Genomic DNA, 62,476 nt, shown 5'->3' with positions numbered 1-62,476 from the left:
GTCTGTAGACTCCGGTCCACGTTGGGAAATTCAATGCGGTTATCTTGTGGAATAATTAGGAACGTAGAACAGGAGGGAGGACACTGAGTCAGTTTATTAGATAGTCTGATATTTTAATTACAAAACAGTACACTTTAACCATAACCTTCAGAGCTCTAAGCCTCTCATTTTCCAGGGACCTGATAATAATAATCCTTGCATTTGGAGGAGGTAATTCCACCTTTTTGGGTCGCCTTGACTTGTCAAAGTTGGTTTTAATGGGCATTTCACTGATGCCCTTGAGTTCCCGGTCTAAAGCTGGTTTGATCTCTCCAGTGGATGTCTTGCGTTAGTTAAATCTGTACAACACTCCCTTCCTCTCTCTCTTTCCCCACAATCTCTCCCTTTTTCCTGTATTGTTCTATGTTATTTAGTGAGTTAGTTACCCAGGCAACTCCTCTCCATTCTAACTTAACCTCTTGATTTAATGGATTCCAGCACAGTTCAGTAATGGGACCTGTGGTTTCCCTTCACATTGGCCTAAAGCCTTGCCACCAGAACTTTGATAGAAGTTACTTGTCAACTTTTATAAAAGTTTGAAGGCGTTTTATTAAATTATTATAAAACTTTTTTTAATAAAATAAATACTATTGATACTACTGATCCGATTGCATGGAACAAGGAAGGTTTCCTGTCTCTGTTCTGATAGGAGAGTTTAATGTTTTCCCAAGATGATAGTGAAATTCGGGATTTAATGATAATAATAATCCTTGCATTTGATACAGCGTCTTATCACATCTTCGAGACGTCTCAAAGCGCTTCACAGAATATACTGTAAAATGAATTGACTGGATATTTTGTGGGTGAAACGCGGCAGCCAATTGTGCACAGCAGTGTCCCACAAACGATCGTGGATTAAGTGACCAATTTTTTTGACGGAATTATTACCCGCGGAAAAGCGATCCACCAATCAACTTAACAACCAGATTCCTACTTATTGCTGGTAAACAGAGGCTTGTGGGGCAAGAAAACTTGCCCAGTGTTTCGCTCTGCCTGGGAATCGAACCCTGGTCCTCTTGCTTGCGAGGTGAGTGCGGTAACCACTGAGCTACAAGACCTGGTAGTGGGCGAATGCTTGTATTTCTCTTCACTTTTTTTGTATTTATTATAAAATATGTACCGTTGAAAATACTCTTGTAAAACATTCGCCTTCCTGCCCGCCTTACCGGGTCAGTCTATTTCCAACCCCAACTTTTCAACGAACTTATTTTATTGTTTTATGTTTATTTATTTTAAAATTCCTTCCCTGTTAGTGAGTCTTGAGGCATCAGCTGTGGGGTGGGGAGAGCGTTTGTAGCTGAACTAGTTCAGAAAATGTTTTCACTAAACTTTTCATCACACGAGAGGGAGAGAGAGGGGAAAGCGTGAGTAAGCAAGCTCACTGGAGTTCTTGGGAATCCGGAAATGAGGGTGGAAGGAACTTTAGCTCAGTTTCAAGTACTGTGGTTCAAAAAGGAATTTGAGACATTTCAATTATGTTTGTTTGGAAACCTGTGCAACTAAGCTGGCTCCCAGCTTTATTGCCTGGGGAGTGGGGGGGGGGGGGGAGATTATTACCCACAAAGTATGATCAATTCACTCTACAGTATATTTTGTGAAGCGCTTTGAGACATTTCAATAACTTGATCAAACGTTATTATTCCAATCCAGCCAATCTCTCCCCTAACCACTGGCCAGTGTCTGCAGTCCATAATGTATAGAAAATGATCACACTTGATACAGCGCCTTTCCTGTAAGGAGGACGTCCCAAAGAGTAACTGTTTTGTGGGTGAACGCGGCAGTCGGTTTGCACACAGCAACATCCTGTAAACAGCTGTGAAGTTGGTCACTCACTCCATGGTTGTTTTTGGGATGTTGCTGTGAGCAAATTGTCTCGCTACTCTTTACAGTAAATCACATGAAGCGCTTTGCGATGACCTCCTGTCAAGAAAGACTATAAACTGTTTTATTAAGTGAATGACCAACTTTTATCTTGGGGGATTGTTGTCCAGGATACCAGGAGAAGCTCTCTTTTCGAACAGTATCTTTAATGTCCATCTGAATAGGCAGATAGGTTTAATCTTGGTTTAATACCATCATCTGAAGGATAGCATCCCCGACAAATAGGGCTCAACTCGTGCCTCAATGGAGTGTTGGCTTGTGAGTTCAGACTTGACAGGAGTTTTAAATCTCCAGCCTTCCTCTGGGAAGTGAGAATGCGCTTTACATGAAAGGCGCTATACAAATGGAAGTTGTTGTTGCTACCGACTGAGCCCGGCTGGTGCAGTAGATCTGCCTCTGAAACTTGTTCCATGCGCTTGGCAACTTCAGGAAGTGGGAGGTTATCAATCATTCCACCTATTTGCTTATCCAGATTGGGAGGGGATTTGTTTTTTTACAGAACTAAGGATTTAAAATTAACATTTTGTCTCTCACATCACGACTCCGAACTCTCAATAGTTCATTGTTGAGGTTACCCACATTGTCGGTTGTGCCATCCTTTGGATGAGATGTTAACCCAAGGTCCTGTTTAATCCTGTTCAAGAGGACTTTAAAGAACCTGCAACTACTCTACAAAGAGAAGTGAGTTTCTCTCTCTCCTGGTGTTCTGGTTTAACAAACCCTGATTAAAACCGGTCACTTCCTGACTGTTTGTGGGATGTTGCTGTGCATAAATTGGCTGGTGCATTCACCTACAAATAGTCACTACCTTTTGTGCAATTAATTGTGTGCCTTGAGACTGCTTCCTGTCGTGATGTGCACTGTATCAAACTGAGGCATTATCAACCTTCGCTTCTTCCGTTGAACTCTTATTTCAAGCAATGTTCCCTGTTAATTTCTGAAGTTATAACTGGTCATCGTGCCCCTTTATCTGGTGTTGCTTTGTTTTAGTGAGCAAACGAGGCGAATGAGACAAAGTTGAGTCTGGTCACATTGTCACCTGCTATTGACTGACTGGTGTGTGCTCAATATTGATCATGCGACCTAAATTACTGGATGTAATGCCTCACAAACCTCCTGCTGAGATGCTGGAAGCTTTATTGTGTTTGGCATTCACACACGATTTGAACCAGCAGTGTTCATCTCTCGCTTCCTCCCCCTTATAATAGTGGTTGGACCAGACCAACAATACTGTATCTGTTTGCTTGTATCGAGTCTCTGCAACGCTGCTAATAATAATAATCGTTGCATTTGATAGTGTCTTATCAGATAATTGACACCTAAAAAGCGATTCACTGGAAATGCTGTAAAGTGGATTGACTTATGTGTTTTGTGGACAAACCACAGCAGCCAGTTAGCGCACAGCGATGTCCCACAAACAGCCATGGAGTGAGGGACCAATTTTATTTGGGGGATTGTTGGCCAGGACACCAGGGATGAGAGAAACTCCTTTCTCAATTCATGGTATCTTTAACATCCCACTGAATAGGCAGACAGGAACTTGCTTTACGTCTCAACCAAAAGACGGCACCTCCGACAATGCAACCTCCACCAGCACGGCATTTAAGCGTCAACTTAGCGAGTGAGATTCTGAGTCCCAATGTGAGCCTTGAACCCACATTGTTCTGACTCTTGAGCTGAGTGCGCAAATAGCCTCGCTTTTAGAAGGAACTGTCTTGGTACAGAGTCTTAAAATGTCTCGGGAACAAGTCACAAATGTTTCTGTAAAATTGTGGAGACTGTTTTTGTAGGTGAATGAAGCAGCCAATCTATACCCAATGTCTTGCAAACAGCCATGATGGGTAATGACACAATCTTTCTGTGGCGATTACTGTTCAGGACACTGGGGGAAAAACTCCCTTTTTATTTTGAACTGTGCCATCGGATCTTTTAACGTCCATCTGAATATGCAGACGGGTCCGTGGTTTAATGCCTCATCTGAAGGACTGCACTTCTGACTGGGAAGGTCCTCGATATGGGACATTAACCCCGGAACGAGAGTCCAGCTGATGCAAAAAGGTTGAAGTTTTTTCCATAAAACTGTGACTTCAAGGTCATGGACCTTGATCTATCGAACAGTCCAATGTCCCATCTGTAGCCATGTCTGTCTAGTTGCTATCGCCATCAGGATTGAAGTAAGACTGTCAAAGGACCCTCCTTGTCGACTGCACAGTTGACCACCACCTACTATCCCTGCCCTCCACTCCCCCCCTGATCCCGACCCCCTAATTGTCCAGCGCCATCGGAGCTCCTCTCGACGTGAAAGTTGTTGTTTGTTGTGTGCGTGTATTTTGCTCTCGGCGGACAGTGTGAGCTGCTGTCTTCCTGCTGAGATGTTAAAATAAAAATCTTGCCTGTTTTCCGAATTGTTAAAAGATCCTGTGATGCTGTTTGAAAAGAGAAGAGAGTTTCTCCAACTCGCCTGTTGTGCCCTGGCAAGTCCATCACACAGTGAGCATTTTGTATCTGTTTGCGGGACCTTGTTCGGCACAAATCATATCTGTTTGTCTCTTAACAGTCGTTGCACTTGACAATTGCCTGGTTTTTCAACCACTACGCCCTGAAGCTTTGGAACTCTCTCACTCAATCCCTCTGCATTACACCCCTCCTTCCCCTCTTTTAAATCATGACTAAAGATCTTTCTCTTTGGCCGTGTTAATGGTCACCTTCCGCCTCCCCACAGCTCAGCGTCAGGCTCCGCCACTGATACACTGCCTCGCACGTAAAAAGCTATGTAAATGCATGTTGTTGTGATATCGTTGCTCTTCTGTGCCATAAAACCAAGTTCCTTTTTGCTATATTACCGTATTGTCATCAGTTATAGTTTTTAGTGGATAATGACTCCCTTTGAGAACCTTGTAGATTTCAATCCAGTTTGTTCATTGAATGAGGCGGTCAGCAGAGTACCACACAAGTGCTTCTCTGCAGTTTTGAACCAAATAATAGTTATTTGATGATATGGCTTGGAACAGTGGAATTCTTGTGTTTGTTAGAAACTTCTCTAAAGTGGTTTTGGAGTAATTGCTAGTGAGTGTGATGACTATCGGCGAAAGTGACAGCCAAAATGGCCCCAGCAATGTCTTGCAAATAGCGAGTGACCATGTTTTATCTGGGGGAATTGTTAGCCAGGACACCAGGAGAGAGAAACTCCCTTTTCGTTTCAAATGGCTTCGTGGGATTTTTAATGCCCATCTGAACAGGCAGACGGGACCTCAGTTTGTAAGGACTTCTGACAATGCAGTTGTGATCCATTGTTGCATTGAAAATGGACGTGTATCCTGCTTTCTGTTGCAATAAAGTGTAACTTTGAGCACTTGAATGTAGCAAGGTAGTTTTACATTCATGTGACAATTCTTAGCTTATAAATTTATCCATCAAGGAAATCTTGCTTGCCGTTACTTAACCACTTTTCCCCAATTTAGGAATCTTATCTCTCACCCTGGTAATTCAGAGAATATAGTAGAGTGTTCACAAAATCCTTTTACCCCATTTTTGTTTACATGGTGCACTGACCAACAACATGTGAAAGAATGATGATAATTGTATTTAGAAGTTACTTCATTGTATCAGTACATGTGTTTAATTGTATTTAGCTGTGCAAAGGATGGGAATGTGTGAACACCAGCATTTTCGTGGCAGATAATCATCCATTGCCGTGTTCGATGCCACATTTTTCCATACCATGGAGTCAGTGAGGAGGAAGTGACTGTGTTGCACTCGACTCATTTGCCATTGAAAATAAATTCACTGTAAGAAAAAGAAACCGGGGTTAACAGGACTTTGTGAAACCCTGCAGATTAAATTCCAGTGTACTTAAAAGTTGCACGCAAGTATATTTATTCCGAGTTGCCTGAATGTACAAGGAATGTGGATCGTTTAACCAAAGAAAAGGCTAATTCCACTCCTTTAGCGAGTCTCCAAGTTTAGCAGCTTTGGTGCAAATTGTCTTGAAGCTGCTGAGAATCCACAACACTCGGTTGTGTGTGTGTATATATGTACTTGGCCAGGCTGTCTGCTTATCAAGGTTCCGCTCGTTACAAGTGAATCATGAAAGGGCTCATCTGCCAAGAAATGGCTTTTCTTGGATCAGGACTTCCATAAACTGACTTGCAAGTCTTTGTACAGCTGCTCTTGCAATTGCTAAATATCAGAGATTTTTTTTGCGTACTTGCACAAAATGTGACTTCATCTCAGATGAAATCAGCAGTGGATGCAAAGCAGCTGTTGGATAGCGTGATTATTCCGTCTCCTACAGGAGAAAAGCATCTTCTCTCCTTAACTGGGCCTCCTGACTATTTGATATCTTAAATATACAGTCCTGTGCCTCTTCAATAGTTATATATACAAGGGATACTCCAGCAATATGGCTAGGTTATTTCTGGGACTGTATATTAAAGATATTTGATCTAAGTATGTACTAGAGTATAGACTCGAGGTTAGTTCACTCTGCAGACACATTTTGATGGCTGGTTGTGAGTTTAGTTCTCAATTTACTGATGTGTGAGGTACAGTTCCTTCATATGCAGTTGATCAATTGACTGCTTTTCCGAAGCAAGGTGTAAAGTGTGGGGTTGTATCTAAAGATGTGATTCATATTTGAGCAGAACCCTGAGGGGTTTCATTCATGTGATCAATCTTGTAAGCCAAAGCCTTTGCAAGTTGGGTAGTCCAACTAAGCAGCCAAAACGTGCTTTGATCTGAAAAACTACCTTTGTCCATCTTAATGGCTGGATGGGGATGATTCCTCTTTGCAATTGAGCTTGTGATGTGATAGATTGCCATGATCTGGGAAGAAGCTAACTGTGATGAATGTATTTCCAAAGTCTAAAATGTTCCACAATTCTACTGATCCAATTTTTAGCACTTAATAATCATGTAGCACCTTTTACACACAGTATTTACTATCCCACAAATAGTAATTTTGTTTGGGGAATTGTCAGCCAGGTTGCTGGGAGAAACTCTTCTCTTTTTGAATCGTGCCATGGGTTCCCTTTTGGTGACGTCAGCTGTAGACATGGAGTCAACTTCCACATGTATGCAGATGATACCCAACTCTACCTCTCTGTCATCACCCATGACTCCAGGACCACTGCTGTCCTCACAGACTGCCTGTCGGACATTAAATCCTGGATGAGAGCTAACTTCCTCCACTTGAATGTCAACAAGACTGAGGGCCTCCTGATTGGCTCCCGCCAGTGCCTCAATAGTTTGGACGCTAACAGCATTACCCTTCATGGAAGCATTCCTCACCTCATGGAGCCAATACGGAACCTCATTGTCTTGTTCGACCCTCAACTGTGTGGATCCCTGACTGTCCAGCGCCTTGGGACGTCCTCCTGATGTGAAAGGCACTATAAAAATGTAAGTTGTTGTTTAACGTCCACCTGAACAGGCAGACGGGATCTGGGTTTAAAATCTCATCTGAAGGATGACACCTATGACAATGGGTTGCTTCTCTTCTGCCCCCTCCCACCCCAACTGCAATGCAATTGAGTGTCAGCCTACAGTGAGTTCAAAGGCCAGATGTAGATCTCACAATCTTTTGACTCAGAAGCAAGTACTACTGACTTGGAGCCCAGCTAAAACCTAGATTTGGGCTTTGTGGAATAGTTAGATGAGGAAACTGCTTTGGAGAATGTTTTTGTTCCATTAAATGGTCATTACGCTCCTTGGAATAAAGGCTCAGTATGTAGAGCCAGCAGGAAATAGATGATAAAATTCAAATGGGTGAGTTGCCAGGTTTGTAAGCGCTACCAAAAGCATTGGCAGTTCAGGATCTGTCTCGAAAGGTGTCTCCCCCCCCCCCCCCCCCCCCACCCCTGTCCTTGTTGGATGAAGAATGCTGCATCTAAAAGAACTTGCCAGCTGCAAGAGTAAACGCTGTCTAGGTTTGTACCCTCTGTAGTGTAAATGATATTAAGCTTCAAAAGATGCAAAGAACCCACTCTGTAGTGTATACCACAGATTTGGGAGAAGGGAAAGCATTTCTTAGTTGCTGTCAAGTGTTCTGTAGGTGAAGGTAAAAATCCTTTCCTGGTGCCTTTTGCATCAGGAAGACATCTAAAAGTGCTTCACAGGATATTCTGTGAACTCTAGTGATTGACCGCTTGCTGTGTCTGGGTATAAATAACCCAGAGCACAAAATCCTGTGTGTATGAAGGTCAAAATTGGTAAATGTGAAGAGAAGGTTGAGACTCTTACAAGAACTGTCTTGTTATGTATATAAATAATAAGAAGGCTATCTCTGGCAATTAGAGGACATCCTGTTAACCACAAATTTATACCATAGGTGATGCTTTTTTCAAATCGCAAACATCTTGTGTACTCTGCACCTATTGCAAGGACTTGGCTCAGTTGGCAGTACTCATCTCTGGATCAGAAAGTTATGGGCTGTAACCACACCAAGCCTAGTGCTGGGGAATGCTGCATTGTTAGCGGTGCTGTCCTTTTAGGTAATGGTTTAACCAGGATCCTGTCTGCCCATTGGGAAATTTCACCCACAAAATATACAGTCAATTCACTTTACAGCAATATCTGAAGCGCTTTGAATCTTGAAGCCATGTTAAGGCACTGTATGAAACGCTGTTATAGATCAAGATGCTTCTAAAAGATAATTGGGAGGGTAGGTGGTTCACCTGGTATTATCCTCAACAGTAATCCTCAACTTTAGATCCAATGGGACATTGGCTGCTATGTTTGGCTACACATTTTATTAAGTAGTTGCACGACTCTATAGTAAAATATTGTGAAGTGCTTTGCGATGTTGCAGGCACTAACATTGATGCGGTTTGCCTACACAGTAATTCCAGAGCGTATACAGTGACCCTTTGGAATCCAGGAGCGTTCAATTGAAACCCAACTCGTGACACTGGATAACCAGTGTGTAAACGAGCTGAGGTGCTGCCATGCACAGCCATTGTTTGCTGCCCTGCCAGGCAGTGCTTGGGAGAATGTGGTGCTTTAGTCATGTCAGCTACTCCACTGAGTTCTTTTTAAACAAACACTTGTTAGCCTTGATTGCCAGCCATGATACACTTGCAATGAACCACTATTTTGCTATTGGGCCATAACCCAGGTTTTCTGCTCTTGGAGGTTTTCCAGATTTTTTTTAAGCAATGTTGAAAGTCACTTTGTGGTTCTGTAACAACAGTTGGGAGCTTGGGCTTGGAAACCAAACCCCTTCATTGCTGGCCCGAGTGTTGGTGTTGAGCATTCACTAGGCTAACTCTCCTGATTCAGTTATTCCTGTGATGGATGTTCTATAAATCCCAACTCCAGGACCTTATTAAGCAAGGACTGAGATCCAGGTGCACTAATGCCTGATCCTCCCGACGTGAAAAGCGCTATATCAAATGCAAGGATTATTATTATTATTATCTGAAGGCCAGTGTAAATCTCCAGAAACCCTCTGACCTATGTGGAATCATCACTGCTATCCACACATTCCTTTCAGTGGTGAAATCACAAACGCTTACTAATACATAAGGGGGACTTGCAGATGAATGATGTAACAGCACTAATATGTGATCAGAGCTCCAAGGTGAGTAGAATAATCTACACAGCCTTGCCTTTAAAATTATTGTATTAATATCCTTGGATTGAATATAGTGCCTTTATGGTGGCAGGGTGTCTCGCAGTGCTTCACACTGAAGTGTAGTGACTATTTGTAGGCGACCCAGCAGCCAAATTCTTGGAAGTGAATAATCAGTTGTATCTGAGGGATTGTCTGAGCCCTATGTGTTTTGATAAGATGAAATAATGTGAGAAAAGAGAAACAAATCCCTAAACGCACAAACTTTTTTTAATGCACGGATTTTGTGCAGAAATATTTATGAAGTGTTAAGGTGAGCTGAACGTCTATTGCGCAGGTGCAATCGGGATTAAAACTGTGGACGTTCACAATTTTGATGCCAGTAGTTAAAATGCCTAAACCAGCTCTTTCATCAATTGTCGCAAATGTAATTTTATATATATATATATTTTTAATGGATAACGTGAAACAAGAAATTCCTAAGGGATCTTTAACATGCACTTGAACAGGCAGATGGGACTTCGGTTTAATGTCTCATCCAAAGAACGGCAACCCAACACTGCATCGGAGTCAGTTTAGATTGACCCCCACAACAGTCTAACTCTGAGGTGAGAGTGTGACCGACTGAGCCAGGCTGACGCATTCAAATTGTTTCAAAGCACAAGCTGTCAGCAGGTTACTGCATGGATCCACCTGTGCCTATATCTATCGGCCGCTGAAGTGTTTGGGAATGTTGCGGTCCATTGACTTTTGTTTCTTGTACTAATATTTATATAATGGTGTGAAACCAGATGTTACAGGCATGTCTAGAGCAAATCCCACATGTATGTAGGCATTTAATTATTTCTGCTTCAGGCATTGCTACAGTTGTAAGTGTCCAGATTGAAAACCTTTCCATTGTTGACCCCTTAACTCTGCTTGAATAGTGAACTGATCACTTAGTTTCACCCACAAAATAAAGTCAATCTGATTTACAGTATGTTTTGAGATGTCTCGAGGGCGTGATAAGGCACTACTTGGGAGTGTGGAATCCTGTAGCTTAGTGGTTCGAACTGCGAGAGGAAATGGGTTCGATTCCCGGACAGGGCAAAACACTGGGTAAATTTCTTTATTTCACACACTTCTGTTTACCTAGCAGTAAGTAGGAACCAGGTTGTTAGTTGATTGGTGGATCGCTTTTCCCTCAGTAATAATCCCCCCAAAAATAAAAAGTGGTCATTCAATTGGCTGCCTTGTTTTGGCCACAAAATATACAGTCAATTCACTTTACAATATATTCTATGAAGCATTGAAGCCATCTTGAAGAGCTGATGAGGTGTTTCTCAAATGCAAGGATTATTATTACTTCAAATGCTATTGTTGTTAAGCTTCTCTGCAAGGATCAATTTTTTCTCAATTTTGCAATGCTACTAAAATGAAATGTTCAGACACAAAATGGGCTCCTATCTATCGTTTATCCTCCCAGTCACTATCCCTCTGATATGGAGAACAGTGAATATTTTCCTTGCACAAGACTTGAGGGGTGGAACCTTTGAATTAAGGCGTTGTATGTTCCCTTTTTATGTTGGTTGATCTGGCAGAAAATTAGCTTTAAATCTTGCCCAATACCTCAGTGACTCTTATCCAGACTTGCTGGAGCACTTTCTGTCCTGTCCGTGTGTTCCTTGACGTTCTTAATGTTACCAGACCAAGCTTGAGCAAGTCCAACCACAAACGTATACTATAAATCAAGGTTGGTGACTTGAACCATCAATGACATCTTGCTGATCATTGTTTGTAGTGTACTTGTGTACAGGCATCAATCTATATGCATTTGAGTTGCTACTTGTGGTGTCACTACACTTGTGGAGTCCTGTAGCTCAGTGGTTGGAGCACTCACCTTGCAAGCGAGAGACCTGGGTTCATTTCAGGCAGGGCGAAAGCTTGGGTAAGTTTTCTTACTCCACACACCTAATAATAATCCCTTCAAAACAATATTAAATTGGTCATTTTTAATCCACAATGTTTGTGGGACACTGCTGTGTGCAATTGGCTGCCGGGTTTTGCCCACAAACATAGTCAATTCACTTTACAGTCTATTCTGAGACGTGCTTTGGGATGTCGAAGACGTGAAAAGCGCTATATCAAATGCAAGGATTATTATTATATTACATGAAATGGTAGTCTAGGCTGACACATCAGTGCAGTGTTGGGTGAGTGCTGCATTGCTGGAGCTGTCCTTTAGATGAAACAACAGCAACAAAATAATTACATCTATAGAGTGCCTTTCATGTCGGGAGGACGTCCGAAAGATCTGAACAGTCAGAACAGCGCTGAAACATTAAAGGGCCTGTTTGCCTGGTCAGCTGAACATTAAGGATCCGATGCACTATTTGAGAAGAATATTTTCCTGGTGTCCTGGTCAACTAATCCTCCAGATAAACCGATTCATTTTAAGGCCGTACTGAGGGGTATTACTGCATGCAAATTGGTTGTCATGTTTCACCTCCAGAATAGTTGTTGCCTTTATAGTTAATAATAAACCTTCTTAACTTCGGTAAAGCACCTTCCACGTCGTGGCAACGTTTCAAAGTGCCTCATGGATATACAATATTGTAAAGTGGAGTGACTGTTTTGTAGATGAAAAACGGATGCAAATCCTGCAAAGTATTTTGAGAAGAAACTTATCATTATTATGTTATTAATAACTTGTGCCTGAACTTTAGCTAAATTTTAAATATTCTGCATCTTAATCTCCAAAAGGGCTGAGAACCTGCATTTGTCTAATTCTAAGCAGGAGCTTTGGATGTCAACCTTATAATTATCACTGTTGGCTACACTCCATTTGTTTAGATGACCCTTATGAAATGTAAATATTAATGGACACTTCAAAATGAATGAAATGCTCCCTGTGAACTCGTCAAGACCTGCAGAGAGTTCATATAAATAGTTCAAACTAGATCCATCTAATTACCCCCATTTCTTTCCTGAATCATCTTAACCTATGAGCATGTAATTGGGATGATCTGTGATTTGTCGAGGTTAATTTCATGATTCTCTAATGTTGAGCCTGCAGACAGAAACTATCCCCCACACCCCTCAACTGGGCTTACAATTAGACAGTTGAGTTGCTAACCAATTCAATTAATACCCAAATCCGATAATGCAGACACATTTCTTCACATAGTAACTTGTCTCTAGTATAATCTGATATGCTGATGGGTGGAAAGCAAACAGCAATTACTTGTGAGTAAATACCTGACTCTAGTCAATATTTGACTTTGGTGTGACATGGAACTAATATTTCTATAACTTATTAATTGACTAGTGACTCAGTGTCTAGAGGCCTCAATTTAAGAGCTGGTAAACAAAAAAAAATGGATAGAATGTTAGAATGTTTTTCATTTACAGAGCAGTTAGGATATGGAGTGTCCTGCTGGAAGCTGTGATTGAGGCAGAATTTATGTTGGCCTGCGAGAGTCCGCTACGGAGGTGTGGGGGGAAAGGAAGGGTAAAGGGGAAGCACATCATTGCCGGAGGTGCTGTCCTTTGAATGAGACTTAACCATGATTCTATTGTCCTGTTAGGGTGAATGTTATTCCTGCAGCCTTATTAAGGAAGGTAGTTTCTCCTGGTGTCCTGACCAAAGTTCCCTCAAGTTCAAAAAAAAAAAGTTGGACACTTCAGGGACATCACTGCACACAAATTGGTTGTTGTTTGTCTACAAGTACACACATTACATTTTACAGAAAACACAAAATACTGCAGATGCTGGAAATCAGAAAATGAAAACAAGTCGCTGGAAACGCTCAGAACTGGGGCATTTTGGGGGAGGGGGAGAGGTTTCAAAGCCTCTGTTAGCCCTTAAAAGCCTCGTTTTTTCTCCACCCCTCCCTGACGAATGGTCGTGGACCTAAAATGTTGACTTGCTTTCCTTTTTGCATAGATGCTGCCGGACCTGCTGAGTGTTCCCAGCGACTTCTGTTTTTGTTCTTGCATTTTACAGAGCCTCAGTAGCACTTTGAGAATAGACGCTATATTAAATCCAAAGATTAATCTATTGCTCTTCATTTGCAAGCATTCAACATATGTAGCTTGGGAGCATTTGGCTCCCGACAGTTCCAGGTAAATCACAACAACTTATTTATCTAGTGCCCCTCACACAGGGTTGGACCCCAGAGCGCTTAACAGTGGGGGAGCAAGAAGCTTGAGTCGAGAGGTGGGGGAGGTGACCATAGGCATGGTCGCATAGGAAGGTCTTCAGGCACGGCCTGAAGATGGGAAAGGAAGGGGAACGGCGGAGGAATAGAGGAGTGTTCCAGAGTTTCGGGGCATAGTTGGTGAAAGCACCGCCACTAATGGTGGAATGGAGGGCATGAGGGACATGCAGAAAATGGCTGTTGAGTTAAATTCTCCGCTCTGTCTAAAGATAACCCCCTCTCTTGTTGCAAATGTGTTTGAGAGCAACTTGTTGCTCTACAGTGAGACTTAGTTTTATTTAAACCCCAAACTACTTCCAAACAGCAGAGTGATACTGAACAGGTTTAGTGACTTGTAACAATTATTCAACCTTTTTGTAATGGTTAAGCATTAACTAGGTGTTGACACTTAACTTACTGCAATTTACACAATCTATATCCACTTCTTATGGTGTTTCAAAAGTCCAACTAAATCATGTACAAAGCCAATTTTCTCAACGTTGGGTATGACTGTAAATGCACTAATATTCTATGTAGGTATTGTATGTGCGTCAACCAAGCTTGATATAATAGTTCCCGGGCAGGGCAATATTTTAGGCAAGTTTCCTTACCCCACGCACATGCCGCTGTTTATCAAGCAGTAAGTAGGAATGATTATTAGTCAATTGGCGGATTGCTTTCTGGAGTAATAAACCCTTCAAAAATAATAATTTGGTCCCTCGATCCATGATTGTTTGTGGGACAATGTTTGCACAATTGGCTGCCACGTTTTGCCCACAAAATAGACAGTACACTTTACAGTATATCCTGTGAAGCGCTTTGAGACATCTAGAAGACATGATAAAGTGCTGCATCGAATGCAAGGATTATTATTTATTATTATTATAGTGCCCTCAATTCTGCAAACTTTAGACTTACATCATTTCAGGAAAGAAGCCATTTCACTCTTATAGAATTGTACAGCACAAAAAGAGGCCATTCGGCCTATTGAGTCTGTGCGACTCTTTGAAAAGATCAATGTAATGTCAATCCCACTCTCCAGCCCTTTCCCTATAAACCTGCAAACCTGTCCTCCTCAAATACCCATCCACCGCGTTTTTAAAAGTTGTTAACGAATCGGCCTCAACCGCCCTTTCAGGCAATGCCTTCCAGATTCAAACAACTCGCTGTGTGAAAAAATTTCTTCTCACCTCCCCTCGGCTTCTTTTAGAGACTGTTTTGAATCTGTGACCTTGAGTCACCGACACACACACCAGTTGAAACAGTTTTTCCCTTTCTAAACTATCAAATCCTCTCATGATTTTGAAGACCTCTATTAGGTCCTCGTAACCTTCTCTGCTCCATTGAGAATAATCCCGGCCTCTCCAGCCTTTCCTCATCATCACGGTCCCTCATTCCTGGTACCATCCTCGTAAATCTCCTCTGTACCCTTTCCAATGCCTTAACATCCTTCCTATAGTGCGGTGCCCAGAACTGGGCGCAGTATTCTAACTGAGGCCTAACCAGTGTTTATATGGGTTAATCATAACCTCCTGACTCTTGTACTCGATGCCCCTATTTATAAAGCCTATTATCCCATATGCCCTTTTTACAGCTTTATCTACATGTCCTGCCACCTTCAAGGATTCATTTACCTGAACCCCCAGGGCTCTCTGTTCCTCCGCTCACTCTTTCTTCCAAAATGCAATAACTCGCATTTCTCTACATTGAAATTCATCTGCTGTTTGCATTATTGTCAGAACCTTGCAACACTCTGTACTTGTCAAAATTGTCAATTTTAGCCTTTTGAATCTACAAATGGCAATTGGTAATACTGCATAGATCAGGGTTACTTTGGAGGTGAACCAGAAAGTGGTTTTATAGTCGGCAGTGAGTTGTGTCCCACACAATAAATCGCTCATTCTCAAAGGTTAACGGAGCCTTGAAATCTGGCCCAACCCTGTGTTTAGCTGCTACTTGGCCTCTTTACTGCACTTAATGCCATGACAACCAGGTTATGGTATAATCTAAAGACTAACAGAGGCCTTTCTTTTAGCTTGATGCAGGAAAATAGTCAATTTGTCAAATCGTACCTTGTAAAAAAAATACTTGATGATTAATGACATTAATCATGTCCTGTTTGGGCAGGAGTTAACCCACTATGCTGCTTAAATCAATGCCTTTAGTTACCTGAATAATTGATCCTGGATAAATCTATAACTTTGTGGTGAGAGGATAAGTTTTGTAGTTGTGAACACAAAGGAGGGCAGCTTAACTTGAAACCACATTATGCCAATGTAGCATTTGCACGTTACAGATGTCTGACCTTGCTGAGGACTTGGATCAAACCTTATTATTGTACTTTAAAACCTGCTTAATAGAGTGCTCTGTTAATGCCTGGCATTGCTCCTTAAATTGAGACAGGCTTTCTTGCACAAACGTCTTGGCACAGTTAGTAGCACACTCCTGTTGGTCTGAGTGTAGGCTCGGTTGACAGTCCAATCCAATGCTTGGGAGAGAATTTCATTGTGGGAAGTGCTGTCCTCTGAAATGAGGTGTTCTTCCCACTCTGTTCCTGCTAACTCTTCGAGCCAAAGCCCTAATGGGTAGGGTGGTCTTCGCTGGATGAGCAGCTAGAACCTTGGTGTACTGTAGCTTAGTGGCTCAAGCATTTGCCTCACGACCCAAAGGACCTGGGTTCAATTCCCAGGCAGGGCAAAATGTTGGGTAAATTTCCTTACTCCACATGCCTCTGTTTACTTAGCAGTGTTTAGGAACCCGGTTGTAAGTCGAATGGCGGATTGCTTTTCCGGGAGTAATAATCCCTTCAAAAAGATGTACATTAATAATTTGGTCACTCAATCCATGGCTATTTATGGGACACTGCTGTGTGCAATTGGCTGCTGCATTTCGCCCATAAAATATACAGTCAATTTACTTTACAGTATATTCCGTGAAGCGCTTTGAGACATCTTGACATGATGTGCTGTACCAAATGCAAGGATTATTATTATTAATAGTATACCTGAGTTCAATTCCAGGCAGGGCGAAACCTTGGGCAAGTTTCCTTACTCCACACGCCTAATAATAATCCCTCCAAAAAACAAAAACAATAATTAAATTGGTCATTTTCAATCTATGACTGTTTGTGGGACATTGCTGTGCGCAATTGACTGCTGCGTTCGCCCACAAATATACAGTCAACTCACTTTACAGTATATTCTTGAAGCGCTTTGGGACGTCCTCCCGACGTGAAAAGCGCTATATCAAATGCAAGGATTATTATTATTATTATTATTATTATATCTCTGCTTCTATTCCAATATTTCTTATTTCATTGACCGTCACTCAGTCAGGTTTGAAGACGTGGTGAGGTGTTGTTTTTATTAAATGTTTTGGGACTGATTTTTTCAAATGTAATTATCAAATATTTGCTTCAGGTACAAGGGGGTGATGAAAAAAATTTAAATTATTATACAGCTCCCTTCATGTAGGATAAAGTCCTCAAGCCTTGGCTCTCACCAACCTGCACTTAATGCACTCTGGAATTGGGTAAGCAGAGTGATTCCCTCTGGGGAGAGTGCACATTCCATTTCAGAAGTGAACATTACCATGTGTACGTGGCGCACATGTGGCACGCTGTCTGGTTTGGATAGGGTGACCAATTTTCGTGCGTGACTGACACCCGGCTGATCAGAAAGAACCGGAGCTTCAGCCTGTCTACAGTAATGGCCCTTGAGTAATGGCTCCATTTGTCCGAGCTCGTGCTTTAGTATTTCAGCTTCTACCCTCAGGTGTGGAATGGCTCACAGGAAGAGAGGTATCCACAGACTAATCCTTCTTTCTTGAGCTAGATTGGATATACATAGTTACAGAATTATGGGTTAAATAGCCCATTTCCATGCCACCACTACGCCATGTCAACCTTAATACTACCGGTCCTCAACCTTCCTTTCTCTCCTCTAGCCCTCTACTCCGTATGCATGTAGTGTGAATAAACACTTTAATTGAATCGAGCAGTGCAGCTATGGTACCTCAGGCAGGAGTAATATTCCTACTCAGCTAGTGCAGACTTGATGTCCTTTTCAATCAAACACTGACTGTTTGTCTTCCTGTTATATGCAGGTCCGTACACTCTTTGTCAGTGGTCTTCCTATGGACATTAAGCCACGGGAACTCTACCTGCTCTTTCGACCATTTAAGGTAAGTCTTTCGTAAGAATCCTCACTGTGGGAACATCGTCTTTCAAAACATACACTCACAGCCCGACAATAGTAAATGGGCTCTTTAGACCTCAGTTGGTAGTTAATGCTGGTGACCTACCTTAGTGTTAGTCTATCAAAGTGACAAATGACATTCTGTCCATCAGAGTATCCAAAACAGGGCTCCCTCTGCCTCCTTGTCCTCTCTGCTGCCTTCAACACAGTTAACCACTCTATTCATCTATCGCCTCACCTCAACCGGTTCTGTTCTTGAATAGTTCAGATCGTACCTCTTGTACCGCCTCCACTTCATCTACACAAACGGTTTCTGCCCCCGCACCATCTCGTGCAGCTCAGGGCTCGGTCCTTGGTCCCCTCCTCGTCAATATCTTTATGCTCCGTCTTGGTGACATCAACTGCAGACATGGGGTCAACTTCCACACGTATGTGGATGACACCCAACTCTCTTTGACTCCAGGAACACTGCTGTCCTGACAGAATGTTTGTCAAACATCAAGTCCTGGATGAGAGCTAACTTTCTTCAGTTATTCAACAAGACCAAGGCTTTCCTGATTGGCTCCTGTCAGCACCTCCACACCTCAGTGGCTTACAGCATCACCATCGATGGATACACGCTCCACCTTACTAAGCCAGTTCGGAACCTCGACCCTCAACTATCCGTTCTACCCCACACCCGTGCCATGACCCGCTCTGCCTTCCCCCACCTCCTCAATATCGCCCGGCTCCGACACTGTCTCACACCGCAGGCTGACGAAACCCTCATTCGTGCATTTAGAACATCCAGGCTTGACTGTGCAAACTCATTGCTTGTCGGCCTTCCCAAATCCTCCCTCCACAGGTTGCAGATCATCTAGAACTCTGCAGCCCGTGTCCCCTTCCGCACCAAACTCCGCGTTCCTATCACCCCCATTCTCGCCCGACTCCACTGGCTTCCCATCACACAGCAGACACATTTCAAGATCCTGATCCTCGCCTTCAAAGCCCTCCATGGTCTTGCTCCCCTCCATCTCTGTGACCTCATAACCTCTATCGTGGAGTCCTGTAGCTCAGTGGTTAGAGCACTCGCTTTGCAAGTGAGAGACCTGAGTTCAATTCCAGGCAGAGGGTGAAACCTTGGGCAAGTTTCCTTACTCCACACAGAGCCTAATAATAATCCCTCCAAAACAAAAACAATAATAAATTGGTCATTTTCAATCCACGAATGTTTGTGGGACATTGCTGTGCGTAATTGGCTGCCGCGTTCGCCCACAAATATACAGTCAATTCACTTTACAGAGTGTTCTGTGAAGCGCTTTGGGACGTCCTCCCGACGTGAAAAGCGCTATATCAAATGCAACGATTATTATTATTATTATCATCCTGCCCGCTTTGGTGGGCGGGTCTTTGCCGCTCTGCCCCATCCTCTGAAACTCCATCCCGTAGTCCTTCCGCCCCCTCACTTGCCTCCTTAAAGACCCTCCTCTTCACCTGTGCTTTTGATCTCCCTGCTTCCTCCCCAATTCCGACCCCAGCTCGAGCTGACTGTCCAGCTCTTCGGGACGTCCTCCTGATGTGAAAGACGCTACACTCATGTAGTGTTGTTGATCACTTTCACCTCCCCACTGTGATATTGACAGCAGCCCTGGAGCTGGAGTCGGGACCTGTAGGCACCAAATTCTCTCTCAGCTCTGCTCTGTACACAGAAGCTGTCTATATGTAGGAGGTTAAAGTTCAGGTAAAGGAGAAGGTGAACTGACCGGTCACAAGCGGGTAAGCTTTAATAGATGGTGGTGGCTGCTCTTGTGGTTTCTGCTTTAATGAAGCGTTCACTTCAGCAAAGGCATTGGATGTAGCTGCAGCCGTCGCTGTGTAAAGGTCGACAACCCGTCCAAACCCACACCAAGTGCCTGATTCCCACAAACAGCTGGGTCTCATAGTCTGTTATCCTCTGAGCTACAAGGAAAACAATGAGCGTTCCTCTGCAACCTACAGAGAAATAACTGGACATATTGGGTCGCATGGAGTGCCACCCACATACTGACCCAGACCAAAATTCCGTACCCACATCTCACCAGTCTTGGCCCAGGCTCCACTGGCACTGAACGGATTGACTTCAAGATCCTCACACTTGTGTTCAAATCCTTTCACTCTCTGGTACCTCCCTACCTCTCTGATCTCCTCACTCGCCAATACACCACCCAGCACCTCCGCTCTACTGGCACTGGCTCCTGCTCATCTCTGGGACCCTCCGCCCCACCATCAGAGGTCGTGCTTTCAGCAACTACACCCCAAAACTCTGGAATACTCTCCCTCAGTCCCTCCACCTTGCCCTTGCTCTCTCTCCCCTTTTCCAGTCCCCCCCCCCCCCCCCACAAAAACCTTCCTCTTCAACTATGCTTATGGCCACCTCCTCCCCGTCCACCTCGGAGTCAGGCTCTGCCACTGTTAAGCGCTCTGAGATGCTACCCTGCATGGAGGGTGCTATCTACGTGCAAGTTGTTGTTGTTGGAGTGCAATACCTCTGAAGTCAGTGAAATTGGTATGCACAGCCAAGTGCAGTTTGTTCTGGAGTCATTGTGTGGCATAGGCCTAGAATAACAGTCCTGCCTCAATTGTTTGAATTGAAAATTGCGAATGTCAGCCTCCTGGCACAAAGGTACATCCATAACCTGGCTTGCAATAAGTGACCTGAGAGTTGGGACTGATGCCAGCGGACGCATACCTTGGCTTGAGGAGAGGCTGGAAAGTGAAACTGAAAGGAATGGACAGGATTAATGGAAGGAAACTTGTGTGTAACAACTGGCAATTCTCATTATAATGAGAATTTTTTTGAACCTAATGTAACCCAGCATATTATGAGGAGGAAACCAATTGGTTTGAGGAGTCTAGTGCAGCCAAACTCTTGAGTTTTTTTTTTGCAAAGCAGTGAAGCTCACTAGAGATGGCATGATTGGGAAGGTTATTTTATGCGCAGGCTGATGAAGGTCAGTGTAACTTTGCTGAATGACCTGTACAATAAAATGAGCTCACAGCTCTGTGTACAATGGTGTTGATTTCACTGCTTTGCCAGCTCCCTACCCCATCCTGTCACTGTTGTGAAACCGATTCAAAACCAAAGTGTTTATAAATCGCTTTAGAAATGAGAAACAACTTAGAAATTCCTAAGATTGGGATGAAGAAGACCCTTCAGCCCTCTGATCTCACCCTTCCACAACACCCACTTACGGTCTAACCATAGTATCAAGATGTTTCTTATGAGTCCAGCATCCTTACCTCAACCACCCTTCCTGGCAACCTGTTTGTTAATCACTCTTTCTAAGACGCCGTTTCCTCTTGTCCTACTGTCAGAAGGTTACATCAGAAGGTTTTTTCTCAATTTCATTCTCTAAAACCCCTTTTAAAGCTGAAGAGCCCTAATCTCAATCAACTGATGGTCAGATGAAATGTATCCCTTCTGAAACCACGGCTGTTTTAGGTTCTTTTGTCCCATGTAATCTTCCATTTTCATTCCTCATAATTATTGAATTATTAGCCAAAGCCCTAACGGGCAGTCTAATCCTAGCTGGACAAGCAGCGGGAAAGCTTGCCAAACAGCGATAGCAATGGAGTTTTAACTGGTTAGATTCTGGCAGTTACCCCAACCCACAATCTTGAGGGCCCAAAGCCTTGGCTCTTGACAACGTGTGCCTAGCACTGTCTGAGGTGAGCAGGATGAATTCTTCCAGGGAAAGAATACATAATCTTTTCCAATAAAAATCTTGGCATTTCCATGTATAGGTGGGATACATTGTACTCTGTTTGGTTTGGATATTCTTAAGCATGAGTTTTAGCAATGATCAGACACATGGTTGACCAAAAAAAAGTCCAGTTAATAGTTTGTAGTTGCTGAGTAACCTCACATAATACAGACAGAAGAGCAAATATTCAATGGGATCATTTTTGCGGAGGCTAGGTTACTGGATGTTGAGTCTGGGGAAAATAAGGTTGAGGTTTGCCTTGCTCATTAGAATGTGGAGAGGGGAAGAATGTCCAACTTTGTTCATTGAATTAATACATGAGAATTTAGTTGAAAATAAAACCTTGGCCGCTTTTTAGGAACTTGGATAAAACCTGTGCCATTTGGTTAACTTCATCCAATGCCAGAAACTACCCCCCTCCCCAACAAATTCTATCTCCCCATGTATTTTTGCCAGCATCCAAAGGGTTAACTCGTGGGGCATAATGAGGTCCCAGAACAATATTTAATCTGGTTCTTGCATTTTTAGAGGTACAACATCTAAATACAATCTCGCCAATCAGCTGGCTGTGTCCTACTTTGATTTGAACAAAACATTTTCATTCGTACATTCCTCAAAGGGGAGTTTGTCAAACATTTGCTTGATTAGAATTTAACTCTGAGCAAGTTTTTCATTAGACTACCAACTAATATCTACACTCAAACGCTCTCCCTCAATCCCTCCGCCTTGCACCCCCCCCCCACCGCTCCCCACTTTCGAATCCCACCTGATGACCTTACTTTTTGATTGTGCCTGAGGTGACCTTCCCTCTCTCCCTGGCTCGTCGTCAAACTCCTCCACTGTGTGGCTCTCTGGAATGCTACCCCGTGAAGTGTGCCATATCAATGCAAGTTGCTGCTGCTGTTCTGAGTGATTCACTGTCTACCAACTAATATGTTCAACTCTTTTTTTTTTTCTTTCTTTCCTCCTCCGCACAGGGGTATGAAGGTTCACTCATCAAGTTAACATCCAAGCAGGTAAACAATCTTTTTTTAAAAAATGTTAAGCTGGGTAACATGAGTTAATCTTTAAAATTGCTTTGCAATAGTATTGACATGGTGACTTGTACAATACCTCACTTGTTGCTTCATGGAAGATAGAACTTTACAACTAAAACTTGCAACGACTAATGTATTTGTTGGTCCAGCACTGGTTCCAAAGGTTCAGCCTGTCCAGCGCTTGCTAAATGCTAAATTCAATTATTGGTAAAAGTGAAGAGACCCACTAATCATTGATGAGTCTGGTTGAAGATAACCGCATAGTGACTTAACTGTAGGGGCACCATATTCACGGGGGAAACGGTTTGGTGTGTAGTACCAGTCTGAACATCACAGGCAAATCATCTGCTGCAATCTGTTTGCATTCTGAAGATGTGCAATAGAACTGAGATGCAGGGCCAGTTGTGAAGTTTATGAAGCTGTTTATTGATGAAACAAGAACGCATTGGATAAAATGCAAGGATTACTTAAACCTTCAACATTAACTCACCTGAACCAAACCTGGTACTATTCGTTTAGACTGCTCTAACGTTAGTTTTAAAAAGTGATAACAGGCCAAATTAAGCATTTGAATCTAACTCGCTTTGAATGAGACCTTAAGGTTAATTAGCTGATCATTGACTATTGAATTATTGGATTTTCCAGTTGCGTTGAGTGATGCAAGGATATACAATAGTTTATACTGACTGCTGGAGTATTGATCTGGATACCTTCACTTGTAACTATTTCTAGATGACTGTTAAACCAATACTGTAATAACTAGCCTCGGATGCAGTTTGCCAGTAACAAATAAACTACACAAGGCCATTGGGTCTATTTGCTGTTTTTCTCGTCCTTTCATCCAATAGTTACACAAGTTAGGCAGCCACCTCAAGTCAAATCCTCCTTCCAGCAGGGCTAGCCCACAGATGACTTAGTGGTCAAACCAGTGGGAATTGCCTCCTTGTTTAGACTGCAAACGGACTCTTGTTTTTTTTTCCCATTTATGACTTGCTAGATGTGTTTATATTACACACAAGTTAATGAATGTATAAACTTCCACTGACCCTCACTGGGGTCTCTGCCATTCATTCACAGACCAGGATAACAGGCCAATTAAGCATTCAAATCGTACAACTCCAAATCTGGTAATGATTTCTTGGGTTTACATTCCTGAAGTTCTGCTGGTTTAATATTGGACAAATACAAATCTTCTACAGAAGGCAGTTCTGTAAATTGGCCAAATGTCCTAAACAGATTGCATAGGCAGCTGGATAAGCTCACAGTACTGGCAGCTTCGGCTGTAAACACTGCAAAGGAACAGACTCCGTTCTTTTAACAAGGCAGTGCCTGGTCGTGTCTGCAGCAAATTATAAGCCATTTAGTGTTTGCAGGGGATGCCAAGTGTGATACAGGTGCAACTTTAAAAGTAACTATCATTAGCGGGATTCTGTGTCTTCAGTTCATTCTAAACTGAAATCACCGGCCTGATCTCCAGTTCCATCGTGTTTAAACTTCAATTTAGACTCTGTCCAAAACGCTGCCATATCCACCTGAGATGCACAAAGTCTGACAAAATGCCTTTTTTTTAATTGTGGTGGTAGGGGGATTGTTGTCCTGGACACTGGGAGAAACTCCTTTCCATTTTTCAGAAATGCTGCCACGAGACCCAGCATCCACATTTGCAGGACTTCAGTTGACTGTACCTGGGATGGCATCTCTTGACAATGCAATGCTTTCTTTTTCCCCCATCACAGTGGAATATCCATCTAGATAAATGCCCTTTTTCAATGATGCTGTCATATCAGTCTTGAAACTTGTTCACATTAGTAATGATGGGAACCGGATGAACCTCACAAATTACCTTCTTACGATAGGGTCTTGTGAGTTGTTATATCAAAATATAATCTCATTTTGTCGTTCTGAAATCAGTACTAATGTGCACAATTCCACCAGTTGTCTCATTCCACTGGCTGATGTCGTTTGCTGAATAAATGAATATTACCTCACACACCAGGATGTGTAGCGTTCATTTCTGATGTGCTTTACGCGCTACTATTATTACTATTTTCCTTGTATCTGTGTTCATTGGAGCATGATGAGCTCACTGTGTACCAGTGATCACCTAGCAGGTTGTATTTCTGAGCATGATCCTTGATCCTCATTACAGAATCGAGCTCCATATCTGACTCCAAACCTAGAGTCCCGAGTGCCCATTCTGACACTGTCAGACTGGGACCTATTAACTACACGTTCTGTGTAGTTAATAGATTGTTGGAACTTTTCCACTGCCTTTTTCTTGAACAATTGCAGTTATTAATAATTAATCCTTGTGTTTGATATAGTTCCTTTCACAAAATACCAATGACAAATTTTTATCTGGGATTGTGATAGTTGGCCAGGACACCTGGAGAAATTCCCTTTCCAAACAGTATCATGCGATCTTAAAGGTCCACCTGACCAGGCAGACGGGATTTCAGTTTAATGTTTCAAGGACTACACCTCTGATAATGTAGTGTTTCTCTCGCTCCATCCATAACCCCCACCCCAAAGCCCTGCACAGGAGTATCAGCCTAGAATTATGCTAAGCCCCGATGTAGGCTTGAACTTACAACCTTCTGACTCTGAGGCATGAATTCCTAGTAACTGAGCCAGGCTAATGCCTAACAGTTAGTAGTGCTCTCTCCTTTGAGTCAAAGTTGTGGCTTGAAGCCCATTTTTGTAATTAGGAACTGGATACGAATGAGCAAGTCACGAACCTTGTATTTTTTTTAAACCTGGCCTTGTTAGCTAGTGGTGTGCATCATCCCATGTTAATGTCTGCTTATTGTGTAGCTTCGCGTAGTTCATTTGGCTTGTTACAGCTTTCATGCTTTCCCTTCCCCACCCCCCAAGCGAGAGGCTTTTCTCTTTGCCTCCACCCCTGAATGGAACTTTCTACAAAGGTTCAGGTTGTAAACACTGTGCTTTCACGGAGTACACGCTCCACCCCACAATGGGCAGGGAGACCTTCAGCCTACGTGCCCCCACCCTCTGGAACTCCATCCCGCAGTCCCTCTGCCTCGCCTCCTTCAAGACCGCCCTCTTAGACTGTGCCTTCAGTCACCCTCCTTTGCTCCCATGTTGTTGTTGTTGCGCTCCCCGGGTGGGTGGGTGAGTGAGCTGGGCTGTGTGGTGTCAGCTATCCTAACTTGTTTGGAATGTTGCTGAATGAATAGTGAGAGGAGTTTTTCCCTATAAACTATTCCTTGATTAATCATTCAAAGAGACCCAGGTTAACTTTTACGCATATTTAACATGCTGAGCTGGAATAGTGTGAAGTCTTAACATGCCCTAGTTTGCTCTTTCTAATGTAATAAAATTTGGGTCTAGTGTCTGCTAGAGACTCTCCTTTGTACATCTGATTTCAAGACCATGTCCCATGTAATTGAGTGCATACATTGTGGTTGCACTTATTGCTAACAGATGCAAGTCAAATCCCTCTTTTTAAAATTGCATGACACTTTCTTGGCTCCAAACCTTTTGTATCTTGTTTTTTGTAATTGGATATTACATCAAAATACTTGCCTTTATAAATCCAGCATTAAGAAATCTTGAGTATCTAGATTTGGTAAATCCTAGTGTCTATGTTGCTGTTTTTTTAAGGCAGCATTGACGTTGCCTTGAAACAAATTGTGGATTACTGCCTGATTCAAACAATGCATAAGGTGGCTCAGTTGGTAGTAACATCACCTCTTGTGTCAGAGGTGTGGGTTCGACCAAACATCGGAACCCTTAATCTATGCTGATGCTCCAATGCAATGCTAGGGAGAACTGTTGTTGGAGGTGCCATCCATTGGGTGAGATGTCAAATTAGGTTGCATCTGTGTATCAGGTGGATGTTGTTAAAGATAACAACAGCTCCTTGGCTGCTTTTGTGGGTCATTGCTATGGAGAAGCAAATTGGCTGCCATGTTAACCCACAAAGTCACTCCACTTTACAGTATACTCTGCAAAGTACTCGGAGATGTCTCAATGGTGTGGTATATCTAACCTTTTGAATCTGGGAATGCTGAGATTCCAACATTCAATTGTAGGATCTTGTGGAGTTCAACTACTGGCTATCTTATGGGATAACAACAGCAACTTGCATTTGTTAGTCAGTGGATTGCTTTCCTGGGTAATAATCCTCCCTCCTCCCCCAAAAATAACCAAAATGTAATAATAATTTGGTCACTAAATCCATGACTGTTTGTGGGACACTGCTGTGTGCAATTGGCTGCCGTGTTTCGCCCACAAAATATACATTCAATTCACTTTACAGTATATTCTGTGGAGCTCTTTGAGACATCTCGACGACATGATGAGGTGCTGTATCAACTGCAAGGGTTATTATTACTAGGGTTGTATATCTCTGCTTCTTTTCCAGTATTTCGTATTAAATTGACAGTCACTCACAAAATACCTTGGATTTTCTTTTGTTTTCCAGTCCAGAGAGAACTTGGGTCATGATATCTGCCAGTGTAACTTTACAGGCTACAATGTGGAGTTTACTCATTTTTCTCCTCCACCCCCACCCACCCCCCCAACTATTCCCTCAACAAAAAGTTAGGGTTTTCAGTTTCAAATGGTTTCTGTGTTGTAAATGATGCTGACAGAGTTCCCAGGTTGATTTTGCTATGATATCAAACTGTCTTGTACAGAGAAGTGTACATGTCTTGCATTGTAATAGTGAATTTCATGAAGCTGATTCCCATTGGAGTAGGTGTTCACATCTCAAGCTGAGATGTTTCCATTTTCCAGGTTCAATGAGTTTCCTGTATTCTGAAAATTGAGATCAGAAACTATATGATACCACTATCCTCTGGGGGGGAGAAAAGAGGTAAGTTGGGTCTTTGGAGTCCTGTAGCTTAGTGGTTAGGGCACTCGTCTAGCAAACGAGAGAACCCGGGTTCGATTCCTGGTTGGGAAGAAACCTTAAGCAAATTTCCTTACTCCACACATCTCTGTTTATCTAGTAGTAACCCGGTTGTTAGTTGATTGGCGGTTCACCTTCTGGGGCTAATAATCCCTTGAATGAATAAATAATTTGATCACTCAATCCAGAACTATTTATGGGACGTTACTATGTGTAATTGGCTGCCATATTTAGCCCACAGAATTCACTCAACGATATGATAAGGCACTATAATCAAATGCAAGGATTATTATTATTTTCCTTGGAGCTGAGCTAGCTCCAAGGTGCTGTGTTTGATAATAATAATAGTAATAATAATCCTTGCATTTGATATAGCGCTTTTCACGTCGGGAGGACGTCCCAAAGCGCTTCACAGAACACACTGTAAAGTGAATTGACTATATTTGTGGGAAAACGCGGCAGCCAATTGCGCACAGCAATGTCCCACAAACAGTCGTAGATTGAAAATGACCAATTTATTATTGTTTGTTTTTTTGGAGGGATTATTATTAGGAGTGTGGAGTAAGGAAACTTGCCCAAGGTTTCGCCCTCTGCCTGGAATTGAACTCAGGTCTCTCACTTACAAAGCGAGTGCTCTAACCACTGAGCTACAGGACTCCATTGTATACATTGATGACAGAACATCCTATTCAACTCTTCTTTCTGTGATCCAGATGGTAGGAAGTATATTAACTTGCTGTCTCTCGCTTCATTGGGCTTTGCGAAATATAGTAAAACTTAGCTCTTGCTACCTTGCACATATCCTGTCTGTAATTGGGTAAGCAGCATGTGTCACTACTGGGAGGCACATCTAAAATTCCATTTTAGATGGTGGCAAACTCCATGTACATAGATGAAGCTCTTTGTAGTTTGGATAACTTTTGGAAAATTTGGTGCTGGGCTTCTGCACATTTCAGACATCCAGCTGATTAAAAATAAATCCTGAAATTTTCCTTTTTGGTTTGATCATGTTCTGGTCAAAGTGACATTAGGAAGAGCCACATTTCTCTTGGATAAGAACTTTGCTTAATATCTGCCAATTGGAGGCTAGTTTCAATTTTTGCTCTAAGCTGTTAAGAATGAATAAGTCTCACTAAATGTCTTAATAACACGTGTGCTAGACTTGCTTCAATGTATGACCATTTGCTGGAGACTGCTGTACACAATTGGCTGCTATGTTTCACCTACAAAATAGTCAATCCAGTTTACAGTATATTTTTGTGACGGTTTTTGAGATGTCTGATGTGATAAGGCCTATATCAAATTCAAGTAATGTAATTATTATTCACACCAATATGAAGTGAGCTCCTGAGAGGGAGCTGTGTTTATTGCATCCTACCATCTCTAACACTCCAATTAGTGGCCTTGAGCAGTCTTGTTAAGTAACTGTTGGACTGAACTCAATCCATGAAGGAAACATCCAAAGTCTTGTTCCTTTAGTACCTTCTTTCTCAAAGCACTTTGCAGGATTTACTTTAGTGACTGACAGCAATGGCCCATGAAGTCAATGACCAATTGTATCTGGGAGATTATTGGCCAGGACTCCGGGGGGGTGGGGGGAACTTTTTGAGTAGTGTTATGGGATTGTTGATGTCCACTTGAATGAGCACAGGTTTAATATCTCACCCAACCATAAACAGCCAACCCCCAGCACCGTTCTTAAAGTTCAGAAGTTTAGAGTCTTGATATGGGGTTTGATCCCATAACACTGCACTTTTGCAGATGAGAATGCTACTATGTTAGCCAGGCTTTACTTCCAACCCAAGGAAGTAGGTAGTTTGGGAAGTGGGTAGAAGAGTGGTCCTGTGAATGAAAGCAATCCATATGGAGGCTGGGATGATGGAATTTGGGGCTGGTGAGGTTGCGAGTGGCTGAGTGTTGAATAAAACCTTGATACAGATGGCAGCATGTATATAAATGTGCTCTTGTCCCATTGGGCTGTGCAAGATGAATAGCTGGGAATCCCGGGTGCAAAAAAAGGGATCTGCGTTGAATTTACTCGAAGCGGTGAATCCCTTCCAGTTTCAGTATTAGATACACATAAGCAACAGTTATTCGGTAGCTCTTTCCTGCACAAGCCTCTGAAACGAGTAAGCTTTCATTAGCCGCTGTGCTTTAAGCACTCTGGGACGCTACTCCACGTGAGGGGCACTATATAAATGCAAGTTGTTGTTGCTGCAATTTGATGTACATCGGGATTTGCTCCTGCCGGAAAAAACCTAAATGTCTTTAATAAAACGTTTTTGATTTAGCTGAACTTAATAATCTTATTGGGGTAACCAAGACTGATCGCAGGATGTACTAGTTATGAATTTTCCTTCCCTGCTCCACAGCAGCTTAGGTGGTCAGTATACAAAGGAAGTTTTGTTTACTTATTGAATCACATCTTTTGTTCCAGTCCATATATGGATATTTGAATCCATTAAACATTCTTGCTCCCTATAATCTAGAGCAAATCAAGGACTTACATTCTGTTTAAATAGTTTTAAACTCTGCAGTGCTTGTTCTCCACACCATTCCCTCCCCCCACCCCCACACACGTGCACACCTGTACCTCTGTTCTGGCCTGTTATCTAATCTCCCAGATGGTAATTAAACTAATGTGGGTGTGACTGGAATGGTTTCAGTTATGGAGCCTTGTTGTGTATTTTAAGAAACCTTGCTTTCACTAACATTCCCCCCACCCCCCAATTGCTACCCTTTGTGCAAACAACTTAAACGCAATTAAATGATGCAAGTGACAGAGAATGCCTTGAAGGTGTAGCAAAGAATAACATGCAGGTGTTCCGATTCGACTCCAGATTGCAAAGGGGCTTGTACAGACTTTATGCTCAGTACAATTCTTGAGTTGGATAAAGTAGATTTAAAACTGGACTAAGATCCACTGATGCTGCACTCCCCTGCACATCCCCTGCCCTTGGCCAATTCTGGCCTTCTGCCCCATTGCACCTTTGGCAGCCATGCTTTCTGCCACTCTACCCCAAACCTCTTAATCTCTGCCTCATCTTCTTTGTCTATATTCAGATCATAACTGAAGACCTTCCCTTGCTCCCCTGCTTGAAACAATACTATTGCTAAGGGTGCCATCACCACTTCTGCAAGGAGGGCTCTGTATAAATGCGAGTTGTTGAACCCCCATCTGTCTGCACATTGAAAGTCCAGTCATTATTCAAACAGACTTCTATTTTTGTGTTGAGTTTAGGTTAACATGATGCGTTTCTGGGTTTACACAGTTGTTACGGTCTGGAATGCACTGCCTGAATGGGTTGGTGGAATTAGATTCAATAACAACTTTCAAAAGGGAACTGGTACAGGAAAAACTTGTAAGGATATGGGGAAAGAGCGGGAGAGAGTTACTGATCGGGCAACTCTTCCAAAGAGCTGGCACACACCTGATGGGCCAAATGGCCTCCTATTCTATTATAAGCTTGTACTCTGGGTGTGGTGTAAGCAGTTTCTGCAACAGATTTTGGAGTAATCGGCCACTTCTGAGAGTTTGTAAAAGATCTCATTACTCTGTGTCCTGTGAAGCTCGTGCCCAGCCTTTAAGTATTAAAGCAGTAACACAGTTGATTTTCTCTCACTGTAGCTGGGCTAATTCTTGCCTTGTATTTTTGGTCCAGGACCTTTCATGTCGGGAGAATATCCCAAAGCATTTCGCAGGATGTACTGTAAATTGCAGTGGCTGTTGTGGGCGAACACAGTAGCCAATTTGCACTTATATAGTGCCTTTCATGTCGGGAGGACGTGCCAAGGCACAGGACAGTTCAGTGTTTGTACCCAACATTCTGCAAACAGCAATAATAATAATCCTTGCATTTGATATAGCGCTTTTCACGTCGGGAGGACATCCCAAAGCGCTTCACAGAACACTGTAAAGTGAATTGACAGTATATTTGTGGGCGAACGCGGCAGCCAATTGTGCACAGCAATGTCCCACAAACAGTCGTAGATTGAAAATGACCCATTTATTATTGTTTTGGGTTTTGGAGGGATTATTATTAGGCTCTGTGTGGAGTAAGGAAACTTGCCCGAGGTGTCACCCTGACCTGCCGGGGATTGAACTCAGATCTCTCACTTGCAAAGCGAGTGCTCTAACCACTGAGCCACAGGACTCCACAAAGTGAAGTGAAGCAATCAAGTCAATAACCAGTTTTATTGGGGGTGTTGGCCAGGACACCAGAAGAAACTCAAGGTCTTTACTAACTTAACTGACCACAATAGGATTACATGTCCTGTAGCTCAATGGTTAAAGCACTCACCTCACAAGCAAAAGACGTGGGGTTCGATTCCTGGCAGGGTGAAATGTTGGGAAAGTTTCCTTACTCCATATACTTCTGTTTACCCAGCAGTAAGTAGGAACCTGGTTGTCCTGTAGAGTGGAGTCCTGTAGCTCAGTGGTTAGAGCACTCGCTTTGCAAGCGAGAGACCTGAGTTCAATTCCAGGCAGAGGGCGAAACCTTGGGCAAGTTTCCTTACTCCACACAGAGCCTAATAATAATCCCTCCAAAACCCAAAACAATAATAAATTGGTCATTTTCAGTCTACGACTGTTTGTGGGACATTGCTGTGCGCAATTGGCTGCCGCGTTCGCCCACAAATATACAGTCAATTCACTTTACAGTATATTCTGTGAAGCGCTTTGGGATGTCCTCCCGACGTGAAAAGCGCTATATCAAATGCAAGGATTATTATTATTTATTGTTAGTCGATTGGCAGATTGCATTTCTCAGGGTAATAATTGCTTAAATATATAATAATCAATTGGTCACTTCAATCCACGACTGTTTGTGGCTCACTGCTGTGCGCAATTGACTGCTTCGTTTCGCCCACAAAAATACAACCAATTTCCTTTACAATATATTCTGATGTGCTTGGACATCTTGAAGATGTGATAAGCAGCTATATCAAATGTAAGGATTATTATTATAAACCAGTGGAATTCATCCTAATAAGATCGCCAGTAATTGTAATATGTATAAAAATTGCAAGGGTATAGATTAAGACTGTATTTTAGCAGACATGTACACAACAATTATCTTTTGCTTATATGGAGTCTTTCAGATAAAAATATATAACGCAGGTTACATTTGCTTAAGTGAGATTTTTGTTTTTCGCACACTCGGATTGGCTTGAACCTCGAGCAAATTGCTTGAGATTCTATTTTGAGCTTCAGCTGAAGGTGAGCAGCTATTGCAAAGGTACCAGACTGGAGCCTTGTTCCTACTTGTCACAACTTGCTCAGTGTAGTAAAGTGGCTTGTGTTAAATTTCTGGAATTGTGAATAAATTCCATTGCTCTCATGTGTTCAGATTATTCAAATCTGTGGAATCACAACTTTGCCCTAATTGTGCTAACTTAGAAGCTACTAAGCTTTCCTACTGTTGCATGTTGAATATTCCGAGGCCACAACTGGAGATGGGTTTGATGTCTGGTAAAGTATTTGACCTCCACGCAGAAGCCAGCAACAACAAGTTACGTTTGTAAAGTGCCTTTTACGTCCCAACCACCAATGGCGGTGTGGGCAGGAGGTGTGGAGCAGGCTCAGTGGAGGGAATGGACAGGTTGATATGGGGTCAGCAGCAACTCAATGGCTCCATGGAAACTTTTGGCTGAGAAACTTGTCACTTCTGCTGACCCATGAAGAAAAGGTATAATACTTATATTTGATAATAGTCCCTTTTGTGGCTGTCTCAAAAATGCTTTGCAGGACACCATGTAAAGTGTAGTAACTGTTTTTGTTAGGAAATGTGGCAGCCATTTTGCAGACAGCAATGTGCCACAAACCGCCATGATTTTCCTCTCTGGGAGATTGTTGGCCAGGATACAGAGGAAATCATTTTTTATATTATATAAAAATATAGCGCCTTGGAACCTTTTATATTTATCTGTGCAGGCAGACAGGACCTCGGTTTAATAGCTCACCTGAAGGACGGAACCCCTGACAATTGCACTAATGTTTTTATCTGTAGAGAATTAAAGTTTGATCTTTCTGGCATTTTTTTTCTCTCTCTCTCTTCATATTCTTCAGTTTACAATGCAGAAATACTGGCCACATGTGAAACCCTTGCAAGATCTGGTTGTCAAGACACTTTGGAAGTGAAGCCCATGGTACATTATCTCCATGTACAAAGCTCACTCTGTCCTCTGACCTGCCAAGTACCCATGCCAGTCAGTGGCACAGATGCTTCACTAACAATTCCAAGATCTTAGCTGACTTGGAAAGGCCTCTGCAATTGATTGAATAGGCAGCGTGCTTGTATACTGTGTTTCTCTTTCCCATTCTCCAACTGGAATGTCAGTGTACTCTTTTGCGTGTTAATTAAAGCACCCAACTTTTTCTCCCTTTTTACTCTCTCTCTCTCTCTTTCCCCCCACCCCCCTTCCAAGATAGGTAAAGGAATATCGAATAACCTGTTTACCAGAGTCTTTGCAATGTAAAATGTTTCTATGACCTCTGCATCGTCTTTGGGAATAGTTCTTGCCATGTAGATACTGCGAGCCTGGCATTTTGCAACTCAACGTCTCATTATGCCACAGTAATTCCACTAATTGGAGCAACTGGGCTTGGCAAGTCATCAATCCAGCTCCGAAAAGGCTAAGTCTTCACTTTCTAAAACATGAACTCAGTCAGGCAATGGACAGCACTGAACTTCTCAGAACTTTGATCCAGACAAAATACCCTCACCATTGCATTGTGCGTGGAGCGAGGGAAATAAATGGGGCTATAAACGTGAAAGAGCTGAGCAATAGCTTCTAAACGTGTGGAATGTAAACTCCACACTGGCTGCTCTGTGCACCAGCCTCTTCCCCAGCATCAGATGTTTCTCTCACCTGGTGGCCTGGCCAACAATTCCCCAAATAAAAAATTGGTCATTTGTTTCATGCCTGTTTGTGGGACACTGTTGTGTGCGAATTGGCTGCCCACAATATATGCAGTCAATCCACTTTACAGTATATTCTGAATATACTGAGACGTCTGAATGATGAGTAGGCGCTATATCAAATGTAAGGATGATTATTATTATTTCTGAAATGTTGCTGCATCCTATTATACGTGTTGCCACGTTTGCCAGCAAAAAGTCTGTTTCACACTATTGTGTGAAGCACTTTGAGACATCCTCCTGATATGAAAGGCCTTGTAGCAAACGTAAGTATCTCGTGTATGAGAGTGCTTTTCTGTATTTCTGCGGTGACATGAATACCTGGTTCAAGCGGGATTAATCGTGAAAATAATTGGTGAAACTTCTCTTTCAGCCAGTTGGGTTTGTTACCTTTGACAGTCGTACCGGAGCTGAAGCTGCTAAGAATGCACTAAATGTAAGTTTATAAACCATGTCCATTCAAAACCCCACTCCCTTTCCTTCCAAACAATTTGAGGTGGGGCGGGGTGGGGGAAGAAAGAAGAGGGGAAGAGAGAATACATCCTCTTATGTCTGAGACGCTACCCCCAAGTGAAATGGCAACAACAACTTGCATTTATATAGCGCCCCTCTCAGAGCTGAAAGATGCTAAATAAATGCAGATTATTTTCTTTTTAAATTTTTTTAATATAAAACTATCACTGATCTGAAGTTGCATCCCACAGGGACTTCATTTACTCCAGATTCCTATGCTCGCTGGGTCAGACTTAAAGGTTAGATTTCGGGGAGCAGGCAGGCAGCGTCCTAGGCCTGGGGAGACGGCTAGTAAGACACCCTTGTAGAAAAGTGACATCTCCTACGAGCTAGCTTCCTATCTCCCCTTCTCGTAGCCAACCACTATGATGGTTTGAACGCAGTTACCGGTAATTAATGGGTGCCCTTGGGTGACTGGGCTTCAGATACTCCAGTATAAATGAAGTGCTGGGTTTATTTGTTTCCTCTTGGCTGTACTCAATGTTTTGGAGAAATATGATTGGGTGGTTAGCTGTCACCGCTCTACCAATATGTGGTCCTGCTGTGCCCACATTTTGGCATCGGCTCAGCTTTGCATTTTCTGTACAAGTGGCTTTGTTCAAACCCAGCTTTACTCATTTGTGCACTTCAAAGGGAATCTGGAGCCGTCCAAAATCTTAACCCGCCAGCGGATTTCTATCGTTCATGCACTGCGATCTCTTTGTGAGAGACTGCTTATCTGAAATGTGCAGTCCTAAGGTTGCCTGGATCGGTGTGAAGTGTTGCTATAAAGTGAGATGCTATTTTCCCCTCCGCCCCTTGTCTTTCTGTCTCTCCTCAGGGCATTCGCTTCGATCCTGAGAACCCCCAGACTCTGCGGTTGGAGTTTGCAAAAGCCAACACAAAGATGGCCAAAAGCAAGTTGATGGGGACACCCAATCCCACAAACATGCACCCTGCTCTGGGAGCACACTTCATTGCACGAGACCCTTGTAAGTATTGGCTCAGATGTTCAAGTTCCGTTACCAGTGTAAGCTAAATCTATCTAGTTACATTTTCTCAGTGACCGTGCTATGTAATCGGGGCCGGTAGTGTTGTCCATAAAGTGGGGACTGTTAAGGAGCATTGGTCCTTCTGCCCCTTTAGGTCCCTAGTGCTGCTGCCCACCACTGCACTTCATCCCGCAAATAAAACAGGATTCTGATCATGGATTTCTACACACCCAGGTATTCCCACCCCATGTGTGGCTGAGAGGTGCACTTCTGCGGGATGGAGGCCGGTGTCTATAATGAACTCACTTTTCTTTAAATCCTTCCCCACTCCCCCACCCCCCACAAAGAAAAAAATCTAAGATGACCCACCGCACCATTTGAGGACTCAACTGAACTGCTTTGGAATCTGCTCATTGATGCCACGTTGCTGGATCTTTTCTTGATCCGAGATCCTTGTTGAATGGAAGCCTGGCTCCCCAGTGGGCTTTTGAGAGACTGTTGGATTTATATGCCAATGATATTCTATTTGGAAGTTAATGCTAGATAAGGAACTGGGGGTGGGGGAAGTCACTCCAAATGAAGCTCAATTCTACACTATGTTAAATATGAAGAATTACAAGCTAAGCTGAGATGGAAATTTGGTTTCGAGACCAAAGTGGCAACATGTTCTTTGCTGCGGACTCCCTCCATAGCGTCCCATTGTGTTCTCAGATGCTCTCACACCTATTTTAGATAAAACTGATGGTTTGGTGCCTTCACCTGATAAAACTGCACTTGTTGTTTTCTCCCCCCAATTGCAGATGACCTTGCAGGGACAGCACTGATCCCTGCATCTCCAGAGGCCTGGGCACCCTATCCACTGTACACTGCCGAACTGACCCCTGCCATTCCACACGCTGCGTTCACCTATCCCGCAGCTGCTGCTGCAGCCGCTGCACTTCACGCTCAGGTAACTAATGGTAGCCTCGTCAGCAATACACCACTTCCAGCACCTCTCTGCACAGGGCACAACTTCTTCCTCTTGAGCCCAACCTCCCATGAACAAACCTTTGGTACCTAAACTAGATTCTTACTAATACACTAGCCAAATGGGCTGCATCATTGCCAACTCATTGCCTTGAGTCAAGATTTGCATGGACCACTCTACTTTAGCAGGTCTAAGGGCAGTAAAATGACTAATGGTGCAGTAACTAGCCTAGAATGAGCTAGAAGTGCATTTTCTGGCGACAAAGGAACTTCCTGGATACCTGGAAGCAAGGCTGGATTACTAAGTAAGTACCTTTTCCTCTTCAATGTTACTTTTGTTCAATAGAATTATTTTAATAAAACTGTGGTTCCACAATTATTTAACAAATGCCACCATTTCCTCTACAGCAGTGTGTTGGGATTGGCTCTGAAGGTTTTGGGCTGGGATTTGTTTCTGGTCTGTAAATGCTGGTTCAACACAGCCCTAATCTTGTAAAAGAATTAACAGTCCTTATGACGCGTTTGCTCATGTCTTGTCAGTCCACGACTCTGTTACAACTATATTGGCCACTTTTATCATTGGATGTGATCTTTGGCAAATGAGCACAAATTGGTATTTTCAGTGTTGACCACTCAGGCCTGTGCTAAATAATCTTAAACTTCTGCACAAAGAACCACCTCTTTATTCCATCACCTGTGGCTATCCGGCTACTTTTTGACCGGACACGTGGTAACAAAGTGTGCTTGAGAAGTTCTCTCTTTGTGTGCCCTGATTTTCTTTTCCCCAAGAAGTCCATTGATGGCTTCCAAGCAACTGAAGTCTCTTAACAGCCCTTTATAAGGAGCAGTTGGCAAGGTGGACTGAAAGGGTTGTCTTCCAAACCTGAATTATTGCTATGTGCAACCAGTCAATCATTTGACTCCTGTTGGTATTAACATCTAATTTGCTTGGCTATTGAAGGTGTCGATGTATTCATTGGCTTGTCTAATGCAGAGTCTGTTTGCAAAGGAACTGTATCAGCCACCCAGTGCTTCTATGCTCATTAACATTCAGGAATAAGGATGGAATCGATGCTTGAATTTTAATCATCCCTAGATTATGACTGGCTTCACCAGTAGTAATGCCCCTCAATGGAAGAACCTACAATTAATCTGTTGTACAATGTACAGGGTGTTCACAAAGTCCTGTTACCCCCATGTGCATTTTTTTTCTACAGAGCACTGACCAACAACTGAAACCTGTGGAAGAATGATGCTAATTGTATTTAGAGGTACTTAGTTGTATTCAGTACAAGTGTTTAACTAGATCTAGCCATCCAGAGGATGGGTGAGAGTGAGCGCCATCATTTTTGTGGCAGATAATGATCCGTCGCCATGTTCGGTATAACGTCGATGGAGTTAGTGAGAAGGAAGTTGTCAGACATGGTTACACTCGACTCTTCTGCAACAGAATATAAATTTGTGGTGAGAAAAAAAAACGAGCGTTGATAGGACTTTGTGAACACTGTAGGTCTATTACTGTTGTATATTAGATCAAAAACTCTGGCAAAGCATGGTATTCCCAATGTGGAAAGGTGGTGCTTAAAGGGGCACAGTCTTGGAAGTGTCTGGCAAAGCTTGTGAACACAGCACAATGCCTACTTAACACGTTGCTTCACTTGCATGTCATAGTAATGGCGCATGGCACTTCTCCTTTCCTGAGCAAGCTTGGCAAATGCTTCATGAACATGGTGCCCTTTTAACTACCTACCTTACTGCTTTCCATTGGCTTCACCCAACGTGGCTGGCTTTTGAACCCTATTTTCAGTTCGTTTGTAAACTGGTGCAATTGCTCTGAGGGCTCCTGTAACCTGTATAACTGGGTATGGAGTATCTGGTTCAGGTTAACATTGGCTTCTGTGGCTTTTGCATGGTTGTATCCTGGAAAGTCTTGGCAGTTTTTCTAACTGTTGGAAATTGCATCCCAAGCTTCTGTGCAATTAAGAGCTCTGCCATACTTAGAACGGGAAGAGCCCAAGATGAACTGATCGAAAATGGGTAAATTCAGATCAAATCTGCGGAGACTTTACATCAATGAGTGAGTAGTAAACATATGGAACAGGTTCCCTAGGGGACAGTGGAAGCAGAACTGCTGTTTGTTTCAACAATCAATTAGATGGATTTCTGCTAGAAAATATCTCAGGATACAGTATATAGTTTGGGACACAAAAGGTCAAACGACTGGATGGTGGAAGGTGAACTTGATGGACCTTGGTCATCCTTCACCTAGCAAATTCTTAGTTATGTTCTTAACTGCAGACCAAGATGCCACTAATGGCCGCCCATCTTGTTGGGAATGTTCAGACTGAGGGTAAGAACTCTTCCCATTCTAACCTAGTGAATATGATTTCAGTCTTTCTTGTAAACAGTTCCTCCTTGAGAAGGGAGGAATTGTCCTTCTAAATTCTTGCCCCTAAATTCCCAAATGTGCACAATCCCAAACTTCATAAGCAGCGAGGGCTTGCAGGTAAGTGTAGTGTGAAATGTTTCCATTGAGTTTATGTGGACTAACTAACGTTCTCTTTCTCCCCTTCCCCTTTCCCCTAGATTTGTTGGTTGGATTGCAATTCTGCCTACGAGTAAAACCTTTACTGTAATTGCCTGTGTGGCATTGATGCACTGAGTGGAGGAATATAGACTTCCTTACAGGAGGGTCTGAGTGTTGTCTGTGGAAACAAAAGACTTGGAATGTTGTTGATGTGTGAGGACCCAGGAAGAGGTGCATGGCAGCAGTGTGGCGTATTAGAATGAGAGACTTTAGAATGAAGGGCAGGGAAAGCATTACTTACAGTTCCGTTTCTTTGAAACACTTGGGAAAATACTGATGCTTAAATATTGCAATAAAGATCACGATTTGCTTTCACAACCCAGGAGTTATTTTGGAGCTGTTAATGCTAAAGATTAAAAGGCAGCTTTGTTCTGAGAAACCCATTTTTGTAGCAAGTGCTATGACCATGATGCTTCTACCTCATGTGTGCAGTAATGTGACAACAACCTAGCACTGCCTGAACTAGGGGCTAGAGCACTCTGCTTTGTACAGCTTTCTCTCCTCTTAGTCTGAAGCATATTTGGATGGAGAAAGATGGAGTGTTCAGACGGTGCTGCAAGTGTGGTTGGCTAGTCCTAAACTCTGAGCTCACTTCCAGGGTTCAAGTGACTTTCTACATGAAACATTGAGGGGATTGAAAGGGCTTGCAGTGTAGAAATAAGTTAACCTTGTTCAATTTGCTGCCAACTGTCAGAGATAGGAGGATAGAGTGCCTCAATTATACTTTAATAATCCTCACATTCAATATTTGTCTAGAACAGGGTGGTCCCAACTGGCTAATTTCATTCCCTTTCCCCTCCCTCCATTTTATCTGGCCCATCCGCTCCCTCCATAACCTATAAATGTTATGTTTCTGGGAAGGAAACCCAAATGTATTGCTTATGCAGCCAGCGGATGTTCCTCAAATAGGGCTTCTGGCCCTCGGCAGCCAAAAAGCTGGAACCCTCCCGCCCCCGGCCAAGAGCATCAAATCAGATTCACCAGCTTCCTTGGAATTGTGTGTAGTGACTATATGGAAGGCTAACATAGCAGCCATGTGCAGTGGAAGATCCAACAAACAGCCATAATAGTAATCCTTACATTTGATGTAGAGCCTTTCTTGTCAGATCACAGGATGGACTGTAAGGTGCAGTGACTGTAATTCATAGCGAACCCAGCAACCAGTTTGCTCACAGCAATATCCCACAAACAGCTATGAAATGAATGACCCATTTTTATTTGGGGGGAATTGTTGGCCAGAACATTAGGAGAGAAACTCCCTTATCTTTGAAATAGTCCTTCAGATGAAACATTAAACCGAGGTCCCTTCTGTCTGATCTGATGGCACTATTTGATAAAGAAGCATTTCTCTGTGTCCTAGCTGACAATTCCCCAGGTAAAATTGGTCATTCATTCAATGGCTGTTTGTGAGATATTTTGCAGGCCTCTGGGGAGAGAGCGGGGGAATGGGATTGATTTTCAAAGAGCCGGCACACACGATAGGCCGAATGGCCTCCTTCTGTGCTGTATAATTCTGTGATATTGTGCACAGCTTGGCTGCTGAGATTGCCTACAAAGTCACAACACTTTACAGTAAATCGCTTAACTTTTTGAGCTAATAAAGCTCTATATTGAGTGCGACGATTAGATTTTTTGATCCCAATTGGCTGCCCTTTTGTCATTGTACTAACCAAGATTTGTCTAAACGTAAAGCAGATTAGAACTGCAAATGCTTCCTGGCTTATCTTAAACCAGTGAAATCAGCCAGTCTTTTCAATGAACTTTTTGGAAGTGTACCTGCCTTTTTCATGATACATTTTATGGTTGAACAATGTGCTTAATTATACGCTACGGATTTTCTTCACAAAGTAGAAGCACGGCAGAGCTGGAGAGGTTGGATCTTAATTTGATAAACCGTTCCCATAGCAAAACATGAGGTTAAAGATGAAAAGGTCCTGCGAAGCGTTACACTGGGTGAACTTTCAATCGTAGTGTGTGTGAGAACTGGTGCCTGGATTGCTCAGACTTGGCTGGAACAATTTTAATAATACTTGTGTTTGATGAATGTCTTCAGGACATCCTCCATGTGTGGAAGTGCTTCACAGGTCTTGACTGTAAGATAGTGACTGTTTAGTGAGAAAACGCAGCAGCTAATTTAATTTGCACGCAGCAGCATCCCGCAAACAAATGACCGTGGAGTGAGTGACAACGTAAATTTTAACTGGATGATTGTTGGCCAGGATGTTGGAAGAAACCTCCCATTTACAGTACTGCCTGCAGGATCCTTAACAGCTGCCTGAAGAGGCACTAAACGGACCTCGGTTTAATGTCCCTCAGCACTGCCTGGAGGCTGAGTTCAAACTCCTGATGTGGGACATTTGTTCATTGATTTGAAATGAAACGGCCAGGGCCAAACTTTTAAGACTTGGGTTTAAATCAGCCTCTTTGTGATCTAAGAGTTTTATCCAAACTGGTGTTTAGCACCTGGACAGGACAAGGTCAGTGCCGATTTGCTAACATTGTCTCAAACCGGAGTGTAGGAAGTTCATTCGTTCCTCTTGACTTTCCTTCGCTTTAACCCCTTATGTGATTGTGCTGTTTCCCATAGTATTCTGAATATCCAATTATATTAACACAGGGCACATGTTGTCCACATCTTTTTCTTGTCACCAATTGTTTTTTTAAGCAACTTCTCATGATGATTCTTTCCCAGCCTAACTAGCTAGCACTTCCCTCCGTTTGGCTTGAGTCATTGAATGCTACTGAAGCAATCTTGGCATTTTGATGCCTAAATGTTCCTCGCCAAGCTTCATTGCTTGCTGTAGGTGACCACAGTGACCAACTTGTGGACAGCAATGAAGGAAGATAAGAATAGCTGGGCAAAAAAAGACAAAAATATCCATCTGTTCTGCCTCCTACCATCCTACAATGATGGAGAATTTCAATAGCAATTAATTCTGTAGCAATGTCCCACAAACAGCTGTGAAGTGACTCGTTTATTTTTTTTCTCTAGATTATTGACCAGGCCCTTAGGAACCTCTCTCTCCAAATGGTTATTATGCTCTCCCTTTTCTATCTGAAAACCTTTTTTTTGTTTTTTTTTTTAAAAAAAAGCTACCTTTTTGACCGTGCCTTCATCAATCTCTTTACTCGTGTATTCAGTATACTTAAAGTGCTGCCTCACTGCTTTACAAGAAAGATGCTAAGTGCTCGTCCAAGGATTTTTAGCCACCTGGACAGGCAGACGAGATCTCAGCTTGAAGGGCCACATCTCCTATAATCAACGCTCCCTCAAACACTGGGCTGAGTGTCAGCCTATATTGTACGAGCTCGGAGTTCTGTCATGGGGCTTGTATCCACAGAGGCGAGAGTGCGGCTGAACGAGCTGGCTGACACCTGGATGATGAACCATAGCCACAAACACCAATTATCCTCTTCAGTCTGGTGAGGATGTCTCAAGGGGACCTTCTAGAGGTGCATACAATTTTAAATGGGATTGAAGAAGTAAACGTAGAATACTTTCGGATACATCAAGACAGTAAAACAAGAGAACACAGGTTAAGCATTGCAAAGAACAATTTCAGGACTGACACCAGGAAGCTTTCCTTTACCCAAAATGTGTCATTTTACACTGTCCTGTGAAGCGCTTTGAGACATCTCAATCTATATCAAATGCAAGTATTATTAATCAACAATTGGAACAGGTTACTAGGAACGGTATTTCAGACCAGGACACTGGGAATCATTTAAAAAGCTCGGGTGGGGTCGGGGAGGGGATGATTTCTGGAGGGATGAGCCGAAGGATCATTACCCTCAAGTGCTCTGGGATACTACCCTACATGAGAGGAGCTACATAAATGCAATTTGTTGTACTCAATATATGATCTGCAGCATACTTCCTGGATGGACATCGTGGTCAAGACATCCAAGTGAGCGAATGAGCCCTCAGCCACGCTCCAAACTTTGCTGGGCTTAGAGGCCTCTTGGGGTTCAACCTGATCAACAATTTCATGTAGGAATGGGTAGAATGACCTATTACCAGAGTCTGCCCCCACATTCTGGAACTCCATCCCTCTGCCTCACCCCCTCTCACCTCTTTCAAGTCCCGTCTAAAGACCTTCCTCTTCGGCAACCCCCTGCCCTCCACCCCTCCTGACTCCAACTCCCAGCCCGGGTCCAAATGCACCGATTGTCCAGTGACCTGGGACATCTTTCTGATGTGAAGGGTGCTATACAAGTGTAATTTTTGTTGTAAAATTAAGCCATATCTTGGTGCTCTCTTGCAATGTGAAATGAGGGTGTGTGTTTTCTACGGGGGTTTGCTCCCAGATACCTCCTGCCTCAGACTTGCTTTAAATACAAAGGGTAACAAATGGCTTCTGTAATGTGCAGCTTTGTGCAGCTTGAGAAACCAATTAAACAAATTGCCCACTGTAGACCCTGTGACTTCTCTGCATGCTTTAGAGGCCAGGTTTCAAAAGCATTCCAATCTCCATCATTCTTTCCTGACCTGTTGTAACTTTTCTCTTGGCCTGGCAGTGTGCCCAGCAATTAGATATACTTTTTTTTAAAAAGCACAAGACTTCATTGCTCAAAGCGCGTGTGCCTCAGCTTGCGCTATCTATCGTTCACTTAACAAGACATAGGTCATTTTCAAATGGGATGTTCTCCTGACGTGAAAGCCACTATACAAATGTAATTTGTTGTTGCTTTTAAGTATCATAACTCAAATCAAATACTTGAGTGCTATTTTAAAATGGATTTTTTTTAATATTGAAACATGAACATTTTTGGCCTTTGAAAGTTGGTCATCGTATACACCTCTAAAGCTGAGTGCTCCAGTTGCAGTGTGAATTGAGGTGTGTTAAGTATTTCACAAGCTATAATTAATAATAATAATCCTTGCATTTGATATAGCGCTTTTCACATCTTCTTGACATCTCAAAGCGCTTCACAGAATATGCTGTAAAGTGAATTGACTGTATATTTGTGGGCGAACACGGCAGCCAATTGCGCACAGCAGTGTCCCACAAACGGTCGTGGATTGAAAATGACCAATTTATTATTGTTTTGGAGGGATTATTATTAGGCTCTGTGTGGAATAAGGAAACTTGCTCATGGTTTCGCCCTGAACCCAGGTGTCTCGCTTGCAAAGCGAGTGCTCTAACCACTGAACTACAGGACTCCATAGCTCTAGCCAATTCTCTGGGATTCCAACAGGGCATATTAAACTTTAAATGGCAGACAGATTAAATTTTAAACTTGCTTTTTTTTGTTTCAATGTTCCGCTCTATTGCAATCTGAGGAAACTTGATAAAAATCCTTCTGGCATAATTTGAATATGGGTCCTTTTAGAGAACAGAAGGAGTTGGTGGAGACTTGTGGAGTATAAACACTAGCACGTCTTGCAGTGATTTAAATTTGGATATTTATATTGTTTGAACCTATTACATCTCATTCAGTATAATTTCAGGACACTAAAGTGTGTGGGGAGAACAGAGCTACTTCACAGGTGGAACATTTTGTAAATTAGCTAATCTACCACCAGACTATTTCATTAGGATAATGTCTTTATGCCAATGTGCTGAGGTTTTTTAAACACACATTGTTGTTTTATTTCTGGAAGACTCCATTGACTTCCTAAATAGGTGGTCATGATGCTTACAGGAGGAAGCCATTCAGCTCCTCGAGACTGTTCTACCATTCTGTAAGATCATGGCTGATCTGTACCTCATCTCCAAATACCTGCCTTTGTTCCATATCGCTTGATACTCTGACCAAACAAACATCTATCCACCTCAGTCTTGCAAATTTGAATGGATCCAGCATCCACAGTCTTTTGAGGCAAGAGAGTTCCAGATTTGTCATAATTGGCTTGCAAGCAGTAATTCCATTTTCTATATCGCCCCCATCCCAATTTGTCGGACAACCTGATGGCCACTCATCACATCTCAAAAGGGTGAAAATCCCAAGTGGATCCACTGGGATTTGAACCAGCGTATATAGTGCAGAATTTAATAGAGTGAGGCCCAAGGTAGATATCAGCACTTGGTCTCAGTGTAACTTTATCAGGTATTGTATCTTGTCTTTCAAAGCCCAAATTGTTTCTTGCAGATGCGCTGGTACCCTCCATCTGAAGCTTCTCAGCAAGGATGGAAGTCCCGTCAGTTTTGTTGAAGTATTTAGTAAGTATCCTACAGTCAACTTTAGGACTGGTGGGGAATTGAGTCTTTAGCATTCACTGTTGTATCAGCTAAGTTAGTGTCAATGACCATCTATAAACTTGCGATGTGTTTCCATGCTGGAATGTATTCATACTGCAACATTATTGGTAATGATGTTGAATGGAGCTAATGCTTGTGTATACAATTTTTTTTTTTCTGTTCACGTTCCAAGGTTAAAAAAGAGCTATACAGACGCACACCCCAACCCATAAAAACCCTGAAATATTCTTTTAAGGGCTTGTAACTATGTATATGATGCCTTCCAATTCCAGTATTGATTACCCAACTGGGTGTTGAAGCCTTTGTTTAGCTTGTAGAATGATGTGTTAACCATATTTCATTTGAAACTCTTTCATTTCTAGACTGCCCCTATCCAAGACATTGCTTCTCCATCGAGTGCTGTGCAAGGACAGACTGGATACGGGATTTGTTTTCAGGGTCACTTATGGGAATGAGCTTCAACTTTGCTTATTCCAACTACCAAACTTGGGAGCTATCTTTTGGAGGACTGTGGATTGAAGACTTTTACCGGTGGATTTTCACGCGGGAGAATATGTAATCTGACCCAATTAAACACCTGGTGCAAGGACCAGAGCAGCATGGTATCTTCCTGCAGAGCTGCAGAATCCAAGGTTAATATTGAATTGACGAACAGCTTAAGGCAAGACCATGTGAAATATGGGTGGCATGGACTGAATGCTGCATCTAATCTATTGTGTTTTTTTTGTATATGTGTTTGTACCTTGCAACCCTAGTCTTTAACCCCTCTTCCCCTCCCCTCTCTCATCTCGTGCCTCGTTCCCTCTTTCTGTTGACCTGGTTTGATGATTTTATAAAGATGGTTTGCAACAAAAGGTGGTTGACTAGTAACCATTTCAAGACTTTGTTTTAGGATTAAAAGCTTTTAAGCACCAGTTTCTTATTGCCATTGGACACACCTCCAATCTCCAACATCCAGTTGACAATCAGGAGATCTCACCGGTATGATTTGAAGTTGCCACAGCCTCAGAGATGGCCTCCCAGCTTGCTAACGCGTCATCTTTTCTGAAGAACCGATCGATCTTGCCAAATATCAGCTGTTCTTGTTTAAAAGTATTTTGAACAATATTGGGTACAAGTATTTTTGTACTGGTGTGATGAAGAATATTTATGCATCAAGGATTTTTTGTGCAATTAAAAACAAAATTGTAATCTGTATTATAACTTAAATGTTAGTTCAGTTGATATTGAGTTTGGAAAAAAAATCTGATTATAGCCCATATGGTAGTTTAAAAGTGCAATTGTATTGTGTTTTTTTTTGCTTACTTTTGCTTGGTGTTAAGTACTTAAAAGTATTAAGAGTGGTTAATGCTTGTGTAAGGACTGCAAGATTTATGATGTACGTTGCTGATCCTTCTAGAATGTGAAACTAGATTATAAAGACTGAATGTTAAATAGTTCCCGTAGTTGTGTATGATTCTGTGTTGGGGAAACCTAGGTTGATACAAAAGCATATTCTAGCTGTGTGTGGTTCTCATGCTGTTTTGACCACAGTAAATGTATTCATTGGCATTGTTAGTTTAGTGACTACCGAAGAGAATAGCTGAACATGATGGAGTCCTGACGTGAAGGCAACTAACCGGAGCAATTGGCTACCCGTGCACCTCTCTCGCCTTTCATTCCAGGGAGTAATTTGTAACGCATGTTCTGAAGCCGCACTCTTCAAATTTTAAATGGTGTTTTACTACCTAGCAGCTTACTAAGTCTCATTCCAGCACTCGCCTCACAAGTGAGAGGACCTGGGTTCGATTCTCGGGCAGGGAGAAACTTTAGGCAAGTTTCTTTATTCCACATACCTCTGTTTACCTAGCAGTAAGTCGGATGGTGGTTGTCAATCGATTGGCGGATTGCTTTCCAGGGGTAGTAATCCCACAAAAATGAATAAATATAACTTGGTCACTCAAATCCATAACTGTTTGTGGGACATTGCTGTGTTTGGCCCACAAAATATGCAATCAATTCACTTTACAATATTTTCTGTGAAGCACTTTGAGACGTCTCAATGACGTGATAAAGTGCTGTATCAAATGCTGTTATTGCTAAATTCTGATCAAAATCCAGGCTGCTTCCTACATAGTACTGTACATGAACTAAATCTCAAACTCAGGCCTACAATACTCATTTTGAGTCGATGCCTTAAAGTTCAGTTGATTCTTGATGCTGCTTACGAGATGTTGTTTTGTAGGCTTTGTTTTTAGTGCAAAGCCAGCTGTTTTTTGTCTCTATTGATTACTACACTCCCACTTACCCTAGTAAACTAGTCACTCCAAACCGGCATGTTCCTGGTTAGAGACGGATAGGTTTATATATATATGGGTTAGCATTTCACTTTATATAATGCAATCCATTATAAATATGCACATTTCTTTTTATTTGCAGAATAACTTAATTTGGCTTTCAGACATCAGTTACTCCTGATCCTCCATCACACCACTTGGATCTAGATTATTTGGACAGTTTTAAAGTTTAAATTAACTAATAGCACAAGATTGAAGCAAAAGCAATTTTTTTTAAGTCAAGTGATTATATAACTGGCTCTTGCACAGAACTCTCCCAGTGTAACCACAGGAATGTCGAGTCTAGTTTCCAACCCCAAAATAGTGATGCCTTTTTTGCCAACTATTGACATGAGGGTTCAGCGTGTGTAATGTAACATGTGTATTGCACTTGGTGTGAAGTAAACTATCCTGTATGGCTAAAACTAACTAGTACGGAAACATTTATTGAAGCCAAATCCTATACCATATGCATTGCTTGGCACCTATGATTGATGTGCTCTTCCTGGCTTCTCTATTCTCTCCATTTGATGTGCCTGGAAGTACATGTGATCTACAGTTGACGCTTTGTGCATTGGACGGAGACCATAGTTGGCTACAGTAAGTTACATATAACAAAGGGCGATAAAGCAGGTCTTGGGCTTAGCCTCAGTGTTGATCTGTGTATTTCAATGTGTTGGGGGTGGAGGGAAGAAGGATGTGGGGAAAAGAATGGAGATGAGACTACATACAACTTTTCTATAAAGTGTTGAATATGTATCACTATGTTTACATTTTACAGGTTCATCATTCAATGAACTGGGTTAGAAACATGTCCATAGTGATCCTTGTATTTAACCTGGCGCTGAATCAGAAATCCCAAAGAACTTTACTGTAAGGTGTAGTGACTGTATGTAGCTTCCATTCTGTCTGATCTGGCTGCAATCAATAATCACAAGAAGCTTTACCATTGGGACAGATCGAGTGCACTACTGTAAAAACAACTTTTTTTTAGCAAAGTCAGTTGGATAATAACTTTCCAAAGAGTCAATTAATAGTCATTATAATTGATCTGACTTTACCAAGTTGTTGCAATGATATTTTCTCTGGGTCAGGTTCCTGTAAGTGACTTCTAATAGAGGTGAGATGTTGCCTGTGTTAACACAGGCTCCATTTAGGAGGCAAACTTTTAGTTGATTGAACCCATCAGAGGTTCAACACTTTGTGAAATACTATTGATTTAATCTTGCACCAATTTTCACCTCAATCCCGTCATATTGACAATGGGAGCGGAGCTCTTGGTGGGAGAGTGTGCATGAAAGGGGCTAATCACTAAACTGAGGTTAGCAATTAATTAATCATTGATTAATTAATCAATTAATGATTACTGAGTTGGCTCCAGCCTCCATGTCCCCTGCCTCGCCTGCCCCACCATTGGCAGGCAGTGCCTTCTACCACTCTACCTCCACCCTCAGGAACTCCATCCCGTAGTTCCTCCGGCACACACCCTCCCTTACCTCCTTCAAGACCCGGCTCAAGACCCTGCTCTTCGATCGTGCCTTCGATCACCCTCCTCTCAATCCCCCACAGCGTGCTTTCTCAAAATATAAATTAGTCTAAATTGGGCAACTTCAGTCTCTGGAGAGGAGAATCTGTCCTAGATTTCTTTTGAACCTGGCAAAGAGTTGATTTTTGAGTTTTATTTGGGCCTGCGGGGTTTGGCAGGATTTTTAAGTGATTTTTAACAGCAGCCACCAAAAGGTGACGGTTCTGGCCTAAGCAGCTCTGAATGTGGGTTCAAACTACGTTCTGGGTCAACAACTACTTGAATTTATACAGCGGCCTTCACCCAGGGTAGCATCTCGGAGTGCTTCACAGTGGCGGAGCCCAATTCTTATAAGGGGGCGGGAGATGACTGTAGGCACGGTTGAAGAGGAATGCCTTCATTAATGCCTGCATTATCCAAAAATGAGGAAGGAGGAGGCAAGGTGACAGGATTGAGGGAGTGTGTTCCAGAAGTTTTGGAGTCTGGTGGCTGATAGCACTGCTGGCAATGGTGGAGGGACTAGGGACGAGCAGAAGGCTAGAGGTGGCAGGTAGCGGAGTGAAGAGTAACCAGTTCAGAGAGGGTGGGAAGGGATTTGTAGATTAGTGTGAAGATCTTGAAGTCTACTATTCTAGGATTAGTTGCCAGTGCAGTGCTCTGGGACACTACCCTGTGTGAGGGGTGCTGTATAAATGCATGTTGTTGTTGGGTGTATAACAGATGGGGCTGTGTTGTGTGCAGGAGGATTGATGGGCAGCAGAGTGGTTCTGGCTGCTACAGTTGTAATTATAAAGGCAAAGATTGTTGCCTCTTCTTCCAGCTCCCAACACAATGCTCCTGCTGCACGCATGCATGTCCATACATGGTCGCTCAGTGATGGTTTGGGGGAGAGCGACAGGAATGTAAACTGGCAGAACACCACAAAGAACAGCCAATTTCATCAGGTCACTCGGTGAATATCATCCAAGCAGTTTCAAATTAGACTTGTCAATTGGCTGCACACAACTATTAAACAGAATTAAAGGAACAACTCTGTTAAGTTGATGTACAGGGAGAGTTATTTGAAAATGTAACTTTTTTAAAAAAATGACATTTGATATAGCAACTTTCGCAGCAGGCAGATGTTTCAAAAGTACCTCGGGATATACTGTAATATGACTGGTTGTTTTTTTTGTGGACAAACTTAGCCACTTAATTTGTACACAGCAATCTCCTGCACAATGCTGGTGAAATGAATGACCAATTCTAGTGGGATATTGGTGACCAGGACACACTGAGAAGATCTGTAATGTCCACCTGAACAAGCAGATGGGACCTTGCTTAGACTCATCTACAGGAGTTCACCTTAAGCAATGCAGTGCTCCCACCCACTGTATGCAGAGCATCAGCCCACACTGAATTTCAAGTTCTGACTTGGGTGGGACTCAAACTCATAACCTTCTGCTTCTGAGGCGAGAGTGCTACCACCTGAGCTAAGCTGCCACACAAGTGTGTAAGCAGTGTATGCATAATCCACAGGAACTGCTCACCAGCATCTTAAACCATGTGTTCACTCCCAACTCAGCATTGGATATTCATGATTCCCACCTACTCTTTCTTGGCTTGTGTGGCCATTTTTGCTTTCATTTAACCCTTGGCCCCAAAATGGAAAATTCTTATTCACTTTTGATTAGGAAACTGCCCTTCAATATTTAATTAAAAATGATCAGCTTTATTTTAAAAAAAGTTCTTCCTCGATCCATTTTTCTTAACATTAAAGAGAATTGCATTCAAAAAGTATCAATACACCACGATTCTTGTCCTCAACCCCCTCCACCTGTGTGACCTCCTTCAGCCTGCTCCCTTCTTTCAGTGAAACCAGTTTGCTTCATGTCCCCTGCTCTTTGCCCTCTAATTGGCACAAAGCAACATTTCTAATTAGTACTGAATCTGTGAAATTGTCCTTGGGACATAAGTGTTCCATTGAAAATGGCCTCTCTTTAACTATTACATAGAATGTTCCACCATGGCAATGGGCCATCTGTCCCAATTAGTCCATGCCAGTGTGTGCACTCCAGATGAGCCTCCCCTCTCCCATACCCCTCTCTTCACTTCTGTCTAATTTTCAGTGTCTGCTCTTTTGACCTGTGCTCTCAGGCCAAGCTTGTGACACGTTCCAAGTCTCTGCTGAATTCTGACTCTTCCCCTGCTTTGAATTCCTGCTGTTATCAAAAACTTTACCCATTGCCTTAGGTAGAATTGTAGATAATTTAAAGTTCTCAAATCATATCAGGCGAGATTCAGATGAACCATCCTTTGCAAAGTTTTAGTTCAGACTTGATGCCAAATTGTAAACCCAGTTTCCTTTGGCAAATATTCAGTAATACATGTATTCAATCCAAATTACCATTCAATCCCAATCTAGAGAGATGCAGTACGACATAATTTAAAAGTGCCAATGATAATAACCATTCCATTGGCAACCATTTTATTGGCTTGCATTCCATTCCTTTACCTGTGATACCTAATGATTGAATGCTTTCAATATACAGGATCACCACAATCTCCCAACCTTCCTCCCATTCTTGGTTATTCTCTGCCTCTGGTATTTGAAGATGAGTGCCAGTACAAGGCGTGTTGGTGTAACATTCAGGCAAGAGGACACGGGTTTAGAGATGCAAAGGGCAATTTCAGGATAGACACCTGGAAGTGTTTCTTTACTTGGAGAGCAACTAACAATTGGAAGGTATTACCAGGAAAGGTGGTTGAGGCCAGGACACTGGGAAGTATTTAAACAGCAGCTTAACGCTGTGATGGAAAAACAGTAGCGCTGGTATTTGCAAGGGCCAAAGGATCTACATGTGAACTGCTCTTGTTGATATTGTATCAGAATGTTCCTAAATTATGAATTATTTATGCATCTATTAAAAGCAGCCTCTCCTCACTTTAAACTGTCAGTCGCACTTCACCGTTGGTTAATATTAACCAGCCACCCAACCGCGATTAAACCTTTGAATTCGAAAAAGAAAATGTCACCCTCTCGTTCTGTGTCAGACAAAGGTAGGCCTGCACTGCATTGCCGCACATTCTGGGTTTGATGTTTAAATATCTTCCTTGCCTGTGACAGGGGATGAGTTGTGCTGTGCAGAATTCCTCTTAAGATTTTTTAAAAAAAATGCATATTAGTATTTGGCTGTGGAACCCAAGCTCCAATCTGATTTATTATATTCATCAAGACTATACATGTGTTGCTCGTTAATAGTCATTTCCGTGATTCGTATCAACCCAGCTCACGTTCGTCTCTTGCGTCAGGAATTGTGGGTTCAGGGGTTGAATCCAGGGTTGAATCCAGGTTGACACTCCAGCGCAGAGGTTATGGGGTGTGCTGGGGTGCTGCACTGCTGTCAGATGAGATGTTAAACAGAGGTCCCATCTGTGCCTATTCAAGTGGATGTTGAAGATACCATGCCACTATTTGAGAAGAGAAGGTAGTTTCTCTCTCTCCCAGTGTCCTGGCTAACAATCCTCTAAATTAAATTAAATAGATAAAATTGGTCATTCGCTTCACGGTTGATTGTGGGAGATTGTTGCATACCAATTGGCTGCCAACATTTGCCCACAAGGAACAGTCACTACACAAGGTAGTAAATCCCTATGAAGGACTTTGAGACGTCCTCCATTATTTGAAATGCTATTTATTAACATTAACGTATGTAGATAATGTGTACAAGATCATACTAAAAAAAAGTTGTGTTGCGTGTGGGGGAGAATTGCAATATTCCAGAGTTGACTACACCTCCAGGGCTTGTGTTACCAAGTTGGTGATGTGCTTTGGCTGGTTTCCACTCCTATGGTGAGAAACCGAATTGAAAATGAAACTTCACTGGCAAATATTGCAAGTGAGGGTTGATAACTACAAGCAGTTTAAGGCAATAGTCCACAAACTTTGAAGTCTGGCAAATATTGCAAGTGAGGGTTGATAACTACAAGCAGTTTAAGGCAATAGTCCACAAACTTTGAGGTTGATAGAATAAACAAACACTGACCAAGTCTTAATCTTACAATTCCAAACCTCATCTGTTGGTTCTGTTCCATTGCATTATAATTCTTCTATTATTATAATATAATATTCCTTGTGTCATCGAGACGTCTCAAAGCACTTCACAGAATATACTGTAAAGTGAATTGAAGGTATATTTGTGGGCGTTCTCTAATCTACATCAGATTCTTGGTAAATGGCCTCTGGTTAGACACTGGAATGCTAAACCCACTCAGACACCTTACCCATCCTTCTCATATACACCACGTTGCCTCCTTTCTGCTGTATATTTTTCAATTCACAATAGCTGGTGATTTCCTACAGCAAAGTCCTGACAAGAAAGATTATTTGTGATGTGTCTTTTAATATCTCTCATGAATTTGTTTTTCATCTTGATTCATCTGCTGATCCGGTATTCTGCTTAACAGTTATGATGACCTGTATCTGAAGAGGAGTCATTTACAGGGTTGGAGGTGGGGGCAAGGAAACAGTGGCTAATTTTAACGTTCATCTGAACAGGCAGATGGGACCTCTAACAACGCAGCACACCTCCAGTGCTGCATTGGAGTGTCAGATCAGATTGTATTGGTTCCAAGTCCTAACATGGGGCTTGAACCCACAACCTTCTGACTCCCAAGGCGAGAGTGGGAATGAATGAATTGCTCTTTCAAAGAGGCAGCACAGATGCAATGAGCCGAAAGGCCGCTTTCTGGGCTGTAAATTTCTATGGTTTTACATTCCCTGGATGCACAAGTAATGAATCCCTTGCTTTATGATTAAAGTTTTCTCTCGTTGCTTATTGTCTGAACCTTTTGAAATGATCCCCTTTATGGGAGTCGTGTTTATTGCACTGCTTTTGCAAATCGTTGCTACGATTTGCAGAATAAATGGGTGCTGGGCAGCCTGATGTGAAATAGCACCCCAATAGCATCCATTACCCCACATCTCCAGAAGGTGATTGACTCACCGAGGTGCTGTGTGAACTGTCTAGGTTTCCACTGCGAGGAACGATAGCTTGTGTTGGCCAGTGGTGCCCATTTTAAACTACTTCAATTGCCCTTGCGACTTATTATCCTAACAGTCAGCTTTCCGATCTTAAAAGACCATTCTTAGAAAATATTCTCTTAAGCTTGAAAGATGTGCTGACTTTTAACAACTGCCTACCCTTTCACAACGTCTTTTACATTGGGAGGGCATCTCAAAGCTTGATACAGCTGATCGGGACACACAGCTCACGAATGGGAAGTGGCAGCAGAAAACAAGAGTAAATAATAATAATCCTTGCATTTGATATAGTCCCATATCATGCTTTCGAGTTGTCTCAGAATATACTGTAAAGTGAATTTTGTGGTTGAAAAGATGGTGAAAGATGAACTGGATGGGCCTTCGTCTTTTCTCATGTAGAGTTTTTTCTATGTATCCCCAAGCCGGAAACAAAATCTAGCTGCCCACTTACTGCCCCAGGGATGCTATCTCAGCACAGAGCAAGGATTGAACCTGGGGCCTTTTGTGTTGAGGGTTTATTACCCCCGGAAAAGCAATCCATCAATCGACTAAAAACCGGGTTCCTGCTTACTACTTGGTAAACAGAGGCGTATGGAGTAAGGAAACTTGTCCAATGTTTCGCTCTGCCTGGGTCCTCTTGCTTGAGAGGCGAGTGCCCTAACCACTGAGTTCCAGGACTCCACAAAGAAGAAAGAAAAGAAAGTTCTTTCTTCAAAGGAATTTCCGGCTTCAGAGGATTTGTCCTGGTTTGGAATAGGATTGCTTGTCATGGTAGCTCTATTCATAGCTTCGCAGTTCGTGTTGCTAGAGTGATCACTGTCCCTACGGTTTAGCTGCCAGGGAATGTGAGCGTCACCCCAGTGACAAACACAACAACAGCTTGCATTTATATAGTGCCCTTCACACCGGACCGCATCTCAGAGAGCTTAAACACATCTTACTGAACCAGAAATTCCTGTGGCAATGCTGTCTTTAACTCAAACGAAATTTACGGGACTCCTCATTAATCCATTCCGAGGTTATATAAATAGCATGTACAGGTGAAGTTTCCATTTAATTATGATCATTTGCAAGCATTTTGATGTTGAGCAGTAATTTTCTGTTTCACCTACAAATGCACTCACTGCATCTTACAGCAAAATCCTGACAGGTATCCTGAGATGTTCAGACGGCATGATAACAAGAATAAATTGTTTACACAGCGCCTTTCACATCGGGAGGACGTCCCAAGGCGCTAGACAGTCGGGTTTGGACCGAAGCTGGGGTTTGGGATCGGGAGTGGTGGATGGTAGGGTGCTTTATATGCTGCAATGATTATTATTATTATTACTGCTTAAAAACTTCAGAGGGAGAGAGAGCAAAGCTGCATGTCAGCCCAGGCAAATGATCATACACACACTGGTAACTTTCACCATCTTATGTAAAGGATGGCTGATATGAGTGACAAATGACTGGAATGGACAAGGAGTGAGCGACCAGCTGGTCAAGCCAGAGACTTGGCTCCGTGAGCTATTGCACTAAAGAATCCAGAGTAATTGACCAGGACGCGCGTGTTAGTTCCAAGACAACCCTCACTCAGGAAGATGAATTGGCCATTAAAAATGTATAGAAAATGGGTTCATTGCAAGGCGATCACATCACATGATCTGGACCAGCTATTTCGGGCGAGTGTTTTATTTTGAAGTAAAAACAAGCAGTCAACCGGCATTTACCAGGACAAAGCTGAAAGTGAACTCCGTGAGATCAAAGCAAGTTTGTGGATCTAGTGTTTTTTGCCAAGAACACAGAACTTGCATCCCACAAAAAAACACCCACAAAAGATTTGTCAGCTTGAGACTGTTGTGGGAAGCCATTTAGTCTCACTTTTCTCCTGACATTTCCCGAAGACAACTCACTCCTTTATTCCTTCTAATGGTGGATCACTCCACAGGTGCTCTCAGCCTCTGGTTTTGCTGCCAATTAGGTGCAGAGAAACGTTGCAAACCTAGAGTTTAGGCCACATTGCTAGGGTGCGGCTCATTGAACCTTGGACGGTGTGTAAACAAAAGATACTCAGATTTTTTGAGAACCGTTTTGAACGGGAGGTAATCTGTTTTTATCTCGGGCATTATTTAAAGGTTATGCAAGGTACTGACCTCGCTTCCTGGAAGCTGGCATCTGAACAAGAGCCATGAAAGCACTTTTCTCCAGACTTGGAGTAAGCCAGTGAAGCATCGACTATCCCGACCAGCATCAGGGAATTTGCACAATACAGGACTGCACTAGATCGGGTTTCAGGCTGTGTGAGCCCAGGTTGCTTCAAAGGAAGGTGCCTGTGTTCACACACACTTAGGTATCGCTGGCAATAAGTGGCAGAAAGTGATCAGGGATTGTGTGTCAGTCTGGCTCAGTTGGTAGGACTCTCTCCTTTTCAGTGCCTTGGGAGGTTGTCCTGATATGAAAAGCCCTGTACGGTAAGTTGTTGTTGAGTCAGAAGATTATGGGTTCAAGCCCCACGTTGGAATTTTCAGTGCACAGACGAGGTTGACACTCCAGGGCAGTGCTGAGGGAGTGCTACATTTGTCAAGGTGCTGTCTTTCAGATGATACATTAAACCAAGGTCCTGCTCACACGATGTTAAAGATCCTGTGGCACTATTTGAAACAAGAAGGAAGTTTCTCCCATTGTCCAACAATCCCCCAGATAAAATTGGTTGTGGCTATTTGTAATAATAATAATCCTTGCATTTGACATAGTGCCTTTGACATCTCAAAGCGCTTCACAGGAAGTGGATTGTAAAGTGGAGTGACTGTATATTTTGTGGTTGAAACGCAGCAGCCAATTGCACACAGCAGCGTCCCACCAAAGTTCATGGATTGATTATCCACATTTTTTTGGTGTGCCGGGGATTTTACTGTGTGGGACTCGGCTGCCATGAAGTGCTTTGAGACATTCTTCCGATGTGAAAGGCGCTATACCAAATACAAGGATTATTATTATAATAAAAAAGGTGTTGCAAAGTCGCCAGTCTGGCCATGGCTAAATAGAATAATAGGTTGTTATGAATGTCTGCATCCCTTTGATGCCGTGCCAAGGAGAGATGAGGGAGGTGGAGCGGAGAAATTAAGATCAATTTACTCCACATAAGGGTTTGATTCTTTCTGTAAACAGAATTCCAGCAATGTTAACAGAGATGTATAGCTGAGGTTTAATGCTGGGATAACATTCCATCCCAGCTTCTCTATGGAATTATGCCGAAGGCATAACTTCCTGCAACAGTAGGAAGTTTGAATCTATAATTCGAATAAGGCTTGTGTAAAGTTCAACCTCCAGAGCCAGCAATTCTTGGGGAGTAAACCATACGACAACAACAATACTCATATACCACTCGTCTCATACTCAATCCTACACACATCCTACATGAAGAGAGCCATATGTGGTTTGCATGTTATGCCCACAAAATACACAGTCTCTCCACTTTACAGTATATCCTGTGAAGCACTTTGAGACATCTCGATGACGTGATAAGGCACTATATTTAATGCAAAGATTATCATTATTATTAGGATTAAATGCAAGTAGCACTCTCGCCTCCGAGTCAGAAGGTTGTGGGTTTAAGCCCCACATTGGGACTTGAAACTCATATAGTCTGAGCTGATGCTCCCGTCTACCTGTTCAGATGGACGTTAAAGAGATGTTTTGGCCAATAGTATCCCAAATAAAACCGGTGACTTGCCAACCTGTGCCTAATACTTTCCGGAATTAGGTAAGCAGGATGGGTCCCTCCAGGGAGAGGGTGCGCATTCCATTCCAACAATCTATCTCTGGGATTTCAATGTGTAAGTGGGATGCATTCTTAGTTTGGTTTGGATGCTCTTAAGCGCAGTGATGTGTTTCTGTATCTGTCAGACACTCGGCTGACCTAAAAGACACAGAAATCTGACTGCAACAGTGAGGCTGAATTCAATGATTTTCTGAAACCTGAGGCTCTGAAATGCTACATAAAGCAGAGTAAATCTCATCCCACAATCTCCCCAACTGGGCCCAAACACAACTCCTGTCGAATTTCAAACCTCAAACCTCATTGACATCTGGCCTCAGTCTGTGACCATGTCTATCAGGACACCTGGTTTGATGGAGCAAAGCTCCAAGTTCCTCGTTCAACATCTAACCCCAAGGGGTCAGAGAATCCTAACCGGCCCAGACAATTATGCAGACCAGCTATGGCTTTTTTTTCTACATGAAGTGCCTCATAAAAGCATAATTACACCCTTGTCTACTCGCATTTATCAGCCAGGCTGAATCCTATCTCCCAAGTGCAGAGAGCACCGCCTGCAAATGTGCAACCAATTTCACGAGGCTCCAAAGATACGCCAATTGTTTTCTCCACGGTCAACCCTGCATTAGCCCCTGATCTTCTCTGGAACCCCTGCCTCAATCCCTCCGCTTCGCCCCTCTTGATCTGTCTTTAAATCCCACTTTACGGGGTATCAATGTGAGGGTCTTCGACCCTTATGAGGCATCTGACCCTACCGTTTTGCAGCGTTCCGAGACGCTCTCCTGTGTAAAGGCCGCTGTAAATAGGCAGGTTGTTGTTCTCTCTTAGTGCATGGAGAATGCATACTTTTCCTCTGTCTCCTGCTGCGGAGCTGCCTTTCGTTCTTTTCAATGAGAAAAACTGCGTAGAGTTACATGGAATATTATAGCACTGAAACAGGCCATTCAGTCAATGAGTCTGTGCCACCGTTTATACTCCATACGAGCCCCCACCCTAACCGTTCCCCTCTCCTACACTCCTCTGGGACAACATTTGTAAACCTTTTCTTTGTCTTTTGGTCAGACGGGTGTGTGACACACAGGGAGACACATCACCATGCGTACGAGTATATAACCAGCCTGAGAGTTCTGTGTCTGCCACCTACACATGGATGTTCCTGTGTCAGGAATGCCATGCTCACTCTCTCCACTCAGGGAAGCACTCTTGGTTACGTCATTACAAAGAGTATATTTAACATCAGAAAGCTGTTAAGCTTGAGTGTGTCCCCCCCGAAAATATTGTCATATGTCATTGGGTCTGAGAGAACTATGTTTTATGAACTGCTCACACTCCCCAATTCATCTGTAGCTCAGTGGTTGAGCATTCGCCTTGCGAGTGAGCGGATCCGGTTTCGATTCCCGGCAGGGCAAAACGTTGGGCAAGTTTCCTTACTCCACACGCCTCTGTTTACCCAACAGTAAGCAGGAACCCGGTTGTTAGTTGATTGTCAGATCGCTTTTCCAGGGGTAACAATCCCTTCCAAAAATAGGAAAATAATAATAATTTGGTCACTCAATCCACGAGTGTTTGTGGGATGCTGCTCTGTGCAATTGCCTGCCGCATTTCGCTCAACAAAATGTAGTGAATTCACTTTACAGCGTATTCTGTGAAGCGCTTTGAGACGTCTCGAAGACTCGATAAAGCGCTATATCAAATGCAAGGATTTTTATTATTTTGTTACATCTCTGGATGATTCACATCATTCATTGTCTCCAAAGACAAATTGCCAAGTTTCTTCTGTCCTTCGAAGCTTCCCTGAAACCCAAATCAATGTTTCGTTGCTGTACACAAGTCCTATTCTGCCACTGTTTATCTGGAGAGGCCGGGAGAGGGTGGTGGTGTGGGGAGGGAACGATAGGTTTGAAAGTCAAAACAAGGACAAGAAACTTTGAGAAAGAGAGAGAGGTGACCTGACCTGATTGTTTCTGTGCTGTGAAGAAAACGTTTTGCAAGGGGAAGCTGATTGTCGGTAAAACGTTCTGTTTTGTTTAATTCCTTTCCCTCCGTGTTTTTAAAAGAATCTGTGTTTATATATATATATATATATATGACTATTGATATAAATTTTTAAGACTTTAAGCGTTTGGAAATTAAAAGCGTTATTTGTTAAATGGCAAAGGACCTTTAAACGCTCCTAGATATCATCTGGCACGAAGAGTGCTCTATACTATAAACACTTGTTGTTGCAGCTGGTGTGACTACCAATGTATTGGTGGACTGGGCGGTGGACATGAAGCAGGCCAGGGTTAGGAGAGTGAAGGTTGCGACAGGCAGAAAGATGGCAGGAGATCACAGAGGGATGCTAGACTGTGGAGGGATTTAATAATTAATATTCCTCACATTCAATATCGTTCTTATATCCACATTCGCCCATGAAACACACACAGGCACTACAGTAAATAATAATAATCCTTGCATGTGATACAGCGCCATATCGTGTCGTCAAGAAACCTGCCTCAAAGTGCTTCACAGAACATACTATAAAGTGCAGTGAATGTGTATTTTGTGTGCGAATTGCAGCAACCAGTTTGCGCAGAGCAATTTTACTTAGGGGATTTATTGGCCAGAACACTGTAAGAGAGAAACTCCCTCTGGGATCATTAATGACCACCTGAACAGCAGATGGGAATTCAGTTTTAAGTCTCATCTGAAGGACGGCACCTCTGACAACACACCACACCCCCAGCGTCAGCTTAGACTATGTGATTCCAAGTCCCTACATGGGGGCTTGAACCCACAAGCTTCTGACTAAGAGGCAAGAGTGCTACCTACCACTGCGTCAAATATCAATGTGAGGATTATTATCAGGTCAGCAAATCGTCTCAAATTGGTTCCCAGGATTTTCTGCAGGTAGTGACTGTATTCACAGGCGAAACGTGAAGGTGAAGGCAAGGAAGGTCAAGTTGATGCGCCTGGAGGGCTAATGGAGCCGGGCAAGGATGGAGGTGATGGACAGGATACAGGCTAATGATGGGTTTTGCCTGACAGGAGGCCATGGAGAAAGATAATCTGCTCCCAACATGAAAGAAGGTTTCCATTGAGCGGGTTCAGGCTGGACAGAGCTTTGTACCTTGACAGTTGTGAGCATCAGTTAATCATACACAGATGTCCTGAGTGCTCAATTCTGCATTACAAAAAGGCTCAATAAAAATATATAAGTGGCCTGTATGATTTACTAAATATAAAATACAACATGATAAGATGATTTTGTCTTAAATATTAATATCACACAGATTTCTGGAGTAATTGGAAAACCGGCTTCCTGGTTAAGACTCGGAATTGAACACTTTTCCGTTCAATTCCGTTACACTTTCAAGACAAAATGGCTTCACCGGGCTATGATCAGGGAGAATGTGAGCCACTAGTGTGCATGTCTGTTTGTGTGTGTGTGTAGACATTTGGTGAAGGAAGGGGAAACAATTAACTCTTCAACAACAACAACAAATCAAAGCGATCCCAAGTGCTTCACACCATGAGTTACCTCTCTGTGAGTGAGCAAACACAGGAACATTGGAGCACCGTCACACTCCCGTGTAGAGAGAGAATATTTGGACAATGCTTGTATTCAGTCAGACCGCTTTGGTTATCTACCACAATAATGCGCTTGCTTAGAATTCACATGGGGCTGTCGGGTGGACTGCCTGTGTGGACAGTTGAGTACCTGCGTCTGTCATTCACATCCTTCCAACTGTCTTGTACAAGATGTCCACAAAGTCCTGTTATGCCCAATTCTTTCTGCAGTGCACTGACCGACAACTGAAACACGTGGAGGAATGATGATAATTGTACTCAGATGTACTTAATTGTATTCAGTACAAGTGTTTCACTGTATTTAGCCGTCCAGAGGATCAGTGTGAGTGAGTGAGCGAGCGAGTGAGCGAGTAAGCGAGCGAGCGAACGAACGCCATCATTTTCATGGCAGATCCATCGCCATGTTCAGTGCCAAATTTTCCGCAACACGGAGTCAGTGGGGAGGGGAACTGGGGGGGTTACAAGACTTTGTGGATATCCTGTATATTTCTTGTGCTGAATGTCAGAACCTGTGCCTTCCAGACCTTCTTACTCTTCTAATGTCTTGGGGGAGTTGAGCAGAGCCCAGGCTGGGCTGAGGGAAAGAGAGAAAGAGATGAGACTGCGAAGGCTGCATTAAATGCA

At 42.7% G+C, this 62,476-nt stretch overlaps 1 protein-coding gene across 5 annotated transcripts; it reads left to right on the top strand.

Moving 5' to 3' along the window:
- Positions 1–4,336: 4,336 nt before the first annotated feature.
- Positions 4,337–47,100, top strand: rbpms2 (RNA binding protein, mRNA processing factor 2). Of its 5 annotated transcripts, none has more exons than XR_006085663.1 (7): positions 4,337–4,410; positions 17,773–17,850; positions 22,564–22,602; positions 34,796–34,858; positions 35,756–35,906; positions 36,707–37,177; positions 46,025–46,083. XR_006085663.1 is itself a non-coding variant. In XM_042342902.1 (7 exons), exons 2-7 carry the CDS (start codon positions 17,803–17,805, stop codon positions 45,613–45,615), a joined length of 513 nt encoding a protein of 170 aa, XP_042198836.1. In that variant the 5' UTR covers positions 4,338–4,410; positions 17,773–17,802; the 3' UTR covers positions 45,616–45,623.
- Positions 47,101–62,476: the final 15,376 nt, after the last annotated feature.

Source organism: Callorhinchus milii, unplaced genomic scaffold, assembly GCF_018977255.1.
Source record: "Callorhinchus milii isolate IMCB2004 unplaced genomic scaffold, IMCB_Cmil_1.0 Scaffold22, whole genome shotgun sequence".
Classification (NCBI taxonomy): Eukaryota; Metazoa; Chordata; class Chondrichthyes; order Chimaeriformes; family Callorhinchidae; genus Callorhinchus; species Callorhinchus milii.
Note: the sequence above shows the minus strand (reverse complement) of the source record. Positions and strands in the feature narration are given on the sequence as shown.

Excerpts from the sequence above, each read along its gene's own strand:
- rbpms2 (XM_042342900.1), top strand. The coding sequence starts at position 17,803 with ATGGACATTAAGCCACGGGAACTCTACCTGCTCTTTCGACCATTTAAG. Across the intron at positions 34,859-35,755 it reads CTGCTAAGAATGCACTAAAT|GGCATTCGCTTCGATCCTGA; the intron begins GTAAGTTTATAA and ends GTCTCTCCTCAG. Across the intron at positions 36,856-46,024 it reads CCGCTGCACTTCACGCTCAG|ACTGCCCCTATCCAAGACAT; the intron begins GTAACTAATGGT and ends TTTCATTTCTAG.